This window comes from Peromyscus eremicus, chromosome 1 (assembly GCF_949786415.1).
Source record: "Peromyscus eremicus chromosome 1, PerEre_H2_v1, whole genome shotgun sequence".
NCBI lineage: Eukaryota > Metazoa > Chordata > Mammalia > Rodentia > Cricetidae > Peromyscus > Peromyscus eremicus.
The window spans coordinates 172,543,332-172,615,420 of record NC_081416.1 but is presented as its reverse complement, the minus strand read 5'-3'; the positions used below and the strand labels follow the sequence as shown (position 1 = coordinate 172,615,420).

The window sequence follows — 72,089 nt, the reverse complement described above, 5'->3', positions numbered from 1 at the left end:
TATCTCTGTAGGTTCTGGGCTTCTTGAAATGTGTCTGTTTCATCTAGGTCAGTCAACAATTAGCAAGTAACTATTGAGTACTCATGGGATTCTTAGAATTCTGAAAATGGAATATAAGATGTCAAATTTCACTTTTAGTACTAATAATGTTAATTTTTTTTTGGTTTTTTTGAGACGTGGTTTCTCTGTGTAGCTTTGTGCCTTTCCTGGAACTCACTTTGTAGCCCAGCCTGGCCTCGAACTCACAGAGATCCATCTTTCTGACTCTGCCTCCTAAGTGCTGGGATTAAAGGCGTGTGCCACCACTGCCTGGCAATAATGTTAATCTTTTAAAAATAAAGAAAATCAGATTAATGTTTGTCAAAACTGTTAATCAGTTCAAAGAGCCAACTTTTGATCCATTGATTTTGTAAAAGATTATTATTTATTTGTATCATTATTCAAACCAACAGGAAGTCAAGTAGAGAGCATGGAAGAATGATGCTTCCTGGAAAACTCTTCAGGATTTCCCTAGCTACCTTCTCCTTATATAGCCTAGGAAAACATGCCTAGGAACGGCAATATCCAAGGTGTGCTGGGTGCTCACACATCAATTTGTAACAAGTAAATAGTCTCCAATTGTACCCACAGGTCAAACTTAAGGAGACAATTACTTGAGGTTCCCCAGGTGTCTAGATCTTATGTTACGAGCTACAACAAAACAAAACACATGCTGAACACACCAGGTCCATCATTCCAGTTTCAGCAAGTTATTGCTTTTATATTCTATATGTCATATAGTCACTATCCATCTGAACCTTACAAAAGCTCTCTACAGGTCCACACACACTTGAGAAGGGGCATTATAGCCCATGGGAAAACAGTTCTGTTGAAAGCCTGCTCTAATCCTTCACATTCCTAAATGATTCCTAGATTCATGCTTCATCCTTAGGTAACCAGTGGCTTATGTCAGTCATCATGAACCACCTAAGCAGAATGGCTTGTGTTGTGGTCCACCTGGACCACCGATCTGAAAGCAGGCCTACTGCTGGTCTCTTGGTTGAGATTTCAAACATCAAGTACTGAGGATAGGTTGTTAGGTTACCCAGTGAAGCCACATGGGAACTCTAATCATCATCTATCTTTAGTACAGTCTTAGACAGCAAAAGTTTGGAGGGCACTGGATCATACTGAGGTGTGGAGTTCAATGCATCTTGAGGGTCACAGCAATTTGGGCTGTATGATCCTCCTAGGGATGTCTATCATCAACTTCTGTAGCTCCTATCCCATGTAACCAGTCTGTTTCACTCTCATAACAAGGAGGGCCCACCATCTTGGAGCATTCAGATTATCTTGCATCTCCTGTGATTTACCTTCTCACTTACTTCACAATCTGGTTGGCAGAGATAGGCCAACACTAGTTGAATGAGACCCTTGCAAGTGTCAGAGGTCTCATACAGGGCAATCTTCTCTCTGTTGTCTGCACTGCACCATTACAGATAACTACAAGAACAACTCCCACTCAGTGGAGGGTGAGGACTTAGTAGCATAAATGTGAACCTGAGTCTGAGGATATAAACTACCGTGTGGTGGATAAGTATTTAGAACTTTTGAAGGGTGTTAGGTTGATGCTGTCTGAGATTGACAGGGCTTTCAATTTTCCAATGTTCTTAAGACTGATTTAGTATGCTATGAGTGTGTAACCTAGGACCCAATGAGTGCAACATAATGTAACCCAGTCAACATAAATGTTACCTGTGAGTAACTTCTGTGTATTTACACAGGGCCAGAGACAGACTCCTCAAATCCTTTCAGTTTCATGACATAAAACCACCACTACTAACACCGAGGTTGGCCATGTCATCCTGTGCTTGCTCATGTTTTGTGGGCGGCAAGAATATATCATATAGATTCAGCTGTGTATTAGAGCTGAACTTTGACAAGCCAAGGGTCTGTCAAAAGGCAAAGCCATTTATTTTGAATATTTGGTGTTACCTAGCCTTTAATATTCCAGCTGTCTTCTGCTATGAAATCCTTGCATGCCCAGACCAATTGGTAAACAGTTCAGCTCCCTAGACCTGCTGAACCTACTAAGTTACTAACTCCTCTACTGAGTTTAGGAGACAAGCTAGTGGGAAATGCCTAGCTTTGTTTCCTGTGCTAATGAAGCTCAGACCATCCTCTGGCCTTGAGGAGGCCTAGTGGTTCTCCAGAGCATTTTGAGAACAAAAGAGGTTCTTACATTTCAAGGTGAGAGATAAAACAACATTCCTGAGGAGGCAGGGAACCATGTGCCCTGGGGGGAAAAAGGCAGGTATTTTCTGTAGATAGAGAGAGAACAGCATGGAGAAGGGAAAAGAGAATGGAAGAACTAGACGGGTAAGAACCTGAAAGGAACAAACTGAGATGGGGAAGAACTAGATTAAAGAAAGTACAAGAGGAATGAGATGGAAGATGAGGAAGAGCCAGACAGAGAAGTACTAGCTTTGTAAGAACAAGCTGAAAAGGACCTAGATGAGGCAGAATTAAGACAAGAGAATTAAGATAGAACTTAGAGGGAGCAATAGATAAGTATAGAGAGAAATCATGCAAGAAAGGAGTTAGGCACAAGAATGGAACTGAAGCTGTGTTCATAGGATGTTATGCCAGAGGAATTAAAGCAAGTGGACTATAGAGCTCAATGTGCTGAGATTCTATTTCCCGAAAATAGTCCTCGCTGTTAGTAGTTCTCTCTCCTGAGCCCCTGGTATGTATAATATTAAGGCTGGTCCCTCTAATAATATATAAGACTCATGCAAATCAATCTAGGTCCATGCAGGAGCCAAGTATGACATAGGGGCACTTCTTCTGTCTGGCAAAGCTCAGAGTTACCACATGTCATGGAGAAATGTGACATCTCAGATCACTTAACACATGTGAGTGTAGTTGGGGATTTTTAGTATGTATGATCTGCTGATGTTGGAATGTAATGGCTGTAATGGTTGGCACAGAACCACACACCTACTTCAGTACACTCCTAGACTCAATTGGGTGATACTTTTGAAAGCTGACATGGCTCTCAGAGCTATTTTTGCCTTCTAAAGGCAGGAATTTCCCTTTCTCTCTGATGATTCCCCATTTGGATTTGTTCAGTTTACTCCATAAATGATCTGCCTCCTAAAATATTTATTCAGAAATATATTAGTTTGATTTCTGTTGCTGTGATAAATCACCATGTCCAAGCCAATGTATGAAGAAAACAATTTATTAGGGTTTATGCTCTATCATGGCAGGGAGGCACTTCAGCAAGCTACAGGTGTTGTAGTGGGACCAGGAAGCTGAGAGCTCACCTCATGAACTGCAAACACAAATAGAATAAATTGGAAATAGCTCAGGGATTTTTATTCTCAGAATTTGACAAAGCAATGATCTCACTGCAGAGGTCATGGCTTCTAAACCTCACCAAACAGTGCCACCAATCATGGACAAAGAGTTTATGTGCCTGAGATGATGGTGGACATCTGTTATTCAAACAACTACAAGGGATAAACATCAGCCATTTTCTGTGCAGTGTCTGTTTGATCTGCCCGAAATCTTGCCTTCCTCAATGGAGAATCTCAGCCAGAATCCCCAGAACTCTTTATCCCCAATATCAGTTTGTTGCTTGGATTCTAATGGCTTCCTCGCAGCATCAATGACACACACACACCAGGGAGTCCATTGAAGGGGAAAAAAAAGAGCATATTTATTCAATAACAGGAAAGGCCTTATATTCCTTGCTCCCAATGCCCAGTCTGTGTGGTCATCTTTCATTGGCTGGGCGTGATCAGGAACTCTGACATCAATGAGGAACTCTGTTAGCAACTGTTGCTAGGTCCTCAGGCAGACTCCGCATGATCAAGAACTCTGACAGTGACCAGGAACTCTGATAGTTGCTGTTGCTAGGCCCTCATGCAGACTCCAGGTTGTCTCTTACGGAGTATGTTATATGCATGCCTTGACAACTGGTCTGAACCAATTTCCTTAACCCTATGTGCCTGTCCTACTACATATCCACCCTTTAATTTTATTACATGGGCACTCAGCTTTATCTTTACATAGCTCTCTTACCATACAGAACTTTACACAGTTCTTAGGCACAGCTCCTCTATGTAGAAGCAGCTCCTTCATACAGCTCTCTCTCTCACTCACTCACACATCTTTCTCTTACAATATTCACCCACTCTTTACTCAATCACTCACTCCTTCATCATCTCACGTCCTCACACTTCTCTCATGCTTTTTCTTCATCTCTCACTCAGCACACACACACACACACACACACACACACACACACACACACACACACACTTCACTCACATTCTGCAGCAGTTCTCACGTAGCTCTACACAGCTGTCTCTGTCCACACCATTGCACCTGCTCTCTCACAGCCATAACTCTGCATAATTATGTTTCATTTTCAGAGCCCTACCCATTCTCACAGCACAAGGTAAGTTACATAGTTTCTCTTAGGCTAGTAATGTCATATTGACCTATGCACATAGCTCTGAGTTGGTGAACGATCATAGACGGTAAACCATTAGTTGAACCTTGAGCAGTCAGGATACATGCAGAAAAAGAGCTTCTGCAAGGAGCTATAGCAATGTAAACAGCCTGGCCTTGATTCAGCAATAAACAACACCTGGGAATTAGTCTTTGTGTATTTTCTGCAGGGGCAATCTAGTCTGTATTGAATTTGTTCTAAGGTCTTTGCAAAATGTGTAAAAGGCTCTTTGAGACTAAGACTACTGTTACTTTGCTATGTCAGTAACGAAGAATATTCTGATATTATTTCTATACATCAGAATTATACAGCTTAAACTAAAGTCATAACATGACCATCCACAACTATATGTATGCCCAAAGATATAAAACACACTACCAAAGAGCTGTGGAAAGAACCTCACAGATATTCTTTTTGGGGGTATAATGGTGGCACATGAGAACGTTACACACAGAAAATAACCAGTTTCCACAACTTGTGACCTCCTGGCTTTGCCAGGTGGTCTCCCCATCAGGGAGTTATATGTCTGGTGTGTCAACTTGTGAAACAGTTGTTGTCACCTGCTGTATACTCCAATGACCATTGGCAATTATCCCTTTTTCATTTTGAAAAATTTAAAAATTACTCACGACTTTTTAGTGTCAATGTTTGAAAAGTGTTGATCTTCTGGCAGGGGTCCTGCCTCCTAAACTTCTCCAAACAGTGCCACCAACCAGGAGCCAAGAGTTTATGTGCCTGAGATGATGGTGGACATCTGTCCCCACTACAAGTGACAAACATCAGTCATTTTCTGTGCAGTGTCTGTTTGATCTGCCCCAAATCTTGCCTTATTAATGGAGAATCTCAGCCAGAATCCCCAAAAGTTCTTATCCCCCATATCATTTCTAGTAATTAGACCCAATAGCTTTGCCACTGATCTCAGTGAGACAATAGCCATGAAAATCACAGTCCTTTCTAATTGGAATCTTGAACTGTAAACAGCAAAGCTTTGATGTGAAATGTTTTGGTTTTCAAAAAAATATAGAAGTTATTTCCTAGCCTGTGTTCCTGGGTACCAGCACATCCTAATCTTCCCAACAGAATTGGTTGGATACCTTACTTACCCTTGATGCAGTGGGGAGGGGCTTGGTCCTGCCTCCACTGAATGTACCAGGCTTTGCTGACTCCCCATGGGAGGCCTTACCCTTTTGGAAGAGCATAATGGGATGGTTTGGGGGCAGGCTGTAGGAAGTGGTTGGAGGGATGAGAGGGGGATCTGTGGTTGGGATGTAAGAAGAATAAAAAATAATAAAAAGAGAAAATCACAGTCCTTTTCATTGGAACCCTGAACTGTCAGCACCAAGCTTTGATGTGAACTTGTTTTGTTTTTCAAAGATAGAGAAGTTTGTTTCTAGCCTGTTTCCCTGGGTACCAGGAAATCTTAATCTTCCTGACTTGATTTTCACCCTGAGTCATTACCCTTGTTGCTTTCCTGTTTGCTTCTGTCAAAATATGGATGGATCCTGGAACTTGAGTACACTATTTCCTAGCCCTGGGCAGTCTCACATAGTAGGAAGGACTTTCTAGGGGGTGAAATGTCTTTAAGGGCAAGTGGATTTCTTTTTATCACAAACTCATGACTTCCTGTCCCCTTCATTAACTTCTACAACAGACCCTATAAAGAGGGGACACCGGGATTTGAAAAACGTTCACATTCTTCTTTTCCCACAAGAAAGAAACAACTCCTCACAGAAGGTTTTGCTCCCAGCTCTGTTCCTGTCTCACAAGGTGACTAGTTCTACTCTGTAGGTGAAGATTATCTGTGGTAGGTCTGTTATGGGTCAGGGTAAGATGCATCCCCGATGATTTGTTGATGCTATGTAATAATTATTCTAAAGGGTGAAAATATGTCACTGATGGACATTAGAGGGTTCCTGTGTTCAGGAGAAGAGAAATGGGGAAGGGACCCTTAGAGTAGAATGCCTCTCAGATGAGTCCCAGCTCTGAAAGTCCAGTTGTACAAGGCTATGGTCATGAGCATATGTGATGGTCACAGACGGGGAGCTTCCTGTCCTAGTTAGCAGTAAGTGTCAAACGGACACAGCATAAAGTGACCATTGTGGGGACCACATCTAAATTGAGCCATTGTCCTATTCATATTATCTGCAGACTTGTCTGTGAGGGATTGTCTTGATTGTCCTAATGTATGTAAGTGGTCCAAGGTTATTGTAGGTATTGCCATGGTTATGCAGGTGATCCTGAATTGTCTAAGTAAGCTAGCTAAGCTTAAGCCAGAAAGAGAGGGGGAGAGACAGAGAGTCAGAGAGAGAGACATAGAGTCAGAGAGAGAGACAGAGAGGTAGCAAGCAACTTTTCTTCTTTGTTCCTGCCTTCAGGTTCCTGCCTTGAATTTCTATCCTGACTTCAATCAGTGATGGATTTGACCTCATTGTGTCAGACAAGTAAATCCTTTGATCCCTAAGTCACTGATTTTAGAGTGTTTACACAACAGCAGAAGCACAACTAGAACACAAAGTCTTTAGTTGAGAGCACAAAGCACATCTATTTGGATCATAATAGTATTCTCCTTACTTATACGCAAATCCATTATCATCCTTTTGACAAAGAGATTAGATCAAGAGGCTGACCAGTTAGGTTCAGGTGCAACCCCTATTCTGACACCTGCTGCCTTTAGCTTAAGACAAACTGATAGTACTTTGCTTTGTTATTTTTAGTTCAGGAATTACGAGGAAATATCACAAACTCTCCCTAGATTCATTCCACATTGCCAGGAATCACTGTGAGCATGATGACTAGCTCTCCAATGCACTTGTGCCCAAGTATCTGGCCACTTCACAGCATTTGAGCCTGGTGGCCATTTCTCTGTAGCCACAGACACAAGCTGTAGGTCTCCTGCTGTTCTAGAGATGGTGACACAATGACACAGAATCAACATTCAGAAAATTATTCCATTGTGTATACATACCACATTTTTGTTACCCATTAATCAGTTGAAGGCCATTAAGTTCTTACATTTTCTATCTATTGTAAATATAGTAGAATTGAACATGGTTGAGCATGTATCTATTGAGTAGAGTGTCAAGTTCTTTGATCAAAAGCCAGAGTGGTGCAGTTGGGTCCTGTGGTAGATTTAATTATCAATTGATTGATTGATTTGTTTGCTTGCTTGTTTGTTTGTTTTTGTGAGAGTTCTCCACACTGATTTGCAGAGTGTTTGTACCAGTTTGGAACACCACCACTCCTTTCTCCATACCCTCATCAGCATTTGTTGTAGGCTGTTAGTCAATCTTGCAGGTGTAATGTAAAATCTCAATGTTGTTTTAACTTATATTTCCCAAATTCTTAAGGATGATAAACACTTCAGGAAATAGTTTTTAGTCATTTTTATTGTTTTTTTTTTTTAAAATTCTCTGCACAGAACCATGGCCAGTTTTAAAACTCAATCATTTCTTTTCTTCCCCCACTATCTGTCTCTTTCTCTGTCTCTCTTTCTTTAGTTTTGGAGACAGGGTCTCTTTAACAGCTCCCTAGGTCCTGGAACTCACTTGTAGACCAGATTGGCCTCAAACTCATAAAGATCTTCCTGTCTCTGCTTTTTGAGTACTAGGATTAAAGGCAAGTTCTAACATACCAGGCTCTGTTTTCTTATATCTTTTTTTTGTTATTTTAAAAATATTATGTATTTGGTTCCCTGTCTGATGTATAGCAGGAAAAGATTTTCTCCCACTCTCTTTTCACTTGCTGGCTTCTTTTCTTTAATGTATAGAAGCTTTTTATTTTTATGATATCCAATTTGTCAATTGTTTTTATAATTCCTAGCAAAGGGAGTCCTGTTCAGAAAGTTCTCTTTTACACTTATATCATGTAGGACACTATTTTTCTTCTAGCATTTTTAGCATTTCATATTTCACATTGAGGTACATGACCTAGTGCAGGATATTTGATCATACTGTGAAGATGTCTCTGTTTTACCTCACCTGCCTATGAGTCCTTCTGATTGGTTTAATAAAGAGATGAGTCATTGGGGCTTGAGAGATGGCTCAGAGGTTAAGAGCACTGACTGCTCTTCCAGAGGTCCTGAGTTCAATTCCTAGCAACCACATGGTGGCTCACAACCATCTGTAATGGAATCTGGTGCCCTCTTCTGGCCTGTAGTCATACATGCTGTATACATAATAAATAAAAATAAATCTTTAAAAAAAAGAGTGGAATGGCCAATATCTAGGCAGAAGAGGATAGATGTGACTTCCAGGGAGAAAGAGGAACTCAGGGGAGGACTCAGAGAGGCAAGGATTCACCAGTTAGATCAGAGGAAGTAGGACATACAAAATGGGGAAGAGATAATGAATCATGTAGCACGACATAAATTAATATGAATGGGTTAATTTAAGTTTTTAAGAGTTGGGCCAAATTTTCATAACTAATAAGAAGTCTGTGTCATTATTTGGGAGCAGACTGGCCAAAGAAATTTTGACTATTTTTGGTGCTCAACTTTGGGCATATATATCCAAGTGTAGGGCCTGCAAGCAGCTGTTGTGTTGCTCAGTGAGAGAATAGATAGAAATGCCAGTCTCATAGTGGGCTCAGTAACTTCCAAAAGGTGCGGCAGGTAGGTGTGGCTTCCTGCTGGTGCCCATGTGCATAGGACTTGGCTCTCAAGGACTCAAGTGGAACAGACCTAGCTGCCAGTATCATGTGCTTAGCAAAACCATAGAGGGAGCCTACAGATGCCCATTAGGGCTTTGCAACATTTTCCGGGAGCCATGCATGCATAAAGCCAGGTCCAGACTGAGAAAACCTCTGATAAGGTACAGTTTGCTTGAACACAGTAGAACATAGATTAATATAAATGGGTTAACTAAAGTTTTAAGAGCTACATGGGAAAAGGCCTAAGCTAAGGCCAAACTTTCATAATTAATAAGAAGCTTTTGTATCATTATTTGATATCGTAGGATAGGCCCATAGGGTTGAGGAAATTGGCTCAAACCAGTTGCCAAGGCATGCACATACTTCCTTATGAGCCAACCTGGAGTCTGCCTGAGGAATTAGCAACAGGTGATGTCAGAGTTCCTGATCATGTAGAGTCTACCTGAGAGCCTAGCAACAGGCACTGTCAGAGTTCCTTGTCACTGTCAGAGTTCCTAATCATGCTCAGCCAATGAATGATGACAATGCAATGCCACCAGATTGGAACACAGGTGGAACACTCTCAGCGATATACAAGGCCTTCGCTGTTATTGAAAAAAGGAATCTGCAGTTTGCCTTCAACTGACTCCCAGTGTCTGTGTCATTGACACTGTGCCTTCTCACCCCCTACTCCAAGTGTGTCTTTAGGATCCAGCAACATCTGGTGCCTGATTGTAGAATTTCCCTTATTTTCTCTTTCCTCTCTTTCTAGGTGCAGATTCTGATTGTCTCCCTCCCTTCACTTGCAATGCATGACAGCACCCCCAAGACAGCATATTTTAAAGAGAATGCCCCTCAGTGTTGTGTTCTTCTGGTACCTTTGACATGTAGGCATTGGGACCCTAATACCTTTCCTTCTTTTGTGTTCTCTGTCATGTTTGTCTACCCATCCCAATAGGAAGGCACCTTTTTTTCTGTTTCAGTTGGCCCAGCACCTCTTCATAAGAGTTTACTCCCCAGGAGTTAGAACCATGGCTTGGTTCTAGAATGCCATACTTCATCTGTAGAGACCATATGGGCATATGGCTGTGGCCTAAAAAAACCACAGAAGTCCCCCATTAAACACAAGACATAAGGGCCCCATAAAAATTCCACCCCTGTTGGCTGTCATCTTTTCTCTGACTATTGTTTGCTTGCTGTTTCCCTCTAAAAGATGAATAATCTCTTCACCACTCCCACCCCTTCCATGTTGGATATCTCTATGATATTCAATGATGAGGAGAGTACAGCTGTCAGTTTGAGCCCTGCAAAATCTGTCAAGGAGAAATCATCTGTCAGTTTGGGCCCCAAAAAAATCTGTCAAGGAGAACATAGCTGTCAGTTTGGATTCCAGGAAATCTGTCAAGGGGAACACACATGTCAGTTTGGGCCCCACAAAATCTGTCAATAAGAATACAGCTGTCAGTTTGGGCCCAGCAAAATCTGTCAAGGAGAAGGCAGCTATCATTAAGTCATGTGCAGCTCTCCACTCTGCCCTACCACCATTGTGGGTGGCTAAACCTCCACCGTTGTATTCTTGGGTCAATCTTCCTCAGTACATGCCTGCCTCAGGATGTGGTTACTCACTCATAGCACCAGGCATCTTACAACCCTCACAGCCTGTGCCACTGTCAGTCAATAGGCCCATATAAGCTTTCCCAGTCAACATGGACAGCTAACACATGAAATTTTCCAATTAAATCAGACAAGGGCAGAGGTTATGGCCTTTGAGTTTTTATTTTTTGAAAAGGTTTGGCATAATATAAAAAGGCTGCTTGATTCCTCCTGGATTTTCACTTATTTTTTTTTAAGAGCTCTGTTGGCTCTTTGTCCTCAATGTTTTGAAACAAAGATAAGAATCCTCTGGGGAAAGTTACAGCCTACTGGGAAGTGCCAAAATAAACATTTCCTAAAGAGTGATGGGCATTGATCTAAGAAGAAAGAAGCAGAAACACTCCTTGAAATTTCACTGTAGCACTTAGCTGTTCAGCTAAATATTTTTTAAACCACTCTGAAGACAGCATATGCCTCTCCAACATATTCTAACTTCTTAAATGTTATAGACACTTCTTTCTTGGAGGCATCTTCAGCAAATATTTGCAAGTTATAAAAATACTTAATGATGGTCTTCTATTTTTCACAATATGTAGAAACTAGCTCATATTTTCTAAAATATTTCTTTGAGCGGCACATACTTCCGTGGTTAATTAAATTTCAGAAAATGTAGTAGATTCAAGTTTTAAGAAGCCCTATAATATATTTTCTTTTTTATTAAGAAATTTTTTTCATTTATTTTACACATTAAAGATCCCCCTCTTCCCTCTTCTCACCCCCAATCTCCCCCAACCCATCCCCACCCCCCCCAGAAGAAGGCAAGACCTCCCATGGGGAGGCAATCCAGTAGAGGCAAGTCCAAGCCCTCCCTCTGCTTCAAGGCTGCATGAGGTGTCCCAACATAGGTAGATTCAAAATATAGTAGATTCAAGTCTTAAGAAGCCCTAAAATATGTTTTCTTCGCAGACTAATGCTTCTACAGATTGCTTTATTTTATTATACCTATTAAAAGTTGCACCAATTTTTTATTAAAAATTATTGACCAACTTAGCTGAGACTCAATGTTTTCTTTGAAAAAAAATTTCAAAATTGTTTAGGTGGGTATTGCATTTTATCAACGAAACTCAACATATTCAAGGAATTGCCAAAACTTGATAATAAGATCTCAGACTCATCTACATTTGTCTGGGAGTGGTTGAAACTCATGCTCCATCACTATCCTTACATGAACCATCAAGAGCATGAATAAGGGCCTACAGAGATGGCTTAGCAGTCCAGAGTGCTCACTATACAATCATGACCAGCAGAGTTCTGATCCCAGCATCCAGATAACAAGCTTAGTATCCTGAACATGCCAGAACCCCAGTTCCAAGGTGGACAGAGTTAGGAAAATCACTGGGGTTTCCTGCCTCTATTCTAGTGGATAAAATGAAACCCCCAAGTTCAGGGAGAGACCCAGCCTCAAAGAAATAGATGGACAGTGATTGTTGGGGGCACAAGATGCCCTCATCTGGCCTCTACACATGCACAGATATGCAAATCTACACAAACATGATTATATACATAGACTTACACAGATGCACAGATGTATACAGAAATCACAGATAGGTAACTTTTTAAAATCAGTGTTAATGATGTTATTCAGTTATTTCCTGGTAATGTCTCAATAACTTTTATCCAAATCACTAAAATTTATTCTACAAGTACAGATGTATTTGTGTCAGAAAAACAAGCAGATATATATATTGCTATGTTGTCAATGGTAATTTTAAAGTGTATTTTAATTTTAGAGATGATAAAACTTGAAAGAAAATAAAAATGTGTTACGAAATCAGTGTTAAGTATCACACTCCCATTGAATTCATGTTCATAAACCCAGTATTTTGAAGGAAAGATTTCAGAAAAAGTGGCATTCTCTATTTGACCAAAGTCAGACTTTATTTTGTGGTAGCCAATCTTCTATAATGTAATTAAATAATCACTACATATTATAGAAGCATTGAAAGCAAGGAGTTCTGAGTGAAAGTTCTAGAAGACAGTATACTAATGGTTTTAAGTAAAGAATGTAAGTGGCGAGTTTCAGCTTGCATTTTTGTTTGGCTACTTGCTGCTCTTGGCTCATGGTTTACTCATCCTTAAAAAGGAAATAACACAGATTAACAAGGACACTTATCACATAACGTTATTCTGGAGTTCTCCCTGATAGACTAAAGACTGAAAATCCCTTAGTGGTGTCATGATCTACATGTTTGAGTTATGGTTGCCTTCCTGAAGGTTTACTAAGTGGCCATCTTTTTCAGTTTAGTTCTGGAAGAGTGTTGGGAGATTTAGACAATTAAAATGATACCTTTAAAGGAATTTTTTATTCATTTTACATACCAATCAGATCTCCCTATCCTCCCCCCTTCTGCCCTTCCAGCCTTCCCCCCCCCAAGCCACCTCCATTCCCTGCTTTGATAAGATAAGGCCTCCCTTGGGGAGTCAGCAGTTCCTGGTACATTCTGTATAGGCAGGCCTGAGCCCCTCCCCCTGCATCAAGACTGTGCAAGGTATCTCACAATAAGTAGTACACTCCAAAATGCCAGCTCATGTACTGGAGATGGATCATGATCTTACTATCAGGGGGCCTCTTAAGCAGATCAAGCTACACCACTGTCTCACTTATGCAGAAGGCCTAGTCCAGTCCCTTGGAGGCTCCACAGCTATTGCTCTAAAGTTCATGAGTTCCCACTAGTTTGGTTTAGTTGTCTCTGTAGGTTTTCCCATCATGACCTTGATGCCCCTTGTTCATAGAATCCCTCTTCTCTCTCTTTGACTGGACTCACAGAGTTCTGTCTGGTGTTTGACTGTGGATCTCTGCATCTGCTTCCATAAGCTACTGGATGAAAGCTCTATGATGTCAGTTAGGGTATTCACCAATCTTATTACTGGGGTAGGCTAGCTCAGGCACCCTCTCCACTATTGCTAGTAGTCTAGGCTAGGGTCATCCTGGTAGATTCCTGGGAACTTCCCTAGAACCAAGTTTCTTCCCATCTCCATGATGTCACTCTCTATCATGGTATCTCTTTCACTGTTCTTCCACTCTGTTCCTGTTTCAGCTTGACCATCCTGTTCCCTTATGTTTTCATCCCCTATCACCCACCCTCCATTGCTCCTCCTCATCCCCAGTTTACCCATGGGGATCTAATATATTTCCTCTTCCCAGGGGATGACCATTAAGGTGACTCTACAGGTGTTAATGGCTCTTACACATGCAAATCAAAAGGCTTCTACCTGATCCTCCCCACCTGAGGTGAGTACCCAGAGATGGCTGCTCTTTGAGGGCTGCTAGTCAAAGATGGGTAAGAGCTTGTTTAGCAAGCCAACCTAGGACAGGTACAGTCTAGTGGCTGAGCTCCTCTGAGGCGGGGTCAACAAGGCCAGAGCAAAGAACTCCAACTCCCACTGAGTGCCCATGTAATAAAATTAAAGGGTGGATATGTAGTAGGACAGGCACATAGGGTTAAGGAAATTGGCTCAGACCAGTTGCCAAGGCATGCATATAACATACTCATTAAGAGACAACCTGGAGTCTGCCTGAGGACCTAGCAACAGTTGCTTTCAGAGTTCCTCATTGATGTCAGAGTTCCTGATCATGCCCAGCCAATGAAAGATGACCACACAGACTGGGCATTGGGAGCCTTTCCTGTTATTGAATAAATGAGTTTGTTTTTTTTCCCTTCAATGGACTTCCTGGTGTGTGTGTGTCATTGATGCTGCGAGGAAGCCATTAGAATCCAAGCAACAAAGTGATATTGGGGATAAAGAGTTCTGGGGATTCTGGCTGAGATTCTCCATTGAGGAAGGCAAAATTTCGGGCAGATCAAACAGACACTGCACAGAAAATGGCTGATGTTTGTCCCTTGTAGTTGTTTGAATAACAGATGTCCACCATCATCTCAGGCACATAAGCTCTTGGTCCCTGGTTGGTGGCACTGTTTGGAGAGGTTCAGGAGCCATGACCTCAGCCGGAAGATCATCATTTGCCAAGTATTGACATTAAAAAGCCCTGAGTAATTTTTAAATTTTTCAAAACAAAAAAGGGATGTAGCATGAATTGTTAGAAGGTCTGTATTAAAAAACAAATCCAGAACCAGGTATTGGGGTGAACGCTGAAAGATCAGAGAAACAGAACCAGCCACAGCTAACCTCGCCTCACCAATTCCTCAGCTGATCTTGTTTCCTCAAACTGGAAGCCTCTGTGTCCTCATCCGAATGGATCTCAGCTGAACTGCTGCTCAAAAATCTAAAAGCTTAACCAGGCCCTAGTTCCTGGTCCTCACAAATTATATACCTTTTCTGCTTCCTGCCATCACTTCCTGGGACTCAAGGCATGTGTCACCATGCCTGGCTGTTTCCAGTGTGGCTTTGAACTCACAGAGATCTGGATGGATCTCTGCCTCCAGAATGCTAGGATTAAAGGTGTGTGTGCCACCATTTTCTGGCCTCTATATCTAGTGGCTGTTCTGTCCTCTGACCCCAGAAAAGTTTACTAGAATGCACAATATATTGGGGGACACAATGTATCACCACATTTCCCCTTTTTGTCTAAAATAATAAGAGAAGGTTACAGTCAAGAATTCCATTAACAATGTCTAGTCCATTATCATTTGACAGATTCAGACAAAAAACTCCATTATATAAACAATCCAGTCCATTAACATTTGGCAAATTCAGACAAAAATTTTCATTACTTATCTGATGCAAAACAAGTAGTTCCTTTTTAAAAGTAGATTCAAAAGTAATCTCCCTTTTTATCTTATCATATCCATATTCTTTTGTTTGAGTAGATCCAAAAATCTACTTTTTATCTTATTATTTCCATATCTTCCCTTTTTTCAGAGTAGATTCAATGATCTACCCTTTTCTATATCCTCTTTTTTCTTTTTCTTTCTTTTTTAAACAAGAGCCCTGTATCTAATCTCCTTTGTTTAGCTTTTTTTTTGGACCATTAACAATTAACAACTTGTAACCAACCATCATAAAAAATAACAATTATCCATAAACCACTGAATGACCAAAAAAACACCTGCCCCACCTCTTGGGAATGTGGGCATTGTTTTCCTAAAATTACTTCCTGCTTTCTGGGGCAGGAATCTTTTCAGGATTCCCTAAAGATGTCTTGATCACAGAGATCCATCCAGATCTCTGTGAGTTCAAAGCCACACTGGAAACAGCCAGGCATGGTGACACATGCCTTGAGTCCCAGGACATCTTTAGGGAATCCTGAAAAGAAAATTTTGGGGTTAATTGTCAAGTCCTGAGAAAATTAGTTGTATCATTTGTCCAGAATCTGCATAATGGGAAAATGAAGGACTTATCTCAAGTCCTTGCTCGAGTTGTCTGTGAATCTGAATCATCTCAGCTAGCCATAATGAAATTGTCCTGAGTAGTTTGTAGTCCAAAGCAGATCTTTCCATGGTGTTAATGAGCTTAATGGCTTTATCATAGTCCACGTGGAATTGTCAGGTATTGTGGGGTCCCATCATCCTTTTGTATTTTTCAAAGTTGCTGTTAGGCCTGATAATGATTCCCTGCAGAATTTTTTTTGGTGCCTCTTCTGTGGTTTGGAGCAATCACAGTCTGATAAATGTCTGTCTCTCAGAACCATGAATGTTCTTCCCTAGAAGATAAAATCTTCACAACAATTTCTCCCCACCATTTGTCTTACCAAACTTTTCCAAAATGACCTTTGCCAATGCTTTCTTGTAACATGATGGTCCTGGCAATTCTTACCTGAACAAGCAGTAGTAAACCCTTTGTCCCAGGTAGCAGCACCACCATAGTCACCAACACCATGAGAAGGAGCCAGCAAATTGGAGCAGCAGCTGCTGCCTCACCTCAAAGGGGCAATCGCCAAGGGTCATGGGAGAATACAGCAGGTGGTAACTAGAGTTTGACAAGTCAACACACCAGACATATAACTCCATGATGGGGAGACCCACCTGGCAAAGCCATGGGGTCACTGGCTGTGAAAACTGGTGATTTTCTGTCTGTAACTTTCTCATGTGCCACCGTTATACCTCCCCATAAGTACAGCTGTGAAGTGCTTTCCACAGCCCTTTTATAGTGTGTTTTACAACTTTGGGCATACTTATAATTGTGTATGGTCAGGTTATGACTTCTGTTTAAGTTGTATAATTCTGATATACAGAAATAATATCAGAATATTCTTCTTTACTGACATAGGAAAGTAACAGTATTCTCAGTCTCAAAGACAGCCTCTTGCACATTTTGCTAAGACCTTAGAACAAATTCAATACAGACTAGATTGCCCCTGCAGAAAATACACACAGACTAATTCCTAGGTGTTGTTTATTGCTGAATCAAGGCCAGGCTGTTTACATTGAAACTCTTTTTCTGCATGTATCCTGACTGCTCAAGGTTCAGCCAATTGTTTACTGTCTAGGATTGCTCACCAACTCAGAGCTACGTGCATGGGTCAACATGACATTACTAGCCTAAGAGAAACTACGTGACTTACCTTGTGCTGTGAGAATGGGTAAGGCTCTGAAAATGAAACATAATTATCCAGAGTTATGGCTGTGAGAGAGCAGGTGCAATGGTGTGGACAGAGACAGCTGTGTAGAGCTACGTGAGAACTGCTGCAGAATGTGAGTGAAGTGTGTGTGTGCTGAATGAGAGGTGAAGAAGAAGAAGAAGAAGAAGAAGAAGAAGAAGAAGAAGAAGAAGAAGAAGAAAAGTGTGAGGGCGTGAGATGATGAAAGAGTGAGTGATTGAGTAAAGAGTGGGTGAATATTGTAAAAGAAAGATGTGTGAGTGAGTGTGAGAGAGAGCTGTATGAAAGAGCTGCTGCTACATAGAGGAGCTGTGCCTAAGAACTGTGTAAAGTTCTGTATGGGAGCGAGCTATGAAAGGATGAAACTGTAGAAAAGAGATGTAGAAGAGAAACGTATGTAAAAGAAAGATGTGCAGCCATGTGAAAAGATGTATGTATGTAGAGATATGTAGCTGTATGCAGCAATGTGGAGACATGTAGCTATGTAGAGACACAAAGAGTCAGAGACCATTTTTAAGATGAAGTAAAAGAGAAAGTTAACATCAGAAAGCATGTGTGTTTCCTTATTACACCAGTCATAGACAGATTAAAACTTATTCTTAAATACCCTCAGATAAAAGGTTTTCTATCCCTTGCTACTCTGAGGCATTCCTTTTATTACCCTGAACGGATCATGGGAGCCAGTCTCTCATGGTCTGCAATATTTAGTCTCTCTGATTTGTGCTAACAGTTCAAGAGGTGAGCCCTCAGCTTCTTGCTCCAACCACAATGCCTTCAGCTTGCTGATGTGCATCCCTGACATCATGGACCATAAACCCTAATAATTATTTTCTTTACAAACTGACTTGGACATGGTGTTTTATGTTCAAGGAACAGAAATAAAACTAATACATGCCTGAATAAATATTTTAGGAGGTGGGAACATTTATGGAGTGAACAGAACAAATCTAAATGTGGATCACCAGAGAGAAATAGGATTTCTTGCCTTTAGAAGGCCACAGCAGCTCTGAAAGCCATGCCCACCTCCAAAAGTGTCACCAAATTGATTACCAGGAGTGTACTGAAGTAGTCAAGTGCTTCTATGCCAACCTAAACAGCCAGGATTCCAACACTAGTGCATCATACATACAGAATATGTTCAACTACAATCACATGTGTTAAGTGAGCCTGTGACTGAGATGTCACATTTCTCCATCACAGGTGGTAACTCTAAGATTTATCAGAAAGGAGAAGTCCCCCTATGTCATACTTGGCTCCTGCATGGACCTGGATTGATGTGCATGAGCAAGCACAGGATGACATGGCCAGCCTAGGTGTTGGTAGATGTGGTTTCATCTCATGAGACCAAAAGGAACTGAGGAGTCTGTCTCTGTCCCTGTGTAATTACACAGTTGTAGCCATGAAGGAATAAAAATTACTCACAAGTCATATGAAGACCTGATTTTTGACAAAAAGCAAGAACTGTACAATGGAAAAAAGAAAGCATCTTCAACAAATGGTGCTGTCATAACAGGATGTAAACATGTACAAGACTGCAAATAGGTTTGTATCTGTTGCCATACACAGAATTAAGGTCCAAGTGGATCAAAGACCTCAACATAAATCTAGTTACACTGTATTTGATAGAAGAGAAAGTAGCAAGTAGTCTTGAAAGTATTGGCACAGGAGACCACTTCCTAAATATAACACCAGTAGCACAGACACTGAGAGAAACAATCAATGGGACCTCTTAAAACTGAGAAGTTTTTGTAGGGCAAAGGACATGATCAATAAGACAAAACGACAGCCTACAGAATGGGAAAATATCTTTACCAACCCCACATCTGACAGAGGGCTTATCTCCAAAGTATATAAAGAACTCAAGAAACTACACATCAAAATAACTAACAATCCAATTTAAAAAATGGGCACAGTGCTAAACAAAAAGTTCTCGATGGAAGAATCTCAAATGGCTGAAAGACATTTAAGGAAGTGCTCAACATCCTTAGTCATTAGGGAAATACAAAACAAAAGGAATCTGAGATACCCTCTCACACTTCTTAGAATGGCTAAGATCAAAACACTAAAGATAGCTTATGTTGGAAAAGACATGGAGCAAGGGGAGCACTCCTCCACTGTTGATGGGAGTGAAAACTTGTACAGCCACTTTGGAAATCAGTATGGTGGTTTCTCAGAAAATTGGGAATCAGTCTTCCCGAAGACCCAGTTATACCACTCTTGGACATATACACAAGGAATGCTCAAGCATACGAAAAGGACACATGCTCAACTATGTTCATTGCAGAATTATTCATAATAGCCAGAACCTGGGAACAATCCAGATGCCCTTCATTTGAAGAGTGGATTTTTAAAAAAGTTGTACATATACACAGTGGAAAACTATTCAGCAGAGAAAAACAATGACATCATGAAATTTGCAGGCAAATGGATGGAATTAGAAAATATTATCCTGAGTGAGGTAACCCAGACTCAGAAGGACAAACATGGTATGTACTCACTCATAAGTGGTTATTAGATGTAAAGCAATGGATAACCAGACTGCAACCCACAGCTTCAGAGAGGCTAGCTAGCAGGGAGGACCCTAGGAAGGATGCAGAGATCACCCTGTGAGGAAGAAATAGATGAGATCTACATTAGCAAACTGGGGGTAAGGGCAGGTAATGGAGGGCAAGGGATGGGGCATGAGAACATAGGGGAGTGAGTGGTTTGAGATGTAAGAGGGACAGAGTGGGAGAGCAAGGAAAGAGATACAATGATGTAGATGAAGACATCATGGGAATTGGGAGAAACAGAGTGCTAGGGAAATTTTCAGGAATACACAAGGATGAACCCTCCTTAGACTACTAGCAATAGATGAGAGAGGGATGGAACTGGCCTACTCTGGTAATGAGATGGATGAATACCATAACTGTCATCATAGAGTCTTCATTCAGTGACTGATGGAAGTGGATGCCGATATCCCCGGCCGGACACCAGGAGTACAATCAATGAGAGAGAAGAGGGATACTATGGGCAAGGGACATTGAGACCATGATGTGAAAATGTACAGAGACAGCCAGCCAAACTAGTGACCAAGAGCTGAGGAGCCCCCATCATACTGGACTAGGCCCTCTGGATATGCAAGACAGTTGTTTAGCTTGAACTGCTTAGGGGACCTCCAGGCAGTGGGATCTGGACACATCCCTGGTGCATGAGCCAGCTTTGAGGAGCATAGTGCCTATGGTGGGGAACTTTGCACAGACTTGGTGCAGGGGGGAGTGGTTTGGACCTGCCTAAACAGAATGTACCAGGTTCTGCTGACTCCCCATGGAAGATCTTGCCTTGGAGAAGGTGGGAATAGGGGGCGGGTCAGGTGGGGAAGGCTGGGAGATAGGAGGAAGGAAGACAGGGGTATCTGGGGTTGGTATGTAAAATGAATGGAACACTTCTTAATAATTATTAAAAAGAGAATTTACTCACAGGTAACATTTATGTTGACTGGGTCACATTTTGATGCACTCACTGTGTGCCAGGTTACACACTCATACCATTCTGAGTCAGTCCGAAAGACACTAGGAAAATTGAAAGCCCTGTTGGACTCAGACTGCCTCAACCTGACACTCTGTAAAGGTTCTGAAAACTTATTCACCATAGGTAGTTTATATCCTCAGACTCAGGTTCACAGGTTTATGCTACCAAGTCCTCACCCTCCACTGAGTGGAAGTTGTGTTTGTGGTTGTATGTAACAGTACAGTGTAGACAACAGAGAGGAGATTGCCCTGTGTGGGACCTCTGACACTTGAAAGGGTCTCATTCAACTAGTGTTGGCCTATCTTTGCCATCCAGAGTATGAAGTAAGTGAGAAGGTAAATCACAGGAAATGCAAGGAAATCTAAATGCTCCAAGATGGTGGGCCCTCCTTTTCATGAGAGAGAAATAGACTTGTTGCATGGGATAGAAGCTACAGAGGTTGGTGATAGACAACCCTAGTAGGTCATACAGCCCAAAGTGCTGTGTCTCTCAAAACGCACTGAATACCACTGCACTATGATCCAGTGCCCTCCAAACATTTGCTGTCTAAGAATGTACTAAAGATAGGTGATGATTAGAGTTCCCGTGTGGCTTCACTGGGTAACCTCACAACCTATCCTCAGGACTTGATATGTGAACAGAAATCTCAACCAGGAGACCAGCAGCAGGCCTGCTTTCAGATCAGTGGTCCAGGTGGACCACAACTTGAGCCATTCTGCTCAGGTGGTTCATGATGACTGACATAAGCCACTGATTACCTAAGTATGAAGCATGAATCTAGGAATCATCTAAGAATATGAAGATTAGAGCAGGCTTTTAACAGAACCACCTTTTTCCATGGGCTTTAATGTCTCTTCTCTAGTATGTGTGGACCACGTAGTGAGCTTTTCAAATGGATAGTGAATATATAACATATAGAACATAAAAGCAATAACTTGCTGAAACTGGAATGATGGACCTGGTGTGTTCAGCATGTGTGCTTGTTTTGTTGTTCATAACTTAAGATCTAGACACCTGAGAAACCTCAAGTAACTGCCTCCTTCAGCTTGGCCTGTGGGTATGTATGGGGACTATTTACTTGTTATAGATTGATGTGTGAGAACCCAGTACACCTTGGATATTGCCAATCCCAGGCAGGTTGTTCTAGGCTATACAAGGAGAAGGTAACTAAGAAAATCATGGAGCATTTGCCAAGAAGCATCATTCCTCCATAGTCTCTATTTGACTTCCTGTTGGTATGAATAATAATACAAATAAATAGTAATCTTTTACAATGGATCAAAAGTTGGTTCTTTGAAGTGATTCACGCTTTTGACAAACTTTAATCTGATTTGATTTATTTTAAAAAGATCAACATTACTAATATTAGAAGTGAAAATTGACATCTTATATTCCATTTTCAGAATTCTAAGAATTCCATGAGTACTCAATAGTTACTTGCTAATTGTTGACTGACCTAGATGAAACAGACACATTCCAAGAAGCCCAGAACCTACAGAGATAGAAGCATGAAGAAACACAAAATTGATGCCTTTTCACAAAAATGAACAGTTTTTTTTGTTTGGTTTGGTTTTTCAAGACAGGATTTCTCTGTGTATCCCTGGCTGTCCTGGAACTCCATTTGCAGACCAGGCTGGCCTCAAACTCACAGAGATGATCTGCCTACTTCTGCCTCCCAAGTGCTGGGATTAAAGGTGAGTGCCACCCCCCCCAGTAAAATGAACAGTTGTTAAGGATGAAAACAGGCAACCTAGGAATAGAATAATTTCCAGTGCATTAGGGGAACACATGAAAACACACAGCCCATTCTGTATTGGGGGGGGGACACTGAGCTTTCCCTCTAAGATCTGGATCAACACCAGGATGCTGCTGTGGCCACATCTGTTCAGTATTCCCTTAGGAGTCCTAGACAGAACAATCAGACAAGACAAAGAAGTGAACGTGGTCCATCAATCAGCTGTAATACATCTGTCGATGATTTGAAGTTATCTGTAAAAGATCCTTAAGATTCTACAGAAATTTGTGAAACTGGTGAGCCATCCTTCTGTAAATTAATATTGACCACAAATAATTGCATATACTGTTTTGTCACGGACATAGAGAAAGAAATAGATGTGGTTGCACAGGGCTGGAGGGAATGGACTGGATTAACAAGGCTTTGGGAATGGACAATGGTGATGGTCACATGAACATATCCATATGTTCATGCCACTTAGTTGCCCACTTTAAAATGGCCAAATGGGAAATCCCATATATGTCTCAAAAAGTGTTGGCAGGAAAAGGAACCTTGTGTAATGTCACCCTGTCAATGCCACTCTCATGTTAGAAGCAGTCCAGGTCAGTCTTTTGACATGTCATGTTTTTTCACACGTGTACCTAAAATAAACTGTGGATCAAAACTGTTTAGTAATAATTTATGTCCATGAGGGAAAAGGACAATCCCTTCTCCTGTCACTCTTCCTCACTTCACATAAATGACTGTTGTCTGGGCAGCATAGTGTGAATGAATTCTACATGGAATGTATTTGGATACAGGAGAGGATGCATTTATCTTCATGCAAACACTGCAGCATGTTAACAGAAGTTTTGGGGTTCATGAAATTAATTTCCATGGATTCTGAGAATTGTCTATACATTTAATCCAAAACCCAAGCTCTAAACTCCTTTGCAATTCTGTTTACTATATTGATGTCTTCTTTTTCCTTTTGCAAACCAAGTCTCTGTTTATATCCTGGCCTGTCTTTAGACACATATTTATGCCAGGATTACAGTCATGAGCCACCAAGCCAGCTGTACCTGAGTAGTAATTGACCATTTATACCACAAAATTTTTCTCCTTGTTGTACCCCATTGATAAAGAAATGCCCCTACTCTGCTGTAGTGTGAGAGCAGAGAGGTCACTCATTCATCACATCCAGATAGACTGGGGGACTGGTCCTTGAACTGACTTTGTTGGAGACCTCACACTTATACTCTCCAGCATCCTTCATCCTCACAGGATCTATGCTGAGTTGGCACTTTTTTGGTGACAGGGTCATCCTGTCTGTGAGCTGCAGATTCTGATTATTGAAGATCCATTGGGTGGAGATTCCAGTGTCAGCTGAGAGGCAGGTGAACACAACAGAGCTCCGCACTGTAACTTTGGTGCTGGTGACTCGGATAAAGGGCAATGTCACAGGCTCTGTGAAGCAAAAAAGGGGGGGAAATGACAATAGCCCTTCAGAGATCTCACCAACCTCCTCTGTAGGCAACAGATATTTAATTGAGGTTATGACATTAGACAGTTCTTGTAGTTTGGATCTGCCACCCATGGCCTGTGTGACCCTGATTCAGCCTCTGGGTTTCCTGGGTCTCTGTTCCCTTCACTAGTGCACACAGTTCATGGTCATTGTCTTGTGTCTGGGTTAAACTTAGTTATGAGCAATGGCATGACATTTGGATGGGGGAGCTGCTCCAGTCTGCAGCATCTCTTAATATTTGCCTGCAGCAGGGAATTCCCTAGGCTGGACCCCTGAGCACAAGGAGCTGCTTAGACAACTGTCTCCTCTGTCCCTCCCCTTGGAAACTCTAACATTCTTGTGAAGTATTTTAAGCCCATCATCAGAAGAGTTAACATGTCCAGGCACCTGTCCACTGAATAGGAGATGCCGAGGTGACTCACCTAATGGTAGCTTCATGTCACTGCACAGCTGGTGCCACACACTATGGGTCTTGGAAAGTCAGTAAAGCCTTATTACCTGGCATTTGTAACAGGAAATCAAACTCTGGCTCTGGAGAAAAGCTCTCCTTGGTCACCTGGGGTTGAGTCTGAAACAGAGGTCTTGGACCAGGACTTTCTATTGCTCACCTCACTATGATGAAATCACAAATCTCCAAGATAGGCCACACCAGACTCCCAGGGGGTCTTGCTCAAGACCTGATCCTGGTGAGAGCCCCAATATTCTGAGGCTGACTGACATCCTTGGGCTCAGTTACCCAGCACATATCCTCCTCTGTAGCTGTAGTCAGGTGATGGATTCTGGTCCACTTTACTATGTCTACCTGATGTGTGTCCTGTAGTAAGTACTCAAACCCCAGTGTGGAGACACAATGTAGAGAGGAGGCCTTCAGTCCACAATGGACAGTATTGTGTGTGTGTAAGGAGAAATCAACCGCAGAGGAAGTCATAGGCCCAAAAGAATCACTTACTGTATATGTGGAGGTACACATGTGCTTCTTGAGTTTCAAACTGTGTATTTAAGGTTCGTAGAGTGTAGAATCCAGTGTCCTCCTGGGCAACATTGTGGAGCAGCAAGGATCCATTGGGATACACAGTTACTCTACCACTGTGTGCGGGCCCCAACATACTCTCATTACTGGTTATTACATTCTGGGCAATTTTGTGTTCGTTGTCAATTGGTATCCCTTTGTACCAGACAAAAGACTGAAGATCCTCTGGGATATTATGAACAAGTAGGAGAGCATTTTTCCTTTCAACAACATTGTGTGGCATTGACTCAATAGTGAGCTGAACGGGAGGGCGCCTGCAGGCTACAAGGGAGGATAGAAGAAAAGAGAGACAAATTCATCAATACTGAGAACTTGGTCTTTGGTGTACTGAGTAGCTTAGGTCCATTACTCAGCTGAGGTTGGTGAAAGTGTCTGACAACCTCAGAGGTGCCTTCCCTTACTTATTCCTCTACAGATGCAGTCATCACATTCTGAACTCTTTCATCTCTTCCCTCTCTGGATGCCATCAACCCTTGACTTCAATTAGAGATGGGCCTCCTGGTCCAACTTCCAGTTCAATAGAGATGGAGCCATGTTTGGAAAAAGTATTTTGATATTTCTGAAAGGCCCAAGACATGGAAAGGCTCAGAAAAATGTGGGTGGATAGAAGAACGAATGTCCATGGATTTGCAAGTCCAGATGTTTATGAAATTCTCATGTGTGGAGCTACTGACACCAGTTACAACTCCAGCTTACATTAACTTATGCATGTGTGGGGAGTCAGTGTGTGGGTCTGGGTGGGTGTGAGTGTGAGTGTTTGTGCAGGAGCAGGTGGATGACATCCGGTGTGTATGGGTGAAGGCAGGTCACAGCACCTAGATGAAAGTCAGCAAACAACTTGAGGGAGGCTTTCCCAACTTCCCACCTTAAGAGATTCTAGCTAGTCTATGAACTCCCTGCTTACACACTATCAGGCAGTGTTCTCTTCACCTATGAGCAAAAGCCACTGCCAGGGCTGCAACCTTTGCAGAGAAGCATACAGTGAACCTCCATGGTGGCTACAGCCTGCTCTGCCCTCCCTCTGTGGTGAACAGCTTTTGGTCCAGCACTTCCCCCAATCCCTACAGCCTTCCTTCCTCTGAGATCAGCCTCCTGACAGGCTGGAAGCTCAAGGCCATTCTCTGTCCCTTCAACTCTTAGTCCTGCCTGGTATCCCAGTTAACTTCTCTCTATTTTTTTTCAGTCCTCCAGACCATGCAATGAGCAACAAGGTTGATAATCATCTCTGTGCCCTAGGGCAACAACAAATCACACCAGGGCTCTCCTCTGCTGTGTTCTACCAACCTGTCCTTTATGACACAGATTCCTAGTTGAGCGCCTAGTCTGTCCTATGTTCTCAATGCTCTGAGAAGGTAGGATTTACTCCCTGAAGGAAGGTGACAGAGATGTATGTGAGTACTGGAAAGGAACCATCTGAGTGATGCCTGGGAAAGGGTACAGACTCATTCTCAATGGAGCTACCAGTCAGGGCATATTGTCGTGAAGCTTGGTAGGAGACTCATGAAGATGTGGAGCAGGAGGTGATGTTTATTATGCAGAGAGGGCAGTGGTTCCATCATCCTAGGGAGAGTTCATAGGGACCTCCATCTTTCTGTGATGGCTGAGCCATTCCTTGGGTCTCTCTGTGTCCTTCCTGGGATACTGCTGACCTTTGACTATATGAAGTCCTCAAGGATGTGCCAGGAGGTGGTGAGGAGTGGTAACACAGGACCCTCTGTAGTGGGTAGCCATTCCAGCTTTGATCTGGAAGTTCCAACCCCCATTGAGACTTCGGCAACTGTCACGCCTACAAGGCGGGGCCAAGGGAGGCGCCTGGAGACCCGAGATCTGGATCGGAGGGTGCTTGCTCGGTTCTGGGACCCTGGACGGTGGAGGTGGACCAAGCAGAGCTCCAGAGAACACTGCTAGACTGCGATACACCTTCCCCAGACCCCGCGACCTACCTATCCCTTAATTTGTAAGTTATGCCATTAAATAAATCTCCTTTTAACTACGTGGAGTGGCCTTAATAATTTCACCAATAACCCTCTCCTGGGAATTATACTTAGAAACACCTGAAGGAACCAGTAGGTCTAAGAAGACTGGCACCAATTTCCTGGTCTGTAAGGGACATGAATGGAAGCTAGACTATAATTAAGTTCATGGTTCCAGAATATACTTTTCTACATGTTGATTCTGTCCTTCAATAGCCACCTAGTGATAACTAGAGAAACTGCACAGATGTCCAGATCAGCTTCTCTTTTACTATTTGCCTGCAGGAGAGAATTCCAGAGTTGGACCCCAGTGGACAACCATTTGCAAGGAGGGTTTGTGTCTTTTTTCCTCCCTTCGGGGACCTTGGCTTTCCTGTGAGGTCTCATGATTTCATCAGGACAGTTAGTTAATGATCTGGGCACCTGACCAGCTGTACTCTCCACATGTGGTCTCTGGTGAAGATAATCCAGGGGACCTAGCCTACCCATACCTCTCATGACCATGTACTAACTGGTTCCACATACCAATAAAGCCCTGTTCCCTGTCAGCTCTAACAGAAAGTTAAGACCAATAAGTGACAGAAGGCTCCCAAATGTCATCTGGAGTCTATCCAGGGACAGAGATTTGCAGCCAGGGCTTCCCAGAGCCCTGTGTGAGGATCTTATGGCTTCCTCAACAAGAGCCTGCCTGACACTCACAGAATCGTTCAGGAATCATGTGCATGGTGTGAGCTCCAAGGTTCTGCACTGAAGGTGACAACCTGGGGCTGAGTTTACCCAGCACAGCTATTCCACTCTGCAGGTAAAGACAGGTGAGGGGTTCTGATACATTACAGTTTTTATACCCTGTGTGTGTCCTGCAGTAAGGATTCAAACCCCAGCAGGAGGACACAGTGCAGTGGGGAGTAAGCGGGCATAGCTCAGTCCTGACAGTCCAGTGTATGAAGTAGCATAAGCCACACCCAGCAGCTGCAGGCCGTAGAGAATCACTTACAGTTCACATGGAGCTGTACATGTGTTTTTTCAGTTTTGAAATCTCTGTTTAAAATCTGTAGTGTGTAGATTCCTGCATCTTTCTCAGTGACATCCTGGAGGAGCAGGGATCCATTGGTGTACACCATTGTTCTTCTACTGTGGGCAGGACCCTGGGTGAGGTAATTCATGGCTCTGTTGTATACTGCGATTTTACAATTCTGGAGGCTATACTTTGATTTGTACCAGGAAAACGTTTGCAGATCTTCTGGCAGATTATGAACAAGGAGGAGAACACTTTCCCCTTTAGCAGCATCCTGTGGCACCTGTTCTATGGTGAGTTGGGCAGAAGTGACATCCTTGCAGCAAGCAGAAAGGGAGGCTGAAACACACAAGAAAAACGGTTATCACAAAGATCATTGTGTTTGGTGGAAAGATGGCAAGCTTCATCCTAGGCAGGTGGATTCATCACTCACCCTGAAGATGCAGGTGTGGGTGCTTCTAACCCACCTGGTGGGTGTCAACAACATGACCACTAATCCCTCAGTGCCCCAGAATATGTCATGTCCTCTACAAGGAACTCCCTCCTGGGGTGTCTCCACGGCTGCCCCTCACTGCCCTCAGTCAAGCACTGTGCACACCTAGCACACTGAAGTTGAGATTATGCCTCCTCTGAACTTTTTCTCCACAGACCCCACATCTTCATTCTTGTTTTTTTTTCTCAGTTTCCTTTGTGATTCCAGTCAACCCCTGACTTCAACTTCTAGATGTCCTTGCTGCTCTGCCCTGAAGCCCATAAGTCTAGGACTGGCTGGGGTCCAGGAGAAGTCTGATATCATTGCTGGCTTAGGTATTAGGAAAAACTTAGAGACTAGGATGGCTGGATTTAAGTCAACTTCACACAAGCTACAGTCGATTTGAATGAGGGGGGCTCAATTGAAAATGCCACCACCATATGGGTCTGTGGGCAAGTCTAAAGTCCAATGTTTGTATTGGTGGTTGATGGGGGAGGGTCCAGCCCATGGAAAGCAGGTTGACTCCTACACTAAGGTTCCAGGATGCTATAAGAGACATGGCTGAGCAAACAATCGAGAAAAATCTAATAGGCATTGCTCTTCCACGGTCTCTGCAACAGGTCATAGATTTTATTTATGAAATTTACATTTGGAGAAAATGAATACCCCAATTTGACATGTACAGCCAAGAAGCATTGCTCCCATTTAGCTCTCCAAGGCATTAATAGTCTAGCCCTGGCAAAATGAGCTCTATGATCACTAGTAGTTGAGCCTAGCACAGAGGAGTGTGGCCAGGCCTCCTGGTGCTCACTTCTCTGTTAAGATATCATGGTTTCCTCAACGATCCCCTCACTGATGCCTACAGGGGCTTTCTAACTGAAATTTGCATTAAGATCCCCACGAGACTGAACATATTCTGATATCTTCGGCTGAGTTACTTTTTGTGCCAAGGATTTTCTTGATACAGCGGTGAGCCAGATGATGGAGTGTGATCTATCAACATTTGTCTCCTTCAGGTATGCCTTCCACTAAGTGTTTAAACACCAACATGGAGACACTATGTATAGGCCAGAAACGTCTGTGCTGTATGTCTAAACCCTGCAGGACACTGAATAAATCACAAAGAATCACTTACTGTCCAACTGGAGTTGAATATGCGCTATTTGAAGTTTCATATCTATGGACGGAATGTGTAGAGTGTACCATCCAGCATCTTTCCATGTGGCACTGTGGAGCTGTAGGGATCCATTGCTGTACAGTGTCTCTCTGCCACTGTGTGCAGGACCCAGCACACTTGAATTTATGGCTATTATATGTTTGCCAATCTCATATTTCTTGGACACAATAACTCCTTTATACCAGTAAAAGGATCGATGATTATTTGGGAGATTGTGAGCCACTAGAAGAACACTTCCACCTTCAGCAATTCTAGGTGGAACTGATTCAATAGTGAGCTGGGCAGAGGTGGCACAGTGCAAGGCTAGAAGAGAAGAAAGATCCATTAGTAGTAGAACTTTTGTATTTGCCTAAGTTTTGGCCCTGTGTCCTGAGAAGTTGTTTCCATTACTCAGCCTAGGTGTGTGAGCATCTTCCTGTCCTACTGGGTGAAGGTCAGCACATGACCTCTACCCATTCAGTGTCGTTGCACATGCCATTTTCTCTGTATAGCACTATCTTCTCTGTTGTCAACAGAGTCCTAGCTCAGTGCCCTCAGACCCCTGCTGACATGACTGTAGATTGCTGTTGAGGGGATGACGTCCTGGCTTGCTTCCCTATAGACCCTGACAACTGACTCTCTGGCTGTATGTTGTTTATGTGATTTTCTCTTATGCGACATCTGTGGAGAATGAATGAATGAATTATGAATGAATGAACATGAGAATGAACAATCAATATTCCAAGGTCCAGCATGTACTGGATTTTATTTATGAAACTCTCAGCTTTGTGGCCAAATGATATCCCAGTTTGATTTAATTTTTTAAATCTATTTCCATTTTATGTGTGTGTGTGTGTGTGTGTGTGTGTGTGTGTGTGTGTGTGTGTGTGATGCCCTGTATGTGTGTGTGAATGCATGTTGGTGTGTGTACATGTGCATTCCTACATAGATATCTATATGGCTGGGTGCATGCCACAGTACTTATATGTGGGGCAGAGAACAGGTTTGAGGACTAAGAGCGTACTCTCCTTCCACCACATGGGGACTGAGGATTAAACGCAGGTCATTGGGCCTGGTACAGTTTGGCTTCACTCACTGAAACACCTCACTGACCCACCCAGATCAGATTCTATTCTGTGTCAACCTGTTATAGTTGGGAACATCAGTCTTCAGAATACAGTAGCCAATGTGATTACCATTGAACAGAGAACAATCTGGCTTTCATCCCTACCCCTTACCATTTCCTGTTCACTGAGAACTTCCTGCTGCTGAATCTCTGTGCATCTCTGTGTCATCTCCACTAAGGGGGAAAGAAGACACCTTGATTCTCCTTCAGACTCTTGTCCTCCTTGCAGACTCCAGCCAGGAATTGAGCTGCCCACTCCCACACACTGTCAGAGAATTCCCTGTTCACTTATGAGATGAGCCCTTGTCCATACTGCCTCTTGAACAAGGTAGGGATCTTGATCCCTTGGAACAGGGGTGTTTCCGAGGGATCCAGCACTGCCACCACATTCCACTGTCGTGGAGTCACTTCTCCTTCCCAGAATCACCTCCACTGTCCTGGAGACAGCACCACTGCCCTGCCTCACCCTGAGCTCAGTCTACTACCAGTCAGAATCCCCTCCCAGAGTCACCTGGGCTGTAGGTGGGTCTTTGCACAAGGTACTGCTGTCTCCCCACCCCCTTGGCATTGCTTGGTGATTCTCTTCCCCAATCTCTTTCTTTATGTTTCAGTCCTCAGACCACACAGTGAGCAACAGGTCAATAATCATCCCTGTGCTCCAAAATCTAATAGCTCACCCCAGGGCTGACCTCTGCTGTGTCCTGGCCTTGGCTCTGTAGCACCAAAGAGGAGAACTCTGTCCTTTCTATGCATTCTTTGTGACACAGAAACTCCTCTGTCAACCCAGTTGTCCTCATGTCCTCAATGCTCTGGGAAGGTGGAATTAGCTCTCAGCCAGAAAGTGATGGATGTGTGTGAGGGCTGGAAAGGGACCACCTGAGTGATGCCAGGGGAAGGACACTCATCACTTTTCACTAGTGTCATCCTTTGTGGTCCCATCCAGAATAGATATCCAGGAAGAATTATATCAGGAAATCCATGTCCTGTGTGTGGAGAAGGTCACCTATGTCTTGGAGAGGTGTGGACTGGCCCTGCCATGGAGGGTGTCAAAGGGAAACATGAATTCCATCCTCTTCTGTTGGCTGAGGTGTAGCTCAGGTCTGCCCATATCCACCCAGAAAATTTAGGGATGTCTCTATCCTCTGCTTGATAATTCCCCTGTGGTTAGCCTCTGTTTCCCTATGGAAGATACTAGGAGGAATGAGGCTGAACATAATACCCTAGCATAGAGAAAGCACCATAGGTCAGAATGGCCTTGTAGGAGGGACCTTAGGTCTATAGTGACAGAAATAGAAATCACACAAGTTTCTTTCATCTTCTCCAGGAAAGCAGCATCTTAGAGTTTGACTGTGAGCTATCATCCCCTGGAGATTGATAGGATGACTGGAGCTCATGTCTGGGAGCTGTCAAGACCAGCAAAGCCTGTTACTACTTGGCTGCCTGAGGGAATTCCCTGGATTGGACCCCAGAGGACAAGCACTTGCCAGGTGGATCTGTGTCCTCTCTTCTTCACCTTGGGGACCCTGACCTTCCTGTGAGTCTTATAAATCCATGAAGACAGTTGACTGCTGGCCTGGGCACATGTCTAGCTCTGCTCTCCATGCTGAGTCTCAGAAGGAGGTAACCAGGTGACATATCTTGAATGTGGCTCTCATGACAATGTACTGATTGGTTTCAAATGCTATGAGATGTGGATATTCAAAAACCATTATTCCCTGTCAGCTCCACAAGAAAGTAAGAGTCCAAACCTGGTACATAAAAAAGTAAGTGTCCCCAGGATCACTTGTACTCAATTCTCAGACAGAAGTCTGGAACAAGGGCTTCCTCTTGACCTCTCTTTGAGAATGGCAAGATCTGCCTGATGCCAACATGGTCTCACTCTGAATCATGTTCATGGTGAGAAGCCCAAAAGACAAGACTGAGTCTAATGTTCTTGTATAGACTTACCGTTTCCCATCACACACACACACACACACACACACACACACACACACACACAGACACCCACACATACACATACACCTTTCTGAGGATGGAGTGAGGGCAGGAGTATGATCTATGGCCATTTGTCTCTAGTATGTGTGTCCTGCACTAAGTGCTAAAACACCAAAATGGGGATACAGTTGAGAGTGGAGGTATGCAGAGACCAAGCAAGAGAGTCCTGTGTGTCCACACACAACCCAGGACTGAATGATCTTGAGAATCACTTACTGTCCAATTGGAGCTGCACATGAGCTACTTCAGCTGTCATATCTGTGGTCAGAGTTAATAGGGTGTAGAATCCAGCATCCTTCCAGGTGACATTGTGGAGAACCAAGGATCCATTGCTGTACACTGTCTCTCGACCACTGTGTGCAGGGCCTGACATACTTGAATTCTTGGCTATTATGTGTCGGCCAATCTCATGGTTCTTGAACACATTAATTCCTTTATACCAGGAAAGGGCTCGAAGATTCTCTGGGAGATTGTGAACCACGAGAAGAACACTTGACCCTTCTGTAACTCTGGGTGGCACTGACTCAATAGAGGGCCGGGCAGAGGTGAGAGGATGCCCACAGTTCAAAAGAGAGGCTGGAAGGGAAGAAAGACTGATCAATAGTTGGACCTTTGTATTTGGCGAAGATGAGGCCCTGTGTCCTGAGTAGATGTGTCCATAGTTTTGCTTGGGTGTGTGGGTGAGTGACTTCCTGTCATTTACTGACTTCCATGTCTTCAGCATCCCTGCACGTGTCATTTCCTCTGTATGATACTCTCTGCTTGGGCGTCAACATGACCTGAGCTTAAAACCTCAAACTACTGCTCACATCAGTGTAGACTGGTGTGGAGATCGTGACTCCCTGACCTCTTCTCTACAGACCTTGACACCCGACTCTCTGGCTCTTATGTTCTTTCTTCTTGTGGATCTAGTCAATACCTGACTTCACCTTCTAGCTTTCTTTAATTCCAGCCCACTAGGACTAGGGAATAGTAAGAACCTGGGTTTATCTTATATTTTTTTAAAGAAATGGTGCCTAGAAATACTCAGATATTTGTGGAGAATGAATGAATGAATGATATCCTGTGTATCCCCCGAATGTTTAAGAAATTCATAGGTTTGGGAATACAGAGTTGAATGCTGCCATTTGCTTTGATTTTTTACCCTCATTTGTATTTGTCTGTGAGTTTGTGTTCAAGATCGTGACTCAGGATATGGAAGTGAGTGCAGGATACAGTACCTAGGTGAATATCAGAGGACTTATGTTCATTAGTCTCAGCATGTCAGCCATTGAAGCAAGTGCATGTATCTAGTGAGCCGTGTCACTGATCAGTATGAGCTTGATTATTTATTCTTTCGGATGCCAAGGTGATGACATCAGTGTTCAGTCATTGTTGTCATGCTGATTAAACTTGGGTAAGAAGAATCCCCTACCCCCCTTACTTTTTCAGATTCACCAAGGATAAGAGTAAGTTAGCTGCTGCTGAGCCTCTGGTCTACCCTTTGTCTTCTTCTCTACAAACACTAAGACTCCTCTCAGGTTCTTATTCCCTTAGGAGACTCCAGAGGGTAGGTCAATCCTCTTTTCTCACATGCTGTCAACTCATGGTCTCCTTACCTGTGATCAGCAGCCCCTGAGAGTCCGTGACTCTTTGCAGAGAGAAACAAAGGTGCATGCCTAATCTCTGTGGCCTGATAGATCCTTGCTCTATGGCACATCTCCTCCCAGGCTCTGCTACCCTTCCTTCATGTGAACTGAGCCCTCTCCCAAGATGGAGCATCTCCCAGGGTTCCATGGGCTGTGGGGTTCGCTATTCAAAACCCTCCTACTCTGTCCCCTTACTCTCAGTGCTGCCCCATGTCCCTCTCTACTTCTCTCTTTATGTCTCAGTCCTCCAGAACACACAGTGGTCAGAAGGGCAGATGAACATCCCTGTGCCCTGAGAAAACAGCAGTTCACCCTGGGGCTGCCCTCTGCTTTGTCCTGGCCTAGAACTGTCAGCTCCAAAGAGGGAACCTCTGCACTCCATGTACAACAGAGAATCCCAGCTGGGCACCCAGTCTGCCCTGTGTGCTCGGTTCTCTGAAAAGAAGGAATATCCTCTTAGCAGAAAGGTGACAGAGGTGTCTGCTAGGTCTCAAGGGACAAGTTGAGTGAGGCAGGAAGAAAGGGACAGATCCATTCTCACTGCAGTTATTAGTCAGGGTTCTGACCCAGGACAAAGGCTCTTGAGTAGATGAGTCAGGAGCCTCACATCCTATGTATGTGGGAGGATGTGACCTGGGTCCTATAAAGAGGGCTCTGGGCTCCATCATCCCATGCAGGGTTTCATGATGATGCTCCCATTTCTGTTTACTGAGCTATGTGCTGAGCCCATGTGTTCTTTGGTCTCTAAGCTGCCTTGGACCTCTGTCTAGGTGATTCCCCTTGGCTATCCTATCTTTCTTGAAGGAAATATATAAGGCCTGGTACTAAACATTATCCCCTGGCACTACAAAAGATGCATAAAGCAATGAGTATGTCTGTGAAGTCTGTGTCACTGACCTCCAGTCTGTAGGGAGAGGGGTGGGAGCCAGGATACAAGGTAAGTTCCATTTTAGGGAAATACCTTTCAGAATGTTGATTGTGTGTTCTGATTCTCCCCCTGGTGACCACTAGGGGAACTGCAGCTTACCTCTGGGGAACTGTTGAGATCAAACCTTGAAGACATTTACCAAAAAGAAAGAATTCCTTGAAAGATCTCCCTGAGGTGAACCACAGTGTATAAACACTTGTCAGGTTGACATCTGTTCTCTGTCCCACTCCTTCATGACCCTGACCTTCCTGTGAAGTCTCATAAACCTATCAGGATTGTCAATGGCCTGGGCACCTGTCCAGCTATGCTTTCCTTTTGAGTCTCTGGAGAAGATGTCCAGGGCATTTAGCCTAACTATGGATCTCATGACAGTGCACTGGCTGATTTCACATGGCACAAGACTTGAGCTAGTAGAAATCACTGTTCCTGATTATAGGAAGTGAAAATTCAAAAATGCTTCTCATGGACACCTGGAATTGAGTCTGGGACAGAGGACTGGAGCCAGGAATTCCTGGTGCTCACCTCTCCCTGAAGATCTAGTGTTATCCTCAATCAGGCCCAATGTTGATTTCCTCAAGGTCTTTCTCATGGACACATCCTGGTGAGAACCCCAAGAGTCTAGACAGAGGATGATATCCTAGGTTGAGTTATCCACCACACGTTCTCTTGTGTGCAAGGGCTCTATTCTACTGCAGTTATTCTACACAATTTAATGTGTCCTGCATTAAATTCTCAAACCCCAACATGAGGACATAGTGCAGAGAGGAGGTATATACATGCCAGATCTGACACTTTTGTGCATGTCCTGTAGTTGAACCCCACCCAGCATGGAGAATTCACAAAGAATTACTTACTGTACACATGAAGGTATGTATATTTTGTTGATACAATTTTTGCTTTTCTACTTCTGGTTTGTAGTATATAGATTCCTGTGTCCTTATGGGTGACATTTTGAATCCACAGGGATCCATTTGGGTACACGGTCTCTCTATCACTGTGTGCTGCCCCCGGCACAGCAATATTGTATTTCAGTGTGTAGGTTGCAATTTTATGGTCCATATTTGCTCTTTTTTTAAACCAGGATATGGTTAAAAGATTGTCTGGCAGATTGTGGACAAGAAAAAGGTTGCTTTCTCCTTCGACCACATGGAGAGGCACTGATTCAATGATGACTTGGGCAGTATTGGGCCGGTACCAACAGGTTAAAAGGGAGGCTAGAAAGAAAGGGACAAATAGCATCAATATTTTCCTGGCCCGGTCTTCCCGTCTGGACAAGAGGTGAGGGCATGGGCTCAGCCTAGATCCCATCCTTGGGCACCAGCCCCTCTGGGGAAGACCTGCCCAACTTGGCCCCAGGTTCTGGCCACCAGGCAGGTTCCCTTCTACTCCTACCAGGAAGGCTCCCCTTCTCCAAGACCCCTGGCAGACCCTGCAATCTCCACGCCCTGCCCCCAAGCCCATCATTGCCTGAGACCCCAGCCACTTCCTGAGACTTAGAGACCAGCCCCCAGCTCCCATCCTGCCCAGGACTTCCCTTCTATATAAGAGGTGAGTGCCTGGGCTCAGCCTAGATCCCATCCCTGGACACCAGCCACTCCAGGGAGGACCTGCCCAACTTGGCCCCAGGTTCTGGCCACTGGGCAGGAACCCTTCTTCCCCCACCCCTACCGGGAAGGTTCCCCTTCTCCAAGACCCCTGGCAGACCCTGCAATCTCCATGCCCTGCCCCCAAACCCATCATTGTCGGAGACCCCAGCCACTTCCTGAGACTTAGAGACTGGCCCCCAGCACCCATCCTGCCCCAGACTTCCCATCTGGATGAGAGAACTCCCATCTGAACAAGAGAGAGAGACTTCCTGAATCTGTCAGCTCTGTCTGGACCAAGCGCACTGATAAGACCAAGAATGAACCACAAGGAGATGGGCAGACATCAAGGCAGAAGTACATACAACAAAATGAAGAGCAATACAGCATCACCAGAACCTAGCCCTCCTCCAACATCTAGACCTGAACATCAAAAATTGGAAGAAGCAGAAGAAAACAGCCTTATGAATAACATCATGAAGAAGGTAGAGGCTTATATAGAGGAAAAGACAAACAAAACATGGGAAGAACACTATAAAAAACTAAAGAAAAGGACAAATAAAGTAGAAGAAAACAATAAAGCCCTGGAAGAAAACAATAAAGCACTGAAAGAAAATCACGAAAAAGCAATGAAACAGATGAAGGAAACAGTCCAAGACCTGAAAAGGGAAATAGAAAAAATGAAGAAGACACAAACAGAGGGAATGCTGGAAATAGAATACCTGAGTAAATGAACGGGAACTTCAGATGCATATATAACCAACAGAATGCAAGAGATGGAAGAGAGGATCTCCAGCGTTGAAGATATGGTAGAAGAAATAGATTCATCAGTCAAAGAAAACACTAAAGCCAACAAAGTCATGACCCAAAATGTCCAAGAAATTTGGGACACCATGAAAAGACCAAACCTACGAATAATAGGGATAGAGTAAGAAGAATACTAACTCAAAGGCACAGAAAATATATTCAACAAGATCATAGAAGAAAACTTTCCCAACTTAAAGAAGGAAATGCCTATGAAGATACAAGAAGCCTATAGAACACCAAACAGACTAGACCCCCCAAAAAGTCCCCTTACCACATAATAATTAAACAAGTAAATGTACAGAATAAAGAAAAAATATTAAAAGCAGCAAAGGAAAAAGGCCAAGAGACTTATAAAAGCAAACCCAACAGAATAACACCTGATTTCTCAATGGAGACTTTGAAAGCCAAAAGGACCTGGACAGATGTAATGCAGACATTAAGAGACCATGGATGCCAGCCTAGACTAATATACCCAGCAAAACTTTCAATCATCATAGATGGAGTGAACAAGACAATCCAAGACAAAGCCAGATTTAAATAATACTTATCCACAAACCCAGCCCTACAGAAAGCACTAGAAGGAAAATTCCAACCCAAGGAAGTCAGATACACCCTCAAAAACATAGGCAATAGATAAAGCCACAGCAGTAAACCCCAAAGAAGAGAAGTACACACACACTACCACCAAAAATAACAGGAATGAACAATCACTGGTCATTAATATCCCTTAATATCAATGGACTCAATTCATCTACAAAAAGACATAGGCTTACAGAATGGACACGAAGCAGGACCCATGTTTCTGCTGCATACAAGAAACACATCTCAAATTCAAAGATAAACACTACCTAAGAGTAAAAGCCTGGGAAAAGACTTTCCAATCAAATGGTCTTAAGAAACAAGCGGGTGTACCATCCTGATATCCAGCAAAATAGACTTCAAAATAAAATCAATCAAAAGAGATCAAGAAGGGCGTTACATACTCATTACAGGAAAGATACACCAAGATGAAGTTTGAATTCTGAACAGTTATGCCCCAAACACAAGGGCACCCACATATGTGAAAATGAAAATCTAAAAGAAATGGATAATTTTCTGGATAGGTACCACATACCTAAGTTAAATCAAGACCAGATAAACTATTTAAATAGTCCAATAACCCCTAACGAAATAGAAACAGTCATTAAAAGTCTCCCAATCAAAAAAAGCCCAGGACCAGATGGTTTTAGCGCAGAATTCTACCAGATCTTCAAAGAATAGTTAATACCAATACTCTCTAAATTGTTCCACATAACAGAAACAGAAGGATCATTACCAAACTCCTTCTATAAGGTGACAATTACCCTGATTCCTAAACCAAACAAGGATACAACAAAGGAAGAGAACTACAGACCGATCTCCCTCATGAACATTGATGCAAAAATACTCAATAAAATACTGGCAAAGAGGCTGGGCGGTGGTGGTGCACGCCTTTAATCCCAGCACTCGGGAGGCAGAGGCAGGCGGATTTCTGTGAGTTCGAGGCCAGCCTGGGCTACCAAGTGAGTCCCAGGAAAGGCGCAAAGCTACACAGAGAAACCTTGTCTCGAAACCCCCCCCCCCAAAAAAAAATACTGGCAAACAGACTCTAAGAACACATCAAAACAATTACCCACCATGATCAAGTAGGCTTCATCCACGGAATGCAAGGGTGGTCAACACACAAAAGTCCATCAATGTAATACACTATATAAACAAACTCAAAGAAAAAAAACCACATGATCATCTCACTAGATGCAGAAAAGGCATTTGACAAAATCCAACACCCCTTCATGATAAAGGTCTTGGAGCGATCAGGAATACAGGGAACATACCTAAACATAATAAAGGCAATTTACAGCAAGCAAACAGCCAACATCAAATTAAATGGAGAGAAACTCAAAATGATTCCACTAAAATCAGGAATGAGGCAAGGCTGTCCGCTTTCCCCATACTTATTCAATATAGTACTTGAAGTTCTAGCCAGAGCAATAAGACAACATAAGGAGATTAAGGGGATACAAATTGGAAAGGAAGAAGTCAAGTTTTCCCTATTTGCAGATGACATGATAGTATACATGAGTGACCCCAAAGATTCAACCAAAGAACTGATACAGCTTATAAACACCTTCAGCAACACAACAGGATGCAAGATCAACTCAAAAAAAAAATCAGTAGCCCTCCTATACACAATTGACAAACAGGCTGAGAAGGAAATCAGAGATACATCACCCTTTACAATAGAACAAATGATATAAAATATATTGGGGTAACACTAACCAAGCAAGTGAAGGACCTATATGACAAGAACTTTAAGTCCCTGAAAAAAGAAATTGAAGAAGATGTCAGAAAATGGAACGATCTCCCATGCTCATGGATAGGCAAGACTAACATAGTAAAAATGGCAATTTTACCAAAGGCAATCTACAGATTCAATGCAATCTCTATCAAAATACCAACACAATTCTTCACAGACCTGGAAAGAATAATACTCAAGTTCATGTGGAAAAACAAAAAACCCAGGATAGCCAAAAGAATCCTGTACAATAACACAACCTCTGGAGGCATCACGATCCCTGACTTCAAGCTCTACTATAGAGCTACAGTAATAAAAACAGCTTGGTACTGGCATAAAAACTGCCACGTGGATCAATGGAATTGAATTGAAGACCCTGACATTAATCCGCACACCTATGAACATATAATTTTTGACAAAGAAGCCAAAATTGTACAATGGAAAAAAGAAAGCATCTTCAACAAATGGTGCTGGCATAACTGGATGTCAATGTGTAGAAGGCTGCAAATAGATCCATATCTATCACCATGCACAAAACATAAGTCCAAGTAGATCAAAGACCTCAACATAAATCCAGCTACTCTAAACCTGCTAGAAGAGAAAGTAGGAAGTAGTCTTGAATATATTGGCATAGGAGATCACTTCCTAAATATAACACCAGTAGCACAGACATTGAGAGAAACAATCAATCAATGGGAACTCTTGAAACTAAAAAGCTTTTGTAGAGCAAAGGATACGGTCAACAAGGCAAAGCGACAGCCTACAGAATGGGAAAAGGTCTTCATCAACCCCACATCTGACAGAGGACTGATATCCAGAATATATAAGGAACTCATGAAATTAGACATCAAAATGCCCAACAGTCCAATTAAGAAATAGGCTATAGAACTAAACAGAGAATTCTCAACAGAGGAAACTCAAATGGCTAGAAGACATTTAAGGAATTGCTCAACATCCCTAATTATCATGGAAATGCAAATCAAAACAACTCTGAGATACCACCTTACGCCTGTCAGAATGGCTAAGATCAAAAACACTGAAGATACCTTATGCTGGAGAGGATGTGGAGCTAGGGGGACTCTCCTCCACTGCTGGTGGGAATGCAAGCTTGTACAGCCACTTTGGAAATCAATATGGCGCTTTCTTAGAAAATTGGGAATTAATCTCCCCCAAGATCCAGCTATACCACTCTTGGGCATATACCCAAGGAATGCTCAATCATACCACAAGGGTACTTGCTCAGCTATGCTCATATCAGCATTGTTTGTAATAGCCAGAACATGGAAACAACCTAGATGCCCTTCAACTGAAGAATGGATAAACAAAATGTGGTACATATACACAATGGAATACTACTCAGCAGAGAAAAACTATGACATCATGAGGTTTGCAGACAAATGGATGGATCTAGAAAAAAATCATCCTGAGTGAGGTAACCCAGACTCAGAAAGACAAACATGGTATGTACTCACTCATAGGAGGATACTAGATGTGGAACAAGGATGACTGGACTGCTACTCACAACACCAGGGAGGCTACCTGGAGAACAGGACCCTAAGAGAGACACGGGGATTGCCCAAAGACGGAGAAATGGATGAGATCACATGAACAGCCTGGATGTGAGTCGGGGTAATGAAGGGCGAGCGTCGAGGGAAAGAGAGCTTGGGGGAGCGGGAGATCCCAGCTGGATCAAGAACAGAGAGGGAGAACAAGGAATAGGAGATCATGGTAAATGAAGACCACATGAGAATAGGAAGAAGCAAAGTGCTAGAGAGGCCCACAGAAATCCACAAAGATACCCCCACAATAGACTGCTGGCAATGGTCGAGAGACAGTCCGAACTGACCTACTCTGGTGATGGGATGGCCAAACACCCTAATTGTCGTGCTAGAAACCTCATCCAACTACTGAGGGATCTGGATGCAGAGATCCATGACTAGGCCCCAGGTGGATCTCTGGGAGTCCAATTAGCGAGAATGAGGAGGGTTTATATGAGCGAGAATTGTTGAGACCAAGGTTGGATAAGGCACAGGGACAAATAGCCAAATTAACGGAAACGCATGAAATATGAACCAATGGCTGAGGGGTCACCAACTGGATCAGGCCCTCTGCATAGGTGAGACTGTTGATTGGCTTGATCTGTGTGGGAGGCATCCAGGCAGTGGGACCGGGTTCTGTGCTCATTGCATGAGTTGGCTGTTTGAAACCTGGGGCCTATGCAGGGTCGCTTGGCTCGGCCTGGGAGGAGGGGACTGGACCTACCTGGACTGAGTCTACCAGGTTGATCTCAGTCTGTGGGGAAGGCTTTGCCCTGGAGGAGGTGGGAATGAGGGGTGGCCTGGGGGGAAGGAGAGAGTGGCGAGAGGGCGGAGAACAAGGGAACACGTGGCTGATATGTAGAATTAAATTATACTGTAAAATAAAATAAAATAAATTTCTAAAAAAAAGCATCAATAATGAGCAGGTGAGATCATAACTCAGTTGAGTCATCTGGCTGGTGGTATGTCCACCATCCTTGACGGAGATGAGCAACCTGACCTCCATTATTCAGAGCCTCTGACTCTGTCCTTTCCTTTTCACAGAATAATCTTGTCACTTCTTTGCCTGGCTCCCCTCCTCAGTATTCCCATAGCTCTCCTCACATAAGGAGTATTTGGTGTGATGAAGCCACTCTGACCTCCTCCTCTATTTGGAATCACCATGCCATGATTGGGTCAGCTTCAGAACATGGCAAACAATGGACTCACTTTGAAAGAGGAGTGTTTGGGGCTTTGCTCTTCCCCTCATCACCTCCTGTCCTCTGAGAGCTTCAGGATTCTGAGTCTCTGTCCCTCACTGCACCTCCTGCACCATGACAGCAAACAGAAACTCCTAGTCTTCTCCCAGGATCCTGTCCTATTTAGTTCTCCTCCACCCCCACAGTCAGAGAGGGGGTACACTTACCTGTGAAGAGTAGTCCCTGCCAGGGGTTGCAGCCCTTGCAGGGAATCATTGAGGACTCCACCATCTCTCTTCTCACTGTGCTGTTCTCTGTATTAGGAGAAGAGATTCAGCTGCTACACAGCTCCCAGGCTCTTCTGTCCTTCCTCCTTCTGAGATGAGCACTCTCCCAGGCGGGAGTACTTCACAGACCACAATGGGCTGTCAGTTGTTGGATCTGTGTCCAAGGCACTGCTCTGTCCCTTCCACTCTCAGGGCTGTCCCACATTCCTCTCATCTTTTCTTTCTTATGTAACACATTGAGCAACAAGGCTGATAAGCATCCCCATGCCCTCAGAGAACAATCACTCATCTCAGGCCTGACATCTGCTCTGTCCTGGCCTTGGGTCTGTCCGCACACAAGAATCCTCCATCCTGCCTATGTGTCCTTGTAACACAGAGACCCAGCTGAGCATCTGGTCTGCCCTGCATCCTCAGTGCTCTGGGAAGGTGGGATTTACTCCCCAAAGGATGTGGACAGTCTCTGAGGACTACAAAGGGACTAGCTGAGTGATGACTAGGGATGAAGAACAATCCTTTATCACTAATGTCATTAGTCAAATTCCTGACCCAGGAGAGTAGCCTAGGAGCCATTGTGTGAGGAGTTTCATGTCCTCAGTGTTGGGGTAGATGTGGGGCCACTCTTTTTATGGAGAGCTAAAAGGCAGCCTTCAGCATTATATGTTGTCTGAGCTGTGTGTTACGTGAGCCCATGTCCTCCCTGATCTTCCTGGGGCACCTTTGTCCTAGCTGAATCCCCAGGACAGTCTTGATTTCCCCTATGAGAGATACCATGAGGGAGGGGGCTTTCAGGTTCCCCATGCATAAACATGTTCTCAGTCACATGAAGCAGCCAGTAGGTCAGAGCAGGGTCTAGGGACAGGCATGGAAATGAGTCCCCTAGACACGGTCATGGCTCACGGAAACAATTTTCTGATTGTTGAGTTTGTGTCCTGATATCATCCTCCCACTGGAGATCACCGGGAGAACTGCAATCTCATGACTAGGACTATATAAGTTATGGTCAACAAGTCAACTGTAAACTTCCCTGACTCCCTCAACACAAGTGTGAAGCAGGGCCTGTCATCCTGTTCACTCTTCTCTCCAGAACTCCTCTTTCCATCTACTGTAGGGTGGGTTAACAGTAGCCCCCCAGGTACCTGCCCCATAGTGTGTTCTCCCAGAGACTTGGGGAAGATGCTTACAAGTGAATAGATATCCAATCTGAGGGATATCAAATGAGTCTTCAAATGCAGAACTCTTTCAGTCCATTCACTTTCTTCTTCTAAGTCAATTCTCTCGGCCTCTGATCTCTCTGCTGTTCTCTCTTTGTTCTACCTTAGTTCTCTCTCTCATCCTTCTCTCTTGCCTGATTTCTCACATTTCTAACAGGAGACTCCTTGCAATCCTGAGAAAAGTTTTAAAACCATCAAGGTCATAGAGATTCCTAGAAGAGATGATAAGGAGCAGAGCCATTACTATAGTAACACAAGATTTCCAGTCTCAGGACCAGAGGGATGGGGTGCAGTGCCCAATGCAACAAACTCTGAGACATAGCTTTTCATCTGCAATTTAGAAAGCAAGGAATTGGCAGGCTTTTCTTGGGGTGCTTTGTGTTAGTAACCTTGGTAGACACCTGCAACTCTGACCTTGTGCATATCTGTAAAGTTTTAAACTTATAATCTATATACAAAGAACTTTAGTCTAGTTTGAAATTGCTTGAGAAAAAAAGAGCTAATTGTGTTAGACTGAGGAGAGATTATTATTTTCTGTGTTAGTCTGAGCAAAAGGAACAAAGCAGGCTTTAAGTGTCCACAGTCTCATGGGAAAATGGATCTGGCTATGAAGCATATCCTTGTGTATTTTCCATATATCAAAATTATACAGCTAAATGAAAAGTCATGTTCCTCACCACCCAGGGATACATGTGCCCATAAGACAGAGATGTAATCATGAGATGACATACATACATTACATGAAGATGCACAGTAAATGGGAAGATCCTAGCTGTTTTTGTACAAGAAATTTGCAACAAGAAACAGCCAATTCCTTCAAAAGGCAATAATTCCAAAACACCTTGCATGATGGATTCCTCCAACAGAATCCTTGGTTTTGAGAGGTTGACCTTCTGAACACTACTTGTCACCTGCTGCATACTCCCATGGCCTTTGGCTACCAGCAGCTCAATAGTGGGTCTAAGTAAGGTTTCAGGTCTTTCCTGGGAAATCCATAACAAAAGTTGAAATAGTGTGCATCCAGAGGTTAGGCATCCTTATCAGAAAATTTCAGAGGAAAGTCCTTGGAAATGTCTCTCAAAGGACAGGACATCAATGTATGGTGGCACATGCATTTTCTGGCCCATCACTGGTGTCTAAATCCTTCCTTCTCTTTGCCCACAAGGTGCTGAAGGGTCTGCTCTTTAGTACAAAGAACGTAGATTCACGTGGATATGTCTTCTGCTCTTCCCTATACCCTGTTCTATTTCTTACTCTTGCTGGAATAAAGCAACAACAGTTTAAGAGAGAGTAAACAGTCCATTTTCTTTCTGGTTTGGGACAGAGTGTAGCACTGAAGGAAGTCAAGCCAGAGAACATGCTGCTTGATGCTCGCCCTCTGCTTCATGCTTAATTAGCTTTCTTATAAAACTAAAAGACCATATGCCTAGGGATGAGGCTGCCCACGGTGGCATGGGAACTCCTGAATCAATTAGGACAATCCCTCACAGATGTGTCCACAGCCCAACCTGATAAAGACAGTTACTATGTTGCATCTTTTCCCCCCAAGTGACTTTGGCCTGTGTCAAGGTGACAGTTAATGCTAACTGGGAAAATGTTTTAAACTTCCAAGTCTTCCTCTTCCACATGGATATTCCACAGGAAGTTTTCCATTCTCCAAGGGAGTGTCTCTCTTTGTTTGCTGTGCCCATCACATGTGCTGGTGTTGACTGCCCTTCACAACTGGACCCTCAGAGCCAGGACACAGCTCAAGGACGTCTGAACTGGGCTTCACTTTTCCCATTTCCCAGATCCTGAGCCCAGTGACACTGTGATGTCCACCACAGACACTGTGAAGAGCAAGTGAAACAACATCATCAAAGCATTAGCTTCTTCCCTAATCAAGTCTGCCCTCCCACCCACATTCATCACCTGCCCCTTCTAGCTCCATTGGAATCAGAGTAGAAGCCACTAACCAGCTGAGACAAGACAGAATCTAGGAGCATGTGGCATAAAGAAACATGAGCATGTTTCTAAGCTCTGGGTGTTCCTTCTGGGTCATGGAGAACATGAAAGCAAATGGTGGGAACAGGAAGGCATGAATTAGTGATCTAAATATATTTGACCTAAAGGACAGTCCTTCTCCCTGAGGCTTAGATTCTTCTCTTTCTTCTATTATTATTATTCCTAGGTTTAACCTTTCCATAGTGTCCCAGATTTCCTAAATATTTTGTGTTACATTTTTGATTTAACATTTTCTTTGACTGGTGAGTTTATGTCTTCTATCATATTTTCAATACCTGAAATTCTCTCTTCCATCTCTTGTACTCTGTTGGTGATATTTACATCTGTAGTTCCTGTTCACTTACCCAGATTTTTTATTTCTAGAATTCCCTTACTTTTTTGTTTCCTTTATTGCTTTGATTTCAATTTTCAGGTCTTCAATAATTGCTTTCACCTGGTTTCTTGTAATTTTTTTTTGTCTTTATTGGCATTCACTAAGGAATTTATATATTTCCTACAATTATGGTTACCTTTTCCTCAAATTGTTTAAAGGTGTTTCTCTTTTCATCTTTTAGGACCTCTATCATGTTCTTAAAGTTGTATTCAAGGTCATTTTCTTGTTATTTGACAGAGTTGGAATGTTCAGGTCTTGCTATCATAGAAAGGCTGGGCTCTGGTGGTGTCATATTGCCCTGACTGTTGTTAACTGCATCCCTACACTGATGTTCAGGCTTCTGGGTTTGGGTTAGGTCTAGGACCTTATTTTTGATTTTGTCTTTGTAGGACTGGCAGTTTGTTCCTTGGTTACTGTTCCCTCCTTGGTCTTTTAGTCTTCGTGGCCTGGATTTCTTGTGGCCAGCATGACTTCTGATCTAGTATGGAGCCTCTGTCCAAGTTGGGAGATGGGTGATTAGCTTGTTGTTTGGTGCAGCAGGGGCATCGCTGTTCCTTTGACTGGTGTGGTCTGTGTTTGTTCTTTAGACATGTGTGTACTGTGCATGAATATCAGAATTTAATTAGGAATGTGAACAGGAACAGACAGCAGTGTGGGTGATGAACTGGGAAAGATTAGGATGGGGGATTGGACTCTGGGAGCAGAATCTAGGAAGTGGGCCAGTTCATCAGGCAGATGGGTCACTCATATATTCATCTGACTGGTGTGGCCTGAGCTTCAAGACTCTATTCCCGAAACCAGGTGACTTGGGAGGTGTCAAGGTGACAGCTCATGCTAACTATGACAGTCTTTATATCTGTTTAAATCCTCATCTTCCACAGGGTAGAATCCATAGGACATTCTTCATTCTCCAAGTTAGCCTCTACCTCTGTTTGTCATAGTCATCACAAGTGCTGCTGTCCACTCAGGGAACAGCTCAAGAACATCTTCCCTGGGTGTCACTTTTCCCACTCCCTGTGTCCCTTAGCTCAGGGACACTGTGATGTCCACCACAGACATTGTCAAATGTTAACAAAACAGCATCATCAAAACAGGTTTCATCCTTACTCAGGAGAAGCCTCCCAGGTTTGTTTATCACCTGCCTCTTTTGCCTGCATTGGATTTAAACCAACGAGTCAATGGCTAGACAGGACAGGATCTGGGAGCATTTGGAATAATGGAACATGAACATGGTTCAAAGCTTTGCAAAATCCTGCTGAGTCATAGCAATCATGAAAGCAAATGGTGGGGACAGGAAGATTTCAGTTGACAATAGGAAAGTCTACTTGACTATAAGATCAAGTATGATAAAGGGACCATGTACTCACTCATAACAGGATACTAGATGTGGAACAAGGATGACTGGACTGCTACTCACATCACCAGGCAGGCTACCTGGAAAACAGGACCCCAAGAAAGACACAGGGATCACCCAATGACAAAGAAATGGAATGAGATCTACATGAACAGCCTGGACATGAGTGGGGGTAGTGAAGGGCGAGGGTCGAGGAAAAGAGAGCTTGGGTGACTGGGAGATCCCAGCTGGATCAACAACAGAGAGGGAGAACAAGGAATAGGAGACCATGGTAAATGAAGACCACATGAGAATAGGAAGAAACAAAGTACTAGAGAGGCCCACAGAAATCCACAAAGATACCCCCACAACAGACTGCTGGCAATGGTCGAGAGACAGTCCGAACTGACCTACTCTGGTGATGGGATGGCCAAACACCCTAATTGTCGTGCTAGAAACCTCATCCAACTACTGAGGGATCTGGATGCAGAGATCCATGACTAGGCCCCAGGTGGATCTCTGGGAGTCCAATTAGCGAGAATGAGGAGGGATTATATGAGAGAGAATTGTTGAGACCAAGGTCGGATAAAGCACAGAGACAAATAGCCAAACAAACGGAAACACATGAAATATGAACCAATGGCTGAGAGGTCACCAACTGGATCAGGCCCTCTGAGTGGGTGAGACAGTTGATTGGCCTGATCTGTTTGGGAGGCATCCAGGCAGTGGCACCGGGTCCTGTGCTCATTGCATGAGTTGGCTGTTTGAAACCTGGGGCCTATGCAGGGTCCCTTGGCTCGGCCTGGGAGGAGGGGACTGGACCTACCTGGACTGAGTCCACCAGGTTGATCTCAGTCTGTGAGGAAGGCTTTGCCCTGGAGGAGATTGGAATGGGGGGTGGGCTGGGGGGAAGGTGAGGGGGGGCGGGAGGGGCGAGAGCAAGGGAATCTGTGCCTGTATGTAGAACTTAATTGCATTGCAAAATAAAAAAAAAAAGAGACCAATGTTTCCCTGCCAATGAAGTTCCTCTCTCCTGGGGGAACCCCCTGCTTCACATTTCAATACCAATACAAGGTGAGCCAAGAGAAAGCAGAGATGCAAGGAGAGGAGGAGGAATCATAACTGGAATCTCATAAGAGGTCTGGAATTTGTTCAACCCCTGACACAGACTGGGAATTACTTTCTGTGTTTATCCATGAAAACAAGGCTTTACCCCAAAGCTCAATGCTGTCATTGCAGGTATTCATGTCCCAAGGCCTGTATTTTTTTTCCACTTTGGTCCTATGGACAATAGTGCCTAAGTTCTGTACAAGGGAACACAGGATCTGCAATTATTAGAAGTGGTGTTGGGGATAAGGTGCTCTTGTCTAGGTATCTGGGGCTTTCCATCGATAAACCAGGAATATAGTGCAGGTGGGTGAGAAGCAACATTTGAGGAGAGGTTGGGAGTTGACTCTGGATATAAATGAATACCTGAGAGGAATATGATCAAGTTGTTGGTACTATCTGGAACACACAGAATAAAGCCACATGTGAAGTCAGCAGAGAATAGCAGAATTCCTCTTCTGTAGAAGGCTATAATATCTGTTCAATACCCTTAGTTGAGCAGGGCCCAACCAGAGCTGTGGTGCAGATTAGTAAACAAGTACTCATATAGCATGAACAAGCCCTGTTACATGTCTATCACAACATATAAAACATGTGTTCTCTGAGCCTGAGATGTCCCCTGTCTCCATCACCCTGACCCTCTCCAAGCAGGATAAGTCCCTCAAGGTCCTCGCCAGCCAAGATGTCTTTCTGGTGGATCTCTGTCATGGACTTAAGAGGGACCAATTATCCTGTTTCTAGCTATATACATTTAGGCAGTTGTTGCCATGGCGAAACAAACTACTCACAGGTAGTGTTCAGGTTGAATGGGTCTCTTTGGCACCCACTAAGGTGCAGATTTCACACTCAGAGAGTCCTGCACCAGTCATGACATTCAGTAAAGTGAGAGTTCATTTGCCTTCTGACAGTTCAGACTATCACCTTCTGAGAGTCTTTGACAATTTCTCTCAACAGGTAGATTGTATTCTGACTCTCAAGTTCATGCTTTAAGGCTAATATATTCACCCTCCTCATAAAGTTGGAATTGTTTCTTGTGATGGTAAGGTTCGGCAGCAGTACTGTGCAAAGAACAGAGAGAATATGGCCCCATGTGAGACCTCTGACTGTAGCAGGAATCTTAAAAGTTCTTATTAATAAAATCAAACTTAAGGCCAGTTATTGGGGTGAACACTGGAAGATCAGAGAGACAGAACAAGCCACAGCTAACCTCACCTGGCCAACTTCTCAGCTGATTTTGTTTCCTCAGACTGGAAGCTTCTGTGTCCTCATCCCAATGGCTCTCAGCTGAACTGCTGCTCCAAAGTCTGAAGCTTAACTAGCTAAAAGCTTCTAGTTTCTGGTCCTCACATGTTATATACCTTTCTGCTTTGTGCCGTCACTCCCTGGGATTAAAGGCTGGCTTTCTGAGATTAAAGGTATGAGTCACTATGCTTGACTGTATCCTTTAACACATGGATTTCTGCCTCTGGAATGCTAGGATTACAGGCGTGTGCTACCACTGCCTAACTTCTTGTTTAATATTGTGGCTGTTCTGTCTCTGACCCCAGATAAGTTTATTAGGGTACACAATATTTTGGGGAACACAATACCACCACACCTCTGACCCTACCAAAGGCCTCTTTTAACTAGTGCTGGCCATTCCAAACTCAACTCCCAATCCATGTCTTTGGGAACCAGGCAGAACATAAATCACAGTCACATGATGAAGAAAATGATTGCTCAGAGGAAGTGGGTCTCCTGTGCTGTGTGAGAGAAACAGTCTCTTCCCTGTGTGTCCTGAGCTACAGAGCTTGATGATACAGACCTGGGATCTGGAGTCAGATGCCCATTGTCTCTCCTGGTCCTCACTGGCCCACTCCTGTCTGACACCTGAGAGTGCTGTGTCCCTCCTGCTGTACTGATGTCCACTGCAGAGCCTGGGGCAGTACCGTCTGAGGCACTGATGTTCAAGAAGTCCTACAGATTGCACAGAAAAAGACTTCTCATTGAGCTTCCCTGAAAATTACTCACAGGCTGCCTTCAGGACTTAATGTGTGCAAAAACATCTCACACATGAGACCAGGAGTGGGCCTGTCATTGATCTAACTACCCAGGGTGGACCATAGCATGGGCCAATCTTCCCAGGTGTTTGATGATGATTGAGATGAGACACAAGTCCCCTAAAGGCAAATGATGAGTCTCAGAATGGTCCAGGATAGGTTAGAATATGAGGTATAGGTCAATGTGAAACAGAACTATGTTCTTGTCCTTGTAATATCCCTCTCTTGAACACTTAAAGACCAGAAAGAGAGATTTTTTGAAATTCAGGTGGATGGGAGGAAGAGGCCACTCCATCACCATCCCATTGTCTTCAGAGGGTCTCAGGATCCAGAAACACAGCCTCCACCTGCACCACTTGGAGGAAGAGTCCCATCAGCTGGTCAGCAGGCATGATTCCTGTGTTCAGGCTGCTCCACCACCAGCCCCAGTAGCATCACATCAGAGGTCCCCTAGCTGCACAGTTTGATCCTGTCCTGATAGGAGGAAGAACCACCCTAGAGACACAGATGCCACCTACACCAAGTGGAGGATGAATCAACACCTGTATCTGTAATTACCCAAAATCCAGGTGGGTACACAGCAGTGTAAGTATACACTCAACAACATAAAGAGTAATATGACATCTCCAGAACCTAGTGGTTCTACAACAGCAAGACTGGAACACACCAGCACAGATGGAGCACAAGAAAATACCTTAAAAGTAACTTTATGAAGATGAGAGAGGCCCTTGAAGAGGAAATGAAAAATTCCCTTTCAGAAATGGAGGAAATGGCAAAGAAAAAATTGGAAGAAATCAATAAGTCCATCAAAGAAAGCCTAGAAAATACCCAATCAAACAGTTCAAGACTTGCAAACTGAGATAGAGGCAATAAAGAAAACACAAACCTAGGGCCTTCTGGAAAGGGAAATCCGGGTAAACAAACAGGGAACTAGGAATACAAGCATAACCAACAGAATGCAAGAGATGGAAGACAGAATCTTGGGCATGGAAGTTATGTTAGAGGAAATGGATTCATCAGTCAAATCAAACTTTAAATATAACAAATTCTTGACACAAAATATCAGGGAAATCATGGGACACCATGAAAGGACCAAACCTAAGAATAATAGTGATAGAAGGAGAAAAATCCCAGCTCGATTTTAGACACTTAGGGGATTATACCAAGAAAATACATTATAAATCTTCCTACTTTGTATGATGTATAGTAAGTCAATATTTACAGGTAGGTTAAATTTTATATTTGATAACTAAAATTTATTTGCATGCTTGTTTATGGATTGGTATATATCATCGTACAGTAACATATTGTAAATTGCTCTTGACCATTTTATTCATGTGTCAATATATTTGAGTGACTCCAAAGAATCCATTATTATAAAAAAAGAATCCCAGCTCAAAGGCACAGAAACTATATCAACAAAATCATAGAAGAAAACTTTTCCAACTTAAAGAAGGACATGCCTATGAAGATACAAGAAGCATACAAAACACCAAATAGATTGGACCAAAAAAACTCCCCTAGCCACATAATAATCAAACCACTAAATATACAGAATAAAGAAAGAATATTAAGAGCTGCAAAGGAAAGAGCCTGAGTAACATAAAAGGCAGACCAATCAGAATTACACCTGACTTCTCAATGGAGACTATGAAAGCTATAAGGTTCTGGATAGATGCTTTGCAAACAATAGGAAAGCATGGAAGCCAACTCAGTCTACTAAACCTTGTAGCATGAATCTTAGATGTCTTATTAATAAAAATGAACCCAGAGCCAGGTATTGGGTTAAAGCTGGAAGATCAGAGAGACAGAACAGGCCACAGCCACCTCACCTCACCAATTCCTCAGCTGATGCTGTTTCCTCAGACTGGAAGCCTCTGAGTCCTCATCCAGAGTGGGTCTCAGCTGAACTGTTGCTAAAAGCCTAAAAGCTTAACCAGCCAAAAGCTTCTAGTTTCTGGTCTTCACACCTTATATACTTTTCTGCTTTCTGACATTACTTCCTGGGATTAAAGGCGTGAGTCACCATGCCTGGCTATTTCCAGTGTGGCCTTAAACTCCCAGAGATCTGGATGGATATCTGCCTCCCAAGTGATAGGATTAAAGGCGTGTGTGTCACCATTTTCTGGCCTCTATATCTAGTGACTGTTCTGTTCTCTGACCCCAGATAAATTTATTAGGGTGCACAATATTTTGGGGAACACACTATCACCACCAAACCCAGCAAAAATTTCAATCACCATAGACAGAGAAAACAAGATTTTCCATGACAAAACCAGATTTAAACAGTACCTATCCACAAATCCAGCCCTACAGAAAGCATTAAAAGGAAAACTTAAACCCAAGGAAGATAGCTACATCCAGGAAAACTCAGGCAATAGATAATCTCACACTAGCAAATTTCAGAGAAAAGAAACACACACACACACACACACACACACACACACACTAACAACAACAACAACAACAAAACCAAAAAATAACAGAAATTAACAAACACTGATAGTTCATATCTATTAATGTTAATGGACTTAATTCACCTATAAAAAGACACAGGTTTACAGAATGGGTACAAAAACAGAATCCATCTTGCTGCATAGAAGAAACACACCTCAACTTCAAAGAAAGACATTACCTCAGATTAAAGGGTTGGAAAAGATTTACCAATCAAAAGGACCAAAGAAACAAGCAAGTGTAGCTATTCTAATATCTAACAAAATAGACTTCAAACTAAAAGTAATCAAAAGAGATGGAGAAAGACATTTCATACTCATCACAGGAAAAAATCCATCAAGATGAAGCTTCAATTCAGAACAAATAGAGGGCACATGATTTTGTAAAAGAAACATTAGTAAAGCTTAAATAACACAATAAACCCCACACACTAACAGTGGAAGACTTCAACACCCCACTCTCACCAATGGACAACTCGGACAGACAGAAATTTAACAGCAAAGTAAGAGAACTAACAGATGTTGTAACTCCAATGGACTTAACAGACATCTAGAGAACATCTCACCCAAACACAACAGAATATTCCTTCTTCTCAGAACCTCATGGAACCCTCTCTAAAACTGACCTAATACTTGGTCACAAAACGAATCTCAGCAGATACAAAAAAATTGGAATAAACCCCTGTATCTCATTGGATCACCATGGCTTAAAGTTAGACTACAATATCACAAATTACAGAAAGCCTACAATCTCATGGAAACTGAATAATGCTCAATTGAATCACCAATGAGTCAAGGAAGAAATAAAAATAAAGACTTCCTTGAATTCAATGAAAATGAAGGCACAACATACCCAAACATGTGGGACACTATGAAAGCATTGCTAAGAGGAAAGTTCATAGCACTAAGTGCCTACATAAAAAATTTGGTTAAATCTTACACTAGGGACTTAACAGCACACCTGAAAGCTTTTTGTTCTTTTCTAGAACAAAAAGAAGCAAACTCAGCTAGAAGATGTACATGATAGGAAATAATCAAACTAAGGGCAGAATCAATAAATATATAAGAAAAAATCAATGAAACAAAGAGTTGGTTCTTCCAGAAAATCAACAAGAGAGACAAACCCTTATCCAAACTAACCAGAAGATACAGAGAGAATATCCAAATTAACAAAAGCAGGAATGAAAAGGGGGACATTACAACAGACACTGAGAAACTCCAGAGATTGATTAGATCATACTTCAAAAACCTGTACTCCACAAAATTGGAAAACAAAAGAATTGGTCAATTTTTTTGATAGATACCACATACCAAACTTAAATCAAGAACAGATAAACAACTTAAAATGACCTATAACTACTAAGGAAATAGAAGCAGTCATTAAAATCCTCCCAAACAAAAAGTGCCCAGGACTAAACTGTTTCAGGAGAGAGTTCTACCAGAATTTCAAAGAAGAGCTAATACCAGTACTCCTCATATTGTTTTACAAAATAGTAACAGAAGAAACATTGTCAAACTTATTTTATGAAGCTACAGTTACCCTGATAGCCAAACCATAAAAAGATGCAACAAAGAAAGAGAATTACAGACCAATCTCTCTCATGAACACTGATGCAGAAATATACCATAAAATACTGCCAAACCAACTCCAAGAACACATCAAAAAAAATCATCCACCATGATAAACTAGTCTTCATCCCAGAGATGCAAGGATGATTCTACATATGATAATCAGTCAATATAACCCTCCATATAAACACACTGGAGGAAAAAACACATAATCATACCATTAGATGCTGAAAAATCCTACAACAAAATCCAACACTCCTTCATGATAATGGTGTTGGAGAGATCAGGGATACAAGGAACATACCTATACATAACAAAGACAATTTACAGCAAGTCAATAGCCAACATCAAATTAAAATGAGAGAAACTCAAAGTAGTTCCACTAAAATCAAGAACAAGACAAGGCTGTCCATTCTCTCCATATCTGTTCAATATAGTACTCAAAGTTCTAGCTAGAGCAATAAGACAAGCAAAAGAGATCAAGGGGGATACAGTTTGCAAAGAAAGAAGTCAAATGAGTCATATTTGCAGATGATATGGTAGTATACATAAATTTCTACCAGGAAACTCCAACAGCTGATAAACAACTTCAGTAATGTGGCAGGAAAGATGATTAACTGAAAAAAATCAGTAGCCCTCTTACATACACATGATAAATGGGCTGAGAAAGAAATCAGAGAAACATCACCCTTTGCAGTAGCCATAAACAACATAGAATATCTTGGGGGTAACTAGAACTAAGCAAGAAAAATATCTATATGGCAAGAACGTTAAGTCTTTGTAGAAAAAAATGAAGAAGATACGAGAAAATGGAAAGATCTCCCCTGCACTTGGATAGGTAGGATTAGCATAGTAAAAATGGCAATGTTACCATAAGCAATCTACAGATTCAATGCAATCTCCACCAAAATCCTGACACAATTCTTCACAGATCTCAAAAGAACAATACTCAACTTCATATGGAAAAACAAAAAACCCAGGACAGCCAAAACAATCATGTACAATAAAGCAACTACTAGAGGCATCACCACCACAAACCTCAAGCTCCCTATACAGGTATAGTAATAAAAACAACTTTGTATTGGCATAAAAACAGACATGTAAATCAACAGAATTGAATTGAAGACCCTGACATTAAACCACACACCTATGAACACCTAATTTTTGACAGAGTAGCCAAAACTCTACAATGGAAAAATGAAAGCATCTTAAACAAATGATGCTTGTATAACTTGATGTCGACATGCAAAAGAACTCAAATAGTTCCATATCTATCACCATGCACAAAACTCAAGTCCAAATGGATTAAAGACCTCAACATAAATCCAGTTACACTGAACCTGATAGAAAAGAAATTGGGCGGTAGCCTAGATGACATTGGCATAGAGGAGACTACTTTCTAAATGCAACACTAGTAACACAGACAAGAGAGCAACAATTAATAAATAGGTCCCCATGAACCTAAGACAAAACATCAGCCTACAGAATGGGAAAATATCTTCACCAACCCCACATCTGACACAGGGCTGATCTCCAAAATATACAAAGAACTCATGAAACTAGACAGCAAAATACCAGATAATCCAATAAAAATGGGTCCAGATCTAAAACAGAGAATTCTCAGCAGAAGAATCTCAAATGGTTGAAAGACATTTAAGGGATTTCTCAACATCCTTAGCCATCAGGGAAATGCAAATCAAAACAACTCTGAGATACCATCTTACACCTGTCAGAACGGATATGGTCAAAAACACTTAAGACAGCTTATGTTAGAGAGGATGTGGAGTAAAGGGAACACTCTTTCACTGTTGGTGTGAGTGCAAACTTGTACAGTCACTTTGGAAAGGAGTATGGTGGTTTTTCAGAAAATTGGGAATCAATCTATCTCAAGACCCAGCAACATCACTCTTGGGCATATACCTAAATGATGCTCAGACACAACACAATGATCCTTGCTCAATTATGTTCATAGCAGCATCACTCATAATAACCAGAACCTGGAAACAACCTAGATGCTCCTCAACTGTAGAACTGATAAAGAAAGTATGGCACATTTACTGAATGGAATATCACTCAGAAGAACAAAACAATGCATCATGAAATTTGCAGGCAAATGGATGGAACTAGAAAAATCATTCTAAGTGAGGTAACCAAGACTCAGAAAGACAAACATGGTATGTACTCACTCATAAGTGGATTTTTAGATGTAAAGCAAAGGATAATTAGGCCACAATCCACAACACTAGGAAGCTAGGTAACAAGGAGGACCCTGAGAGGGATGTGCCTAGATTGCCCTAGGAAGGGAAAATAGATAAGAAAGATCTTCTGAGTAAACTCGGAGTTTAGGGATGAGGGAATGGAGAATAGGGGATGTGAACATGAGGGAACAGGATGGTCCAGTTGTGGGTGGGACAGAGATGGAGAGCAAGGAAAGAGCTATCTTGATAGAGGGAGCCATTATGGGGATGGGGAGAAACCTGGTGCTAGGGAAATCCCCAGGAATCTACAAGCTCAGACTCCTAGCAATAGTGGAGAGGGTGCTAGAACACACCTAACCCTGTAATCAACTGATAACTAACCTAATTGTTATCATAGAACCTTTACCCCGTAACTGATGGAAGCAGATGCAGAGATTCACAGCTAAGCACTGGGTTGAGCACCTGGAGTCCAGTCGAAGGGAGGGAAAAGGGATTATATGAGCAAGGGTGATGGTCAATATCATGATGATGAAACCCACAGAGACAGCTGACCTGAGCTAGTGGGAGCTCACTGACTCTGGACTGACAGCTGGGAACCTACATGGAACCGAAGTAAGGCCTCTGAATGTATGTGTGGCATGATCAGTTTGTGGGGCCCCTGGCACAGGGACCAGGATTTATCCATAGTTCATGTTCTGGCTTTTTGGAGCCCATTCCCTATGGAAGGATATTTTGGCCAGCCTTGGTGCAGGGGAAAGGGGCTTTGCCCTGCCTTAACTCGATATACCAGACTTTGTTGGTTCCCCATGGGCGGCCTTAAAATTACTGAGGATTGCTCGTGTTGGGGTGTTGGGAGATGGGGGGAGTAGAAGGAGAGGAGACAGAGGAAATGTAGTTGGTATGTAAAATGAAAAAAAATAAAATAAAAAATTAATGTGGCTGGTTTCTTCTTTTCTTCCTTCCTTCCTTCCTTTTCTTTCTTTCCTTCCTTCCTTCTTTCTTTTTTCTTTCTTTCTTTCTTTTTTCTTTCTTTCTTTTTTCTTTCTTTCTTTCTTTCTTTCTCTCTTTCTTTGTTTCTCTCTCTGTCTTTCTTTCTCTCTCTGTATTTATCTCTTTCTTTCTTTGTTTCTCTGTCTCTCTCTCTCTCTCTCTCTCTCTCTCTCTCTTTCTTTCTTTCTTGGCTTGTGTATGGTTATTTTACGGCATGAATATCTATGCAACACACGTATGCCTAGTACTCACAGAAGCCAAAAGGTGGTATTGGATCCCCTGGAAATGGAATTACAGACTGGTTATGAGCTGACATGTTTGTGCTGGAAACAGAACATGTGTCTTCTACAAGAGCAAGCAGTCTTCTTGACCACTGGAGCCATATCTTCAACATTCCCAAGTGGATATTTTCAGTAGCAGATCTGACTGGTAGAAGGTAGTGAGCAAGAACTTGCTGGAACTCTGACTGGAAGGGACAAGTGTATTTGGCAGATATGGGTTAGGGATATGGGATGCTAACTGTCTCCATATGAGAAAATTGTTACTAATACCCAGGATCTAAGGCCAATCCCCAAAATGATTGCTTCTCTAAAGAGCACAATGAAGTATGAAAAGAGAAAGATGCTAGAGTTGTTTGAAATCAGTGACTCCCTGAGCAGAGAGAGCCCTGGGTAAGATGCAGAATCTTTTGCAAGGTACAAAGCAAAGCCCTTTCCTTTGCCTTTCTGGAGTAGTGATAGCAGCATGACATAAAACACATGATTTCCTGTCCAGGACATGGGCTGTGGCGTCCTGGAATTTAGGAGAAATTCTCCAGAGTTGGGTAGTTCAGTTCTAGAGTCAAATCTAACTGTCCATTTATTTTCACTTCATAGAACAGACATCTCCTCAAGCTGCCAATGGCCAAGATTGACTTCTGTGAAAAACAGCTGTTCCTGCTTCACATATGCCTGAGAAGGCCTCCAGGGTGAAGACACTGAATACGTGTTTGTACACAGACAGCTTGTCTGTCACCCATGGTGCATGAGACAGATGTACACATTTTTTTCTGTGTCTTTTTTCCAGTGATAGCACACATTGCTAATGAACGTTGCTATGGTAATAAGGTAACCTCAAATATGAACAAGGTCCTGATACTGGGATTAGGACAACTGTCCAGAGCATCATCTGTTACTATTTGCCTGCAGGAGAGAATTTTCTAGTCTTAATCCCTGAAGACATGGAGTCATCAGTAGGACATAGGGCCTCTTTTCCTTCCCATTGGGGATCCTGACTGTACTATGACACATCATAAGAGCATGAGAACAGTTAGTTACCTACTGAGAACTGGTGCAGCTGGGTTCTCCATGCTGTCTCAGAAGGAGATGCCCAGGTGATTAGTGGATGCCTAGGGTGTGTGGAATCACCTGGAGCTGGAGTTAGGTGACGTTCTGAAGCCTCTTCACATAGGTGCTGGGAACTGAATTCAGGTCCTCTGGAAGATCAGCTTGTGCTATTACATTTGGAACATCTCCCCAGACCTCCTTTCTCACTTTCTTCCTTGTTCCCTTTGTGGTTCTAGTCAACAGTTGAATTCACCTTCTAGATGCCGGTCTGTCTTCTGGTCCATTGCAACCAGGGCTTTGGGAAGACAGAATACCCCAGCTATTTTTGAGTGTTCCAGGGCCTGGAAAAGGCTCAAATACCTGTGGATGAATGAATGAATGAATGAATGAATGAATGATGATACAAGGGCACTGATATGAGGAATCTCATATTGGTAGATAACAAAATAGGCTAATGCTTCAGTTTGACTTTTAATCTACATTTAGTTATGCATTTTATATCTGTGGAAAGAGGTAGAGAGAGTGAGTGAGAGAGAGAGAGTGAGAGAGTGAATCTAAAACTTCCTTATGTCCTTACAATGAAGGGGAGCAAGACATTCATGTAATGAGTATGAGATACATTAACATTAAGCAGATGGCAGCCCTAGTTGGAAATCACAATGTGTATGTGTGTGTGTGTGTGTGTGTGTGTGTGTGTGTGTGTATGTGTGTGTGTGTGTGTGTGTGTGTGTGTGTGAGAGAGAGAGAGAGAGAGAGAGAGAGAGAGAGAGAGAGAGAGAGAGAGAGAGAGAGAATGTGTGTGTTTACTTATGCATATATCAGTGTATGATTAAGAAAATGCTACTATACATGTATGGAGTTTAGAAGATGTGAAGGAATTCATTCTCTAATTCCATGAAGTTGAATCTGGGAATTGAGGTCAGTATGTCAGCCTTGGCAGCAAGTGCTTTTACCCAGTGGCCCACCCTGCACTGATTTTCATTTAGAGGGGCACACTGTTATAGTTGGAAACTTTGTCTTTCAGTAAATAATGGCCAATAGGAATAAACTTTGTGTAGAAAACATTGTGGCTCTCCCTCCCCTGATTGTTTCCAGTTCACTAAGGGCTTCCTGCTCCTAAACCTCTGCCTCATCTCTGTCCTCTCCTTTGGAGCTCTGAGAACAAACCCCTAGTCCGGTTTCAAGTTCCCATCTTAGAACATTTCAGCGGTACTTTGAATTTCCCTCCTACTACCTACTGTGAAGACATAGTCTCAGCAACTTTGGTAGGACACAGGTCTGAGGCTTTAGGCCAGGTTCCCATAGCCCCAATCAGGCCACATCTCCTGTAGCTCACTCTAGGACAGAGTGTAGGGGTTCTCTGTGCTCTGACCTGACTACACTCAATTTGCCATAACCAGCTCCTGCATGCTTCTTGTCCCTTACACTACACTGAACTAAATACATAGTGTGACACTTCTATCAGCCCCTATAAGATTATAGAAGATCAAACCTCTCCTTTGTGCTCGGGATTGGAGGAAGACTGCTCAATAATACTACCCAGAAATGGAGACTACTTTCAGAAGAGGTTCCTATGTCTCCATTCATGATCACTCCCATGGCAGCTATTTCTTGTTCTCTCACTCTCCCTGACTCTCTATTATTTTAACTCATTTCTAAAGCTTTTAAAGGTGTTTTTTTTAGAATTTTCTACATGCTCATTGAATTTACACCATTTGCATTCCTCAGTTTCACCCTCTACCACCTCTCATGCCTTCCACTTTCTCTCAAATCCAGGTCTCTTCTGCAAATATTAATATTAATATTGTTATAATTATTACTTTTCTGTAAAATTAATAGCTATATGAATACAATGTGCTGGGCCCATTTAGTATTGCTCATATGTTTATGTCTATGACTGACTATTTGGATAATTTATCAAGTGCTCATTCATTAAGAATACTGTTTTTCCCTCAGCACTCATTAATTAATATAGCTTTTTCTTTTTTATTATTAAGAAATTTTCTATTCATTTTGCATACCAACCACAGATACTCCGTCCTCCCTTTTCCCATCCCCTAGACTTCCCCCTAACCCCCTCCCCCACCTCCTCAAAGTCAAAGTCTCCCATGGGGATTCAGTAGAGCCTGGTACATTCAATTGAGGCAGGTCCAGGTCCCTCCCTCCTGTACCAAGGCTGAGCAAGGTGTCACACCTTAGGCAATGGGCTCCAAAAAGCCTGCTCATGTCTCAGGGACAGATCCCAATCCCCCTGCCTCAGAACCCCCAAAACAGCTCAAGCTAAACGTCTGTCTTGCATATCCAAAGGGCCTATTCCGGTCTCATGGGGGCTCCACAGCTATTGATTTACATTTAATTGGTTTCCACTAGTGTGGCTGGTCCTCTCTGTACAATTTCCCATCATGATCTGGATGTCCCTTGCTTACAGAATCCCTGCTCTCTATCATCAATTGGACTCCTGGAGCTCAGCCTGGTACCTGGCCATGGATCTTTGTATCTCCTTCCATCAGTAACTGGATGAAGGCTCTATGATGACAGTTAGGGTATTCACTAATCTGGTTACCAGAGTAGACCAATTCAGGCACCCTTTTTACTATTGCTAGTAGTCTAAGGTGGGGTCATCTTGTGGATTCCTGGGAACTTCCCTAGCACCCTGTGTCTTCCTATTTCCATGATGTCTTCATTCATCGTGGTATCTCTTTCCTTGCTCTCCCACTCTGTTCCTGTTCCAGCTCAAACCTCCCATTTCCTTGTGTTCTCATCCCTCATTCTTTGCCCTCCATTGCCCCCCTCCCAATGTGCTCATGTAGATCTCATCTAATTTTCCTTCTCTTGGCTATCTCTGTGTCCCTCTTAGGGTCCTCCTTGTTAGCTAACATCTCTGGAGCTGTAGGTTGTAGTCTGGTTATCCTTTGTTTTACATCTAGTATCTACTTATGACTTAGTACATATCATGTTTTTCCTTTTGAGTCTTGGTTACCTCACTCAGAATGATATTTTCTAGTTCCATCCATTTGCCTGCAAATTTCATGATATCATTGTTTTTTACTGCTGCATAGCACTCCATTGTGTATATGTGCCACATTTTCTTTATCCATTCTTCAGTTGAGGGGCATCTAGTTTGTTTCCACATTCTAGCTATGAACATAATGAAGCCTGTGTCCTTGTGGTAAGATTGAGCATTCCTTGGGTATATGCCCAAGAGTGGTAGAGCTAGGTCTTGAGGTAGATTGATTCCCAAATTTCTGAGAAACCACCATACTGATTTCCAAAGTGGCTGTACAAGTTTGCACTCCCACCAACAGTAGAGGAGTGCTCCCCTTGCTCCACATCCTCTCCAAAATAAGCTGTGTTCAGTGTTTTTGATCTTAGCCATTCTAAGAGGTGTAAGATGGTATCTCAGAGTCATTTTGATTTCCATTTCCCTTATGACTAAAGATGTTGAGCAATTCCTTAAATGTCTTTCAGCAATTTGAGATTTTCATGAATTCGCTGTTTAGCTCTGTAGCCCATTTTATAATTGGATTGTTCAGTATTTTGATGTTTAGTTTTTTGAATTATTTGTATATTTTGGAGATCAGCCCTCTGTCAGATGTGGGGGTTGGTCAAGATGTTTTCCCATTCTGTAGGCTGTCGTTTTGTCTTATTGACCATGTCCTTTGCCCTACAAAAGCTTCTCAGTTTCAGGAGGTCTCATTTATTAATTGTTGTTCACAGTGCCTGTATATAGCTTTTTAATTATGGGTGGAGCTCTTTGAGATTTCCTCATCCATGCTGGCATGTATGATGGTGTTGTCATTGTTCAGGTCTTGTTCAGGCAGCCATGTTCTTGAGAATTCTTGGGTGTAGCTTCCTTGTCATAAAAAGAACACACAATCTCACAGCAAACATCCAAATCCTCTGATTCTTACAATCCTTCCACCTCCTCTTCTGAGATGTTCAAATGATTGTCATTTCTATGGGTTTCAGACATCACAACTGAGTAGGACTACTGATTTTTTTTCCCTCAGTTGTTAGCTTGCATAAACATCAGGTGCTACAAGGTCTACCTAGTTCAGAGCAAGGAGCTTCTGGTGTCAGATCCAGCTACATTCCTCAAAGACTTCTGTTCTGTAAGTTCAGGGTATCTTCTACAGTAGGACCTATATTCAAATTCTAGGAAATAACCAAGGGCAACAGCAATAGCCTATATTGTTTGAGGAATCTATTGGTTTGCCAACAATTTGTAGGGTAGTTTCTCATCCCTTGTACTGGGTTTCTGTAACTCTATGGTTCTTGGTTGGGAGCATTCTCTACCCAAGTAGTACAACTTTATTTAAATATATATTATATTTATATATGTTTATATGAGGTAATTTTAGGTAAACATAAAATGATATGAGGCCCTATGAATTTCAAACATCCTTATGTTATTCATCTCACTTCTTTCTCCCTCTACATTGTTCTTATTCTCCTTCCCCAGTTAAGATTGCACCATTGTATATTTCATCTTCATAGCATCAGTTCCCTGCTCCTCCAGCCCCATGATGTCTTTTAACTTTCCTAGTTCTCTGGCTATCCTGTTATGTCCACCCATTTGAAGATTCAGAGCTGGAAACTACAAATGTGAAAATACATATGGGTGTATTTCTTGATCTCAGTTGCCTCAGTCATATTTTTCTGGTTTCACTCATTTACCTGCAAATTTTATTCTTCCATTTTTTTTTTTACAGCTGAATACTTTCACTGGGTATATGGACCACATTTAAATGTAAACCACATAATCATCCCAATAGATGTAGAGAAAGAATTTGACAAAATCTAACATGGCTTCATGGAAAAAGTCATCGTTGGAATAATCATGGGGGGAGCATACATCAATATAACTAGGGCTACATAAGACGAAGCCACACTCAATATCATTCCAAAAGAAAGAAACACAGGGCATAATCCCATTAAATCTAGGAACAGGACAGAGGTTTCTACTGTCTCCACTCCTTTTCAGTATTGGTCTGGGAGCACCAGCTGGAAAAATAAGACAAGAGACAGAAATTAAAGGTGTATAAATAGGAAAAAAGAAGTTACTCTATTTGCAGATGATATTATGTTACACAGAATAGACCACAAAATTGCACTTGAAAACTTCTTTAAGCAATCAACCATTTCACCAACATATCAGGATACAAAATGGAGAAAAATGAATGCTTTCCTAGGTGTCTCTCAACCAAAGAGTGGAAAAAGAAAATGTGGTACATGTACACAAGGAGTACTACTCAGCAGTGAAAATCAATTACATCATTAATTTGCAGGCAAATGGATGGAACTAAAAAAAATCATTCTGAGTGAGGTAATCCAGACTCAGAAAGACATATATGGTATGTACTCACTCACAAGTGGATAGTAGATGTAAAGCAAAGGACAACCAGACTATGATCCACAGCTCCAGAGAGCTAGCTAATAAGGAGGAGCCTAAGAGGGTCACATGGATGGATCACCTTGGGAAGGGAAAATAGATGAGATCTCTTGAGGAAACTGGGGACAAGGTAGGGGAATAGCACGTAGGGGATAGGGAATCAGAATATAAGGGAACAGGAAGGTTGAGCTGGACCAGAGACAGAGTGGGTTGGAAATGAAAAAGACATCTTGGTAGAGGGAGACATCATGAGGTAAGGGAGAAACCTGGTGCAAGGGAAGATCCCAGAAATCCACAAGGATGACCCCAGTTTACACTACCAACAATAAAGGAGAGGGTTCCTGACATAGCCTACCCCAGTAATTATATCGATGAACACCCTAACTGTCACCATAGAGCCTTAATCCAGTAACTGATGAAAACTGATGCAAAGATCCACAGCCAAGCACCAGGCAGAGCTCCAGGAGTCCAGTCTTCAGCTGATGAATGGGTAACAAAAATGAGATATATATATACACAATGGAAAGATTTTCTGTGTTGATTCTGTGTCATTATGTCACCCTCTAGAGAACACTAGGAGACCAACAGCTTGTGTCTGTGGCTACAAGAATGACAGCCACCAGGCTCAAGTGCTGTGAAGTGGCCGGACACTTGGGCACAAACACATTGCAGGGCTGGTCATCATGCTCACTGTGACTCTAGGCAGTGTTCAGTGGATCGTGGAAGAATTTGTGATATTTCCTGGTAAATCCTAATCCAGATAAAGAAACATTATGCATCTAGAGGATGGGCAGACTCAGGAGAATCTGAATGTCCCAAAATATCAGAGGAAAAGCCTGTCATTTTGTCTTGGGCCCAAGGCAGAGTGTGTCAGACAGAACAGGGGTTGCACCTGTACTTGACTTGTATGTCTCTTGGTCTAATCTGTTTGCCCCCAAATTGCTAATGGCTTTGTATGTGAGTAAGGAGAATATTATTTATGATCGAAATGTGTGTGTTTTGTACTCTCAACTAAAGACTCTGTGTTCTAGTTGTGCTTCTGTTGTTGTATAAACACTCTGAAATCAGCAACTTAGGGAGCAAAGGATTTACTTGCCTGACATGTTGACTTCAAATCCATCACTGAGTGAAGTCAAAATACAAATTCAAGCAGGAACCTGAAGGCAGGAACAAAGGAGGAAAGTTCTTTGGTGCCTCTTTGTCTCTGTATCTCCGTGTCTGTCTCTCACTGTCTTTTTCTGCCTCTCTATTTCTCTCCATTTCTTTCTGGCTCAAGCTTAGCTAGCTTATTTAAACAACCTAGGGCCACCTGCATAACCATGATATTGCCCACCATAACCTTCGACCACTTACATACATTAGGACAATCAAGACAATCCCTCACAGACAAGTCTGCAGATAATCTGAATAGGACAATGGCTCAATTGAGATGTGGTCCCCACAATGGTCACTTTATGCTGTGTCCATTTGACACTTACTGCTAAATAGGTCAGAAAGCTCCCCGTCTGTGACCATCACATATGCCCATGACCATAGCCTTGTACAACTGGACTTTCAGAGCTGGGACTCATCTGAGAGGCATTCTACTCTAAGGGTCCCTTCCCCATTTCTCTTCTTCTGAACACAGGAACCCTCTAATGTCCATCAGTGACATATTTTCACTCTTTAAATGAATCATTACATAGCATCAACAAATCATTGGGGATGCGTCTTACCCTGACCCATAACAGACCTACCACAGATAATCTTCACCTACAGAGTAGAACTAGTCACCTTGTGAGACAGGAACAGAGCTGGGAGCAAAACTCTGAGCTGCTGGTCACCTTCTGTGAGGAGTTGTTTCTTTCTTGTGGGAAAAGAAGAATGTGAACGTTTTTCAAATCTCAGTGTCCCCTCTTTATAGGGTCTGTTGTAGAAGTTAATGAACGGGACAGGAAGTCATGAGTTTGTGATAAAAAGAAACAACTTGCCCTTAAAGACATTTCCTTCCTACTATGTGAGACTGCCCAGGGCTAGGAAATAGTGTACTCAAGTTCCAGGATCCATCCATATTTTGACAGAAGCAATCAGGAAAGCAACAAGGGTAATGACTCAGGGTGAAAATCAAGTCAGGAAGATTAAGATTTCTTGGTACCCAGGGACACAGGCTAGGAACAAACTTCTCTATCTTTGAAAAACAAAACAAGTTCACGTCAAAGCTTGGTGCTGACAGTTCAGGGTTCCAATGAAAAGGACTGTGATTTTCTTTTTTTGAAATTTTTTATTCTTACATCCCAAACACAGATCCCCCTCTCATCCCTCCTACCACTTCCTACATCCTGCCCCCAAATCATCCCATCCATTCCCCTCCTCCAAAAGGGTAAGGCCTCCCATGGGGAGTCAGCAAAGCCTGAGACATTCAGTTGGGGCAGGACCAAGCCCCTCCCCGCTGCATCAAGGGTGAGCAAAGTATCCAACCAATTCTGTTGGGAAGATTAGGATGTGCTGGTACCGAGGAAGACAGGCTAGGAAATAACTTCTATATTTTTTTTGAAAACCAAAACATTTCACATCAAAGCTTTGCTGTTGACAGTTTAGGGTTGCAATTAGAAAGGACTGTGATTTTCATGGCTATTGTCTCACTGAGATCAGTGGCAAAGCTAATGGGTCTGATTACTAGAAATGATATTGGGGATAAGGATTTTGGGGGTTCTGGCTGAGATTCTCCATTAATAAGGCAAGATTTGGGGCACATCAAAGAGACACTGCACAGAAAATGGCTGGTGTTTGTCACTTGTAGTGGGGACAGATGTCCACCATTATCTCAGGCACATAAACTCTTGGCTGCTGGTTGGTGCCATTGTTTGGAGAAGTTTAGGATTCAGGACCCCTGCCAGAAGACCATCACTTTTCAAATATTGACACTAAAAAGTCGTGAGTAATTTAAAAATTTTTCAAAATGAAAAAGGGATAATTGCCGATGGTCATTGGAATATACAGCAGGTGACAACTAGTGTTTCACATGTTGACACACCAGATGGGGAGACCACCTGGCAAAGCCAGGAGGTCACAAGGTGTGGAAACTGGTTATTTTCAGTTTGTAACGTTCTCATGTGCCACCATTATACCCCCCAAAAGAACAGCTGTGAGGTGCTTTCCACAGCCCTTTGGTAGTGTGTTTTATATCCTTGGGCATACTTATGGTTGTGGATGGTCAGGTTATGACTTCTGTTTAAGCTGTATAATTCTGATGTATAGAAATAATATCAGAATATTCTTCTTTACTGACATAGGAAAGTAACAGTCTCAAATAGCCTTTTACACATTTTGCAAAGACCTTAGAACAAATTCAATACAGACTAGATTGCCCCTGCAGAAAATACACAAAGACTAATTCCCAGGTGTTGTTTATTGCTGAATCAAGGCCAGGCTGTTTACATTGATATAGCTCCTTTCAGAAGCTCTTTTTCTGCATGTATCCTGACTGCTCAAGGTTCAGCCAATTGTTTACTGTCTAGGATTGCTCACCAACTCAGAGCTACGTGCTTGGGTCAACATGACATTACTAGCCTAAGAGAAACTATGTGACTTACCTTGTGCTGTGAGAATGGGTAGGGCTCTGAAAATGAAACATAATTATCTAGAGTTTTGTCTGTGAGAGAGCAGGTGCAATGGTGTGGAGAGAGACAGCTGTGTAGAGCTACGTGAGACCTGTTGCAGAATGTTAGTGAAGTGTGTGTGTGTGTGTGTGTGTGTGTGTGTGTGTGTGTGTGTGTGTGTGTGTGTGTGCTGAGTGAGAGGTGCAGAAGAAGAGAAGAAGAAGAAGAAGAAGAAGCAGAAGAAGAAGAAGAAGAAGAAGAAGAAGAGAAGAAAAAGAAGAAGGAAAGTGTGTTGTGTGAGATGATGAAAGAGTGAGTGACTGAGTAAAGAGTGGGTGAATATTGTAAAAGAAAGATGTGTGAGTGAGTGTGAGAGAAAGCTGTATGAAAGAGCTGCTGCTACATAGAGGAGCTGTGCCTAAGAACTGTGTGAAGTTCTGTATGGGAGAGAGCTATGTAAAGATGAGGCTTTAGAAAAGAGGTATAGAAGAGACATGTATGTAAAAGAAAGATGTGCAGCCATGTGAAAAGATGTATGTATGCAGAGATATGTAGCTGTGTGCAGCAATGTGGAGACATGTAGCTCTGCAGAGACACAAAGAGTCAGAGACCATTTTTAAGATGAAGTAAAAGAGAAAGTTAACATCAGAAAGCATGTGTGTTTCCTTATTACACCAGTTATAGATAGATTAAAACTTATTCTTAAATACCCTCAGATAAAAGGTTTCCTATCCCTTGCTACTCTGAGGTAATGCTTTTATTACCCTGAATGGATCATGGGAGCCAGTCTCTCATGGTCTGCAATATTTAGTCTCTCTAATTTGTGCTAACAGTTCAAGAGGTGAGCCCTCAGCTTCTTGCTCCAACCACAATGCCTTCAGCTTGCTGATGTGCATCCCTGACATCATGGACCATAATCCCTAATAATTATTTTCTTCACACACTGACTTGGACATGGCGTTTTATTTCAAGGAACAGAAATAAAACTAATACATGCCTGAGTAAATATTTTAGGAGGTGGGATCATTTATGGAGTAAACAGAACAAATCTAAATGTAGAGTCACCAGAGAGAAATAGGATTTCTTGCCTTTAGAAGGTCACAGCAGCTCTGAAAGCCATTCCAACCTCCCAAATTAACACTGAATTGATTACTAGGAGTGTACTGAAGTAGTTGAATGCTTCTATGCCAATCTCAACAGCCTGGATTCCAATACCAGTGCATCATATTTACGGAATATGTCCAACTACAATCACATATGTTAAGTATCCCTGCGTCTGAGATGTCATATTTCTCCATCATAGGTTGTAACTCTGAGATTTGTCAGAAAGGAGAAGTCCCCCTATGCCATACTTGGCTCTTGCATGGACCTGGATTGATGTGCATGAGCAAGCACAGGATGACGTGGCCAGCCTAGGTGTTGGTAGAGGTGGTTGCATCTCATGAGACCGAAAGGAACTGAGGAATCATTTTCTGACCTTGTGTAATCACACAGGTGTAGCCATGAAGTAATAAAAGTTACTCACAGGTAACATTTATGTTGACTGGGTCACATTATGTGTATTTATTGGGTCCCAAGTTACACACTCATAGCATACTGAGTCAGTCCTAATGACACTAAGAAAATTGAAAGCCCTGTTGATCAAATCCATGGACATTCATTTTTCCATCTATCCACATGCATCTGAGCCTATCCCGGCCTTGGGCCTTTCAGATAGATTTTCCTAAAATGGGTTCATCTCTAGTGAACTGGAAGATGGACCAGGAAGCTCATCTCTAAGTGACGTCAGGGATTGACTGCATTCAGAGAGGGAAGAAATGAAAGAGTTCAGAATATGAAGACTGGGGTCTGTAGAGGAAGAAGGGAAGGAAGGCACTTGATACCCATCAAAGGTTCTGAACACTTATCCACCACAGGTTCACATGTTTATGCTACGAAGTCTTCATCCTCCACTGAGTTGGAGTTGTTCTTGTGGTTATACATAACAGTGCAGTGCAGACAAGAGAGGCGATTGCCCTGTGTGGGACCTCTGACACTTGCAAGGGTCTAATTCAACTAGTTTTGGCCTATCCCTGTCAACCAGAGTATAAAGTAAGTGAGAAGGTGATTCACAGGAGACGCTAGGAAATCTGAATGCTCCAAGATGGTGGACCTCCTTGTTATGAGAGAGAATCAAACCTGTTACATGTGAGCTGAGCTACAGAGCTTGATGATAGACACCTCTAGGAGTATCATGAAGTCTAAAGTGCTGTGTCCCATCAAGATGCTTTGAACACCACAGCTCAGTATGAGCCAGTGCCCTCCAAACCTTTGCTGTCTAAGACTGTACTAAAGATAGGTGATGATTAGAGTTCTGATGTGGCTTCATTGGGTATCCTCACAATATGTCATCAAAACTTAATATGTGAATGGAAACCTCAACCAGGTGACCAGGAGCAGGTCTGCTTTCAGCTCAGTGGTCCAACATTCAGCTCTGGTGGATCATGATGACTGACATAAGCCACTAGTTACCTAAGGATGAAGCATGAATCTACAAATCATCTAGGAATGTGATGGATTAGAGCAGGCAGAACTACCTTTTCCCATGGGTTTTAATGTCCCTTTTCTCGTATGTGCGGACCATGTAGAGAGCTTTTGTGAGGTTCAGATGGATAATGACTATGTGACATGTGACATATTGAACTTGCTGAAACTGGACTGGTGGACCTGGTGTGTTCAACATTTGTGCTGGTTATATTGTGTCTCACAACACAAGATCTAGACACATGGGGAACCTCAAGTAATTTTCTCCTTCAGCTTGGCCTGTTAGTATGTACGGGGACTATTTACTTGTTATAGATTCATGTGTGAGCACTCAGCACACTGTGGATCTCATCATTCCTAGGCAGGTTGTCCTAGTCTATACAAGGAGAAGATAGCTAGTCAACTCATGAAAAGTTAGCAGGGAAGCATCATTCCTCCATGGTCTCTACTTGACTTCCCGTTGGTTTGAATAATGATACAAAAAATAATAACAGTTTACAAAATCAATGGATCAAAAGTTGGCTCTTTGAACTGATTAACAGTTTTGACAACTTTAATCTGATTTGCTTTATTTTTAAAAGAATAACATTATTAATATTAGAAGTGAAATTTGACACCTTACATTCCATTTTCAGAATTTTAAGAATTCCATGAGTACTCAATAGTTACTTGCTAATTGTTGACTGACCTAGATGAAACAGACACATTCCAAGAAGCCCAAAACCTACAGAGATAGAAGCTTGAAGAAACACAAAACTGATGCCATTTGACGAACATGAGTAGTCTATTTGTTTGATTTGGTTTTTCAAGACAGGATTTTTCTGTGTAGCCCTGGTTACATGGAATGTATTTGGGTATAAGAGAGGATGCATTTATCTTCATGCAAACACTGCAGCATGTTAACAGGGGGCTCAGAACATCCAGAAGTTTGTGGGC

The 72,089-nt window shown here is 42.6% G+C and overlaps 1 protein-coding gene across 1 annotated transcript; it reads right to left on the bottom strand.

Moving 5' to 3' along the window:
• Positions 1-23,480: 23,480 nt before the first annotated feature.
• Positions 23,481-43,191, bottom strand: LOC131902525 (carcinoembryonic antigen-related cell adhesion molecule 3-like). Its single transcript, XM_059253553.1, has 7 exons — positions 42,999-43,191; positions 36,206-36,565; positions 33,012-33,371; positions 29,654-29,998; positions 28,026-28,385; positions 24,978-25,319; positions 23,481-23,970 (listed from the first exon to the last, which is right to left on the bottom strand). Exons 1-7 carry the CDS (start codon positions 43,060-43,062, stop codon positions 23,687-23,689), a joined length of 2,115 nt encoding a protein of 704 aa, XP_059109536.1. The 5' UTR covers positions 43,063-43,191; the 3' UTR covers positions 23,481-23,686.
• Positions 43,192-72,089: the final 28,898 nt, after the last annotated feature.

Excerpts from the sequence above, each read along its gene's own strand:
- LOC131902525 (XM_059253553.1), bottom strand. The coding sequence starts at position 43,062 with ATGGTGGAGTCCTCAATGATTCCCTGCAAGGGCTGCAACCCCTGGCAG. Across the intron at positions 36,566-42,998 it reads GCAGGGACTACTCTTCACAG|CCTCCCTTTTAACCTGTTGG; the intron begins GTAAGTGTACCC and ends CTTTCTTTCTAG. Across the intron at positions 29,999-33,011 it reads TGTGCAGCTCCAATTGGACA|CCTTGCACTGTGCCACCTCT; the intron begins GTAAGTGATTCT and ends CTTCTCTTCTAG.